Source organism: Ambystoma mexicanum, chromosome 6p, assembly GCF_040938575.1.
Source record: "Ambystoma mexicanum isolate Mex_15411 chromosome 6p, UKY_AmexF1_1, whole genome shotgun sequence".
In the NCBI taxonomy this organism is placed as follows: Eukaryota; Metazoa; Chordata; class Amphibia; order Caudata; family Ambystomatidae; genus Ambystoma; species Ambystoma mexicanum.
In genome coordinates this window covers 1213390850-1213462938 of record NC_090935.1, presented here as the reverse complement: position 1 = coordinate 1213462938, position 72089 = coordinate 1213390850, and positions in this window count along the sequence as shown.

Genomic DNA, 72089 nt, shown 5'->3' with positions numbered 1-72089 from the left:
TGCCACCACAGCTGAGCGCCACTGTTCGGAGTCATGGCACTGCGGCTCTCCCACTGTCAAACTCACCTGGGTCTCTGCGGGAGCGATGAAGTCTTCCGGACCCTTTCCCAGGAGTAGTGGAGTGGTACTACAGGTATCCGTTGAGAGAGATGCAAGCTGCTTAGTTTGCCTGAATATGGGCCCCAATCCCCCTTTCTCCCTCCTCCCCGTGTGTGTACTGTGATGGAAGTGTAGGAGTATGGCTCACCTTTAAGATAGATTGGGCGAGCTCTCCATCCTGAAATAGGCAGAGGCGCTGTATCTCTGAGACCCTTGGAACTTCCTTAGGTCCTGGTTAAGTCTCTGTTCTGCCACTCACTGTGTTTCATCACGTAGTGATGAGTTCTAGTTCTAGTTGCTTCACTGGTTCAAATTAACTTGCAGGTATGTTCAAGTTCCAAATTGCAGGTAAATTCTAGTTCCAGTTGCTTCACTGGTTCGGATTACTTGCAGGTGAGTTCTAGCTCCAGTTTGCAGGTAGGTTCTAGTTCCAGTTACTTCACCGGATCGGATATATTTGCAGGTAAGTTTCTAGTTCCCGTTTGCGGGGTGGTTCTGGTTGTTCTGCGTGTCACTAAGGGACCTTGCTATGCGGCGAGTTCTGCGTGAAGTAGACAACAGTGATTACCAGTTCTAATCCCGTTCTCTCTTTCTTCACAGGTGATTCTCAGAGGGATCCGCCGAATTTGTGCGCAAGAACTCTGAACGCTACTTTAAGATCTCCAAGAAGATCCAGATAAGTGATGTTGCTAACAGCGCGCGCGCGCTTGCTGAAGAAATTGGATTGCAGCGTAGGCACGTACAGGTACTGCTTTTCTTATGCCTTCTTTCTCTTCCAGACGCTGAGATCCAGGACGTGCGTGTGAATGAAGCCAAGGAAGGAACAAGTCGAGGATCGCGGTAAGCGTGTTGCTCAGAGCCACAGCTGCAACACGAAGCACAGGTCTGCCTTTGGGAGTGGCTTAGATAGCCAACCACGCCCAAAGGCTAGAACGTGCTCTGCATTCACAGGAAGTCTGCCAGGGGCCATCTTGAGTGTATAGGAAGTGTGCCTGAGCCAATCAGATTCCCCAAAGGGGGCCGGGGCTAACTGTAAAATGCACCTGATTGCAAGAGTGTAGTAAATGGATGTTGGATGCCTGCAAGGCGTGTTTAGTCTGCCAGGCTTTAACCCATCTTGCCCCTGCCTGTTCTCCAGCATATATGACAGTCTTTCCCCTCAAGGCCCCCCTACCGGTGTACCTCCTGCCCTGGGTTTGGTGGGATTGTCCCTGTGGAATTTGCAGAGTAAACGAGGGGCGTGAATGTTCTACCTGGGTTCCCATGACCTAACCTAGGGTCCATACCCCTTCCAATCTATCAAATAGTATAGGGTCATCTTGACGATCTTATAGTCCAGGATACGTTTTACCTCGTATTCGGGTTCTTCTCCTTCGACCACCATTGGTGCCTCCGGAACTTGCACTTGAGTGCCTGGATGTACAAGTTTTAACAACGAGATGTGAAATACTGGGTGTATTCGCATATTAGATGGTAGGGTTAGTTTCATGGCTCCGGGATTGATTACTTTTGCAATGGTATACGAGCCAATGTATTTTGGCTGAAATTTCCTGGGCCCTTTCAGGGCCATATATTTAGTCGCCAACCACACAGAATCCCCTGCTTGGTAATCTGGAGCTTTCCTCCGATGTTGGTCTGCATATCTCTTCTGTATAGTCTTGGCTGCCAGTAAATGTCTGGTTGCTTCTTGTGGTGCTTGAGTTATTCGCTCATGTAACTTTTTTACAGCGGGCATTTCAATCGTTTCCGGTGGGTCGTACACTGAGGTTCGTGGATTTCGGCCATACAAAGTATAAAAGGGAGTCTGCTGCGTTGAAGCATGGATTGAGTTGTTATAGGCATATTCAGCCATCAATAGGAGTTCGGTCCAAGCTTGAGCGGTCTGATGTAAGAGGCAGCGAAGATACTGTTCGAGGGTCTGGTTAGTGCGTTCAGTCTGGCCATCGGTTTGGGAATGGTGACTGGTTGACAATCGGATTTCGGTCCCTGCCAGAGCGCAGCATTTCTTCCAGAAGGAAGACACAAATTGACTTCCCCTATCCGAAATAATCACAGAGGGGAATCCATGTGCCCTTATGATGTTCTCAAGGAAAACCTGTGCTAAGGTTGATGCTGAAGGGATTCCTTTTAACGCTAGGAAATGGGCCATCTTGGAGAAGAGATCGACAACTACTAGTATAGTATTATATCCAGAGCTCGAAGGTAGATCCGTAATGAAGTCTATTGAGATGGTATGCCAAGGTGGCGGTGGTATTGCCATGGGTTGTAAAAGACCAGCTGGTTTCTGTCGGGATGTTTTGTATTGAGCGCAGATCTCACAAGAGTTTACAAACTTAATCACATCTTCCCGCCATGTCGGCCACCAGTAATGTTTCTTGACCTTCTCAAGGGTCTTTGTAATCCCTGGATGGGCTTCCAGAGGTGTGTTATGGTAGCTGGTTATAATTTCCTCTCGAAGAGTACAAGTTGGGAGGAAAAGACGACCTTAGTAGTAAGGTAGACCATTGCGCATAGTGAATTGTTCGCCTCTTTTGTCCCAGGCCTTCTTTTCGGCTTCTGGGAAGGTGTCTCTAACAGTTTGTTGGAGGAGTTCTAATGACGTGGGAGATCCCCACACAGCCCTAGAATGTTATTACTGGGAATGATATCCACCGGATCGGGGGTGATGTAAGCGTCTTCGCCCTTGCCTAAGCGAGAGAGGGCATCAGTCTTGCCCTTCTTAACTCCGGTCGATATGTAATCACCAAGTCATACTCGGACAGGAATAGGGCCCATCGGAGCTGCGGGGATGACTGTGCTTTTGCAGAGCGTAAATACTGTAGGTTTCGGTGATCCATTATGATGGTGATAGTGTTCTTGGTCCCAAGTAAGTAGTGTCTCCATTCAGACAGGGCGACTTTAATGGCCAGTATTTCTTTGTCGGTAACTGTGTAATTAAGTTCTGCTGCAGTAAACTTCCTGGACCAGAAAGCTACAGGATGTAAGCACCCTGTTTCCGGACTTGGTTGGGCTAGGATAGCCCCCATAGCCACACTGGAGGCATCTGTTTTCACGATGTCGGGAAGGTCTGGTTGTGGGTGTTGAAGCACCGGTGCCGAGATAAACTTGTCCTTCAAGGCTCAGAAAGCTTCTTCTGCTTCTAGTGTCCACTCAAATTTTCAGTTTTTGCATAACAGGGAGGTGATTGGATGAACAAGATGTGAAAATTCAGGTATAAACCGTCGGTAAAAATTCACAAAACCAAGAAAGCTTTGCACTCCCTTTACTGATGTAGGTGACGGCCACATGATGATTGCCTCCACTTTTTGGCTGTCCATTTTAATTCCACCTGGTGATAATACAAAACCCAGGAACTCTACTTCGGTGATATGAAGCAAACATTTCTTGAGTTTGGCGTAGAGATGGTTTTCCCTTAACTTTTGAAGCACAGCTCTTACGTGCATCACGTGTTCTTGCACATTGGTTGAATATATAAGGATGTCGTTGATGTATACGACTGCGCAAACGTCCAGCAGTTCTCTGAGAACATTGTCCATGAAGTGTTGGAATGCTGCTGGAGCGTTGCAAAGCACAAAGGGCATCACTTGGTATTCGAATAGACTGTATCTGGTCCGGAAGGCGGTCTTCCATTCATCACCCTCTTTGACGCGTACTAAATGGCGGGCGCCACGAAGATCTAATTTCATGAAAATCTTGGCTCGTCGCACCTGGTCGAGTAGTACTGGGATCAATCGTAATGGGTACCTGTTCTTTATCGTTACTTGGTTCAAAACCCTATAGTCGATGCACGTGCGTAGATTGCCCTCTTTCATGGGAACGAAGAAAAGCGGCGAGGCTGCGGGGGACTGGGAGGGCCTGATGAAACTGTTTGCCAGATATTGGTCTAAATAGGTCTTTAGATGAGTGTTTTCCTTTTCAGTCAAGGCGTAAATCCGGCTACAGGGTATCTGTGCCCCAGGTATCAGATCAATTTGACAACCATAAACCCTGTGAGGAGGTAGGGTTTTGGCTTGCTCCTTGGCGAAAACATCCTGGAATTCTTGATACTCCGTAGGTAAGGTTCCAATCATACCTAAGCCTGATATTTCCTTAAAGGATGCTGGCAGTGGGCGTCTCACTTCCCGGTCCTGGTGATAACAGTGGTTACATTCCCTGGAGAAGGTTAAAGTTCTGGCGTGCCATTCTATAAGTGGATTGTGCAGTTCCAACCAGGGTATGCCGAGTATCAACTGGAACTGGGGAACAGCGATACGATCAAATGAGATGCTTTCCCTATGACCGTCTTGGCAAATTAATGTGATATCGGCGGTGCATTGAGTTACTGAGCCTGAAAGCAATTGAGTTCCATCCACTGCTGTCACATTCTCAGCGTTCCTCTTCATGCAAATGGGCAATCCTATGCTGCCTGCAGTCTCTTGGTCCATGTAATTCCCAATAGCGCCACTGTCAATAAACGCTTCGAGTGCATGCATCTTGTTTCGTTGTTGCTGAGATGCTAAGACCACTGGAATTGTAAAATGGGAGGTCAGATGAATCTTTCTTGTGCTCGACAAACCGACCGCTAAGTCTGCCAGGCATCAGCGTTTCCCGCCTCATCATCTTTCCCTTTGGTACTGTCCATAGCACCTACTGTCTTTCGTGGAGGCTTTGCGGGACAGTTTTGAAGAAAGTGACCTGATTGGCCACAATACAAACATAGTTTTTCCTGGCGTCTTCGTTCGCGTTCAGCCTTAGTAAGAGGTACGCGAAGAACCCCCCGTTGCATGGGTTTGGAATGTGATTCCTTGTTTTGCCGGGTCAAATTTTCTTTAGGCCGCACGTAAATTGTCCGACTTTCCGTACAGGCCCGATCTGCCTTACGGTTCTGTAGGCGGTGGTCTAGTTGCATAGCCAAATCTATATACTCAGCACAGTCATCCGGAGGATTAACTACGTGGGCAAGGACGTCTTTGATTTCTCCTCGTAAACACCAGTAAAACAAGGTGATACGCTTTTCCTCAGGCCAGTTCGATTCAGCAATCAGGCGATTGAAAGTGGCAACATAAGCGATAAGTTCCTGGCTACCCTGTCGGAGGGACAATAATTCCTCATCAAGTACTTGACCCTGTGTGCAGCGGCCAAAGAGTTTCTCCAACTCTCGTTGGAAACCAGCATAGTCCTGTAGTAAAGGGTCGTCTCTAGTAACCAACAGAACTGACCAATCCGCTGCAAGACCCCCTAAATACGAGAGCACAAAGGCTACCTTTGACTGATCAGTAGGAAAACGTCTGGGCTTGTACAAAAAGTGTAGACGGCACTGATTCATAAAAGTTCCAAACCGTCTGGGATCCCTTGTGAACCTCTCTCGGGGGGGCCAAAGGTACATTCCCCGGGAAGACTACTTGTACAGGTGTTGCCGATGATGGTATTGGGCTCGGCCCTTGAGGAACCCCACCTGGAAGAGGGGACAAACCTGCCTGAGTCTGCAATAGAGTTTGCCTAGCCAAATCCTCTGTCTTATCTCTATTCAACACCAACTCTCATCGCAATGAGTTGTCTCTGAACGAGCCGCATGCACTTGTTATTGTTATTGTTATTGTGCTTATACCGCGCCAAAGCCCATAGGCATCCATGCGCCGAGAGAACAGAGTACAGTGAGCAAAAAGACTAACGCAGGAGTTTACTCTAATTAAAAAGATGCGTTTTTAATTGTTTTCGGAAGGCAAGAAGATCTGTTGTCTTGCGCAGGGATGCAGGCAATGCATTCCATGCCTTAGCTCCCTGGGTGTGAAAGGCCCTTCCAGACCCTCGAGAGCGTTTCACCCGGTGTTGTACCAAAAGATAGCCTTCAGCCGACCTGAGGTTTCTTTTAGGCTGGTAAATGCTAATGACAACCTTAAGGTAAGCAGGAGCACTACCAAAGATGCATTTATGGCATATAGTTATCAATTTAAATTGAATTCTGCTTTCCACAGGAAGCCAATGCAATTTTTTTCTAGCTGCAGTAGAGGGTTCTGAGCGCTTCATTTGAAAAATGATTCGAATAGCTTTGTTTTGTATTTTTTGTAACTCCTGGATTTCTGCTTTACCTGCACCGCCTAGAAGTGCGTTGCAGTAATCTACACCTGGTAAGATGACAGCTCTCATGAGTTTAATACGGTTTTCAACCGAGACTAGTGGTGCAACTTGTCTGAGCACTTTAAGATGATAATTAGTGCTAGTGGTAATGGCTGCAACATGTGCTTCACAGTCTAAACTGTTTTCCATGAATGTGCCCAAGGTTTTTACTTTCTGCACGGTGTTGATGAAAGTACCATCTATCCTAAAACCAGTATACTCCTGGCCCAACTTGATTTGTGCCTGACGTGGGCCAAAGATCATGAGCTCCGTCTTTGTAGCGTTCAGACACAGCCAGTTAGTGGACATCCACTGTTTTATCAGTTGATAAACCGCATTTACTGTAAAGTGATCCGTGTCATAATCGCCAGTAATGTTGAGGACCAACTGGAAGTCATCGGCATAGTTACAAAAAAAGGTCTGGAAAAGATCTAGTTCGTAACAGAGAGGAAAAATGTAGATGTTAAATAACAGTGGGGAAAGACATGCCCCATGGGGCACTCCACACATTATGATTTGTGACCCAGAGGAACTGTCCCCCCAATGCACCTGTGACCGACGACCCTCCAGGAATGCTCTCAACCAGGCTATGGCATTATCGGAGATGCCCCCAACATTCTGTCAAGCAAGATTTTGTGGTGTAGCAGGACTTCGGCCCGCAATTCCCCTAACAATTGCGCCAACTGGTCAACCTCGGAAGTCTCCATCGCTCAGGCAGAGTGTTTCGAAAAGGCTTTGTGTTCTGTCACACTCACCTGGGTCTCTGTGGGGGCGATGAAGTCTTCTGGTCCCGTTCCCAGGAGTAGTGGAGTGGTACTACAGGTATCTGTTGAGAGAGATGTGAGCTGCTTAGTTTGCCTGAATATGGGCCCCAATCCCCCTTTCTCCCTCCTCCCCGTTTGTGTACTGTGATGGAAGTGTAGGAGTAGGGCTCACCTTTAAGATAGATTGGGCGAGCTCTCCATCCTGAACTAGCCAGGGGCGCTGTATTTCTGAGACCCTTGGAACTTCCCTAGGTGATGGTTAAGTCTCTGTTCTGCCACTCACTTTGTTTCTTCACCCAGTGATGAGTTATAGTTCCAGTTGCTTCACTGGTTCGAATGAACTTGCAGGTATGTTCAAGTTCCAGATTGCAGGTAAATTCTAGTTCCAGTTGCTTCACTGGTTCAGATTACTTGTAGGTGAGTTCTAGCTCCAGTTTGCAGGTAGGTACTAGTTCCAGTTACTTCACCGGATCGGATATATTTGCAGGTAAGTTTCTAGTTCCCATTTACATGGTGGTTCTGGTTGTTCTGCGCATCACTAAGGGACCTTGCTATGCGGCGAGTTCTGCGCGCGGTAGACAACAGTGATTACCAGTTCTAAACCTGTTCTTTCTTTCTTCACAGGTGATTCTCAGAGGGATCCACCAAAGAAGACGAGCGCAAGAACTCTGAACGCTACTTTAAGATCTCCAAGAAGATTCGGGTAAGTGATGTTGCTAACAGCGCGTGCGCGCTTGCTGAAGAAATTGGATTGCAGCATAGGCGCGTACAGGTACTGCTTTTCTTATGCCTTCTTTCTCTTCCAGACGCTGAGATCCAGGACGTGCGCGTGGATGAAGCCGAGGAAGGAACAAGTCGAGGATCGCGGTAAACGTGTTGCTCGGAGCCACAGTTGCAACACAGAGCACAGGTCTGCCTTTGGGCGTGGCTTATACAGCCAACCACGCCCAAATGCTAGAAAGTGCCCTGCATTCACAGGAAGTCTGCCAGGGGCCATCTTGAGTGTATAGAAAGTGTGTCTGAGCCAATCAGATTCCCCAAAGGGGGCCGGGGCTAACTGTAAAATGCACCTGATTGCAAGAGTGTGGTAAATGGATGTTGGATGCCTGCAAGGCGTGTTTAGTCTGCTAGGCTTTAACCCGTCTTGCCCCTGCCTGTTCTCCAGCATATATGACACCCACTTTTACTATGCACTTCACCATGGTCACCAAGAGCTCTAGCCTCTAGGCCTCATGCTCCCCCGCATCATCACAAGAAACATGCGACTCCTGCATACAACGACTCACCTCACACTGACAACATTACCACAACCGACCCACACTAGAAACATCAGATTAGCAATTTGCACCTCAGCCTTTATTACTGCGAAAGATGCAAAATACCCACCTCTCCATTTCTACTTCAGTTCCCGCCCCCATACGGAACCATTAGTGTCAACCTCCACCCCACCCAGCCCCCTCTCAATGCTCCACCGAAAATACACTGTACCATGCCACCTTGGATTATAAAGTAACACAAAAAGAGGCTGCCCAAAAAGACGGGGAGGACTGGAGAGCTGGAAACACTATAACAAGGGGGTTTGTCCTACCCTCTATGAGTCAAAAAAGGGTGTGCACAATACATCAAGGGCACACTGGTTTTTAAACCATGATTTGAAGAAAACACATGTTTGCTACTGAAAAACACATATCTCGAATTAGTAAGAAAATGTCAGCATTTATTAGTTTTAGCTGATGCTTTTTCTTTTTTTGCAAAGTATTTTAAGTTTTGATACATACATAACAGTGCGAGGTAACCATTGTAATAAACAAACAAATAGTTCTATTGGCAATTCAGTGTAACATTTTTACAAATGACATACGTTGTTGAACATCCATATGTACATTTTAACAATGGATTTTGCTTGTAAAAAAATATATATATCCCATGTGATTGGGTATAGGAAACACAGGAAAAGGAATGTAAATGTGCTCTCAACGTTTGCCAAACCCACCCCAGCACATCGCTGCTGTTTTAACACTATTCCTCTATTATTTCTTGTTTTTCTAAAACACAGAGTCTCCTGACTTCTTTGGCCCCAGAAGAAGGCTTCCATCCATTTCTGCCGAAACGTCGACAGCACATAGACCGATAATCATCAGGGGTTATATTTAGTGCTGTACTCAGACTCCTAACATTCTATTTAGACGTAGACCGTATATGAGGTCAGACTTCAGCCGGGCATTAGAGACCTACTATCAACGTCTCCTCCATTTACATTCCTTTTCCTGTGCTTCAACTGAAGCCTAAGAGTTATCACGGCAAAATGCCCATTGCCTTTGATTCAAGCCCTGTTAATCTCTTTAGGAGTAACTGAGGGTGGAAATGAGAGACTAATCCTCATATTAAATCTATATTGGAACACTGCATCAGCAGCTACAGAGGGCTTTGAAAGACCTGTCTTCAATTTGATAGAGGAGGCAATGGGGACATGGGCCAACCTGGATATCCTAATATGTGGTGATCTAAATATCCATTGTTTTGATGAAAGAGCTAAGCTGATAACGGATCCCGTGGGTACTTTAATCCCAAAAGAAATCAGGGGGCTGATTACCTGACCTCAGACCCGTTTCCTGAGTACGAGATCATTGGATTACCCTGAATTTGAACTCTGGCGCCTGGTTTCCTTCCTCCTCGTCAGCTTTCTTGATATCCAGACCCTTGGCTCCTCTTCTGACTTTACCTGTTTTGGCCCTCAATTGGATTCGGCATTTCTGTCACTTTTCTCCTGCATAAAAATGAACGCTGCACACGAGCACACACGTTCTGTTCTATGTACACCCGCTGTTTGTGAAACAAGGATTCTTCCTGCAATACTCTCATCACACGGTACGGCCGCAGATGTTTGCTCCTTGTCTAATTTCATCCCGGTTCTTTTTCTTTTGCACCCTAAACTCGTAAAGAACGTCTAGCAGTGACCACCGGACGCTCTGCTGGTTAAACACTTGGTCACTTCTTTTCCCTTTTTTGTGGATTCTATTTGGGACGCTTTGCTGTTTTCCTTATTGGATTTAACTGTTGACGCTTTGCTGTTTTCCTTATTGGATTCTACTGAGGACGCTTTGCTGTATGGTGGATTTTCTTGGGACACTCTGCTGTTACACATTGGATTTCTACTCGTTTAGTTGCTCCCTCAGTGGGTGTTTTCAGTCCTGCAGGCTGCGCATTTGGGGGGAAGGTTTTTCTGTCTACGGTCTACTGTTCATTGTCTTCGTACTAAAAACTAACAGTTACCCATGGGGACACCTTTGTGGTTGCCTTCACTAATCACGACAGATTAAGGAGCCTTTAAAAAAAAACATGCTTATCGGTATGGATCCTGGGGCAGATCCTATGGCCGCACTTATGCAGGCATTTGCTGCTTTACGTACCGATATGGCATCGGCCCATGCAACACTTCATCAACGCATGTATGTGTTACAACCACCCCCTGCTCCTATGCCGGTAGTTCTCCCTGGGCCCTTCCCATTGGCACCTCCGGAGCGCTTAATGGAAGACCCCAAGACATACCGCACATTTGTTAATCAATGTCGCCTACATTTCCTTTGCCGTCCTTTGACTTTTCCTGATGCTACTACGAAAGCTGCTTTTGTTTTGTCCCATTTAGGTGGGATAGCAGCAGCCTGGGCCAATCCACTGTTGGAAGCTAATGACCCCACTGTAAACGATTTTGACACCATGATACAAGCTATGAACTCTGTCTTTGATGCTCGATATAAAGCTCAGGCCTCTAATTTGGAGTTTCTGGCCATAAGTCAAGGTAAGCAGGAACTCTTGCCATACCTTGCCCATTTCAATCAATTGGCTGCAGAAACAACTTGGCCTGAACAAAAGAAGGCCACAGTGTTTTATAAGGGACTATCAGAAGAGCTTAAAGATGCCATATCTGTTGTACCCTCGATTCCGTCCGGATTTCCCAAATTAATGGATTTAGTTCTGCAGGTGGATGCTCGACTTCGACAACGTAGAGGTGAGTGTCGAGGACCCGATCTGCGTTCTCCTAGATCTGACTTGTCCTCTCAATCCTCATCAGGAGATCCTGAGCCAATGCAAATCAGGGCCATGAGAGGTCCTTTGACCAACGCAGAAAGAGAGAGGCGGCTGGTAAACAATTTATGCTTTTACTGTGGCCAGTCGGGGAATTTCATCTGGGTATGTCCCAAGAGACCCCTGAAGCCTGCGGGAAACGCCAAGACTCGTCCTTGAACCGAACCGGGAGGATGAGTCTACCGATGGACGGTTCGGAAGGGTTTTCCTCACACATGTTTCTGTATATGTGCTTTTCTACTGCAGACAAGGTGGCTTTTTCTTGCCCGGTTATGCTGGATTCCGGTGCTAGCGGGAACTATATGGACATTCAGTTTGCTAAACACCATGGGTTGTCCACTTTCCCGAAATCCAAGCCCGAGGAAGTACAAGCTGTGGATGAAACGTGTTTGGTGTCTGGACAAGTCACTGAAAATACTGGTCCCATCGTTATGTCCACTACAGAAGGGCATTCAGAATGGATTACTTTTGATCTGATCTCCACCCCACAATTTGGGGTAATACTCGGTCTGTCTTGGTTGAAATTACATAATCCTGTTATTGATTGGGTAACGCAAACGGTCCGGTTCTCTTCCGAGTACTGTACCCAGCAATGTTTGCAAACCTGTTCTGAGGCGGTATTGTCGCCCTGTTTGGCCATGGTGGCCAATGCTCTGTCAATTAGTGCTACGCTCCAAGTCCTCGCTTCTGAATTACCTTCGGAGTATGCAGAGTATTCTGATGTCTTTGATAACGGTCTGTCCGAGAGGCTTCCACCTCATTGGAGTTCCGACTGCCCTATAGACTTAGTGCCTGGGGTGGTCGTTCCACATGGGCGTATCTACTCCCTTACCCAGAAGGAAGAGGATTATCTGCGTGAATATGTGTATAAGGCCCAATGCCCGGGTCATATCCAGCCTTCTCGTTCTCGCGGCCTCCCCCATATTCTTTGTGCCCAAAAAAGAGGGAGGATTTGCATCCATGCGTGGACTATCGAGCTCTCAATAAGATCACAATTAAAAATCAGTACCCTCTGCCCCTTATATCGGAACTACTAGTCAAGTTAACATCTTCCACTGTCTTTCCCAAGCTCGATTTAAGGGGCGCACACAATCTTGTGAGGGTTCGGCGGGTTGATGAATGGAAGACCGCCTTTAAGACCAAATATGGTCTTTACGAATACTGTGTCATGCCTTTTGGGCTTTGTAACGCCCCAGCTACTTTCCAACATTTCATCAATGATATCTTTCACAACATGTTGGACTGTTATGTGGTGGTATATTTGGATGACATCCTGATATTTTCCGATACCCTACAACATCATGTACAACATGTTGCTTCTGTTTTACAACATCTTTGGGAAAACACATTATTTGCTAAACTGGAAAAGTGTGTTTTCTATGCTTCCTCGGTTGAGTTTCTTGGTTTCCGTATCTCTGCAGAAGGGGTACACATGTGCTCCTCTAGTTGAAAGCGATACTGGACTGGCCCGTCCCGACTTCAGTGAAAGCCTTGCAATCTTCCCTGGGCTTCTCTAATTTTTACAGGTGGTTTATTTCCTCTTTTGCTGAAATTGTTGCCCCACTTACTTGCCTCACCAGCCCCTCTGTCCTGTTCCAGTGGGATCATCAAACCCAATCGGCTTTTCAGACTTTGAAGGAGGCTTTCACCTCCGCCCCGCTACTGCAACACCCCAACCCTTCCCTTCCTTTTATTGTGGAAGCGGATGCATCTGCTATCGCAGTGGGGGCCATTCTCTCTCAAATGTGCCCTGCTACACGACATCTACACCGTGTAGCTTACTATTCCAGATCATTGTCACCGGCTGAACGCAACTATACCATCATGGAGAGGGTATTATTGGCCATCCAAGCTGCGTTCAAGGAATGGAGACATCATCTCCTGGGCGCCCGGCCGCCTGTCATTGTCTATACCGACCACCGCAATCTCCAGGCGCTATCTCATGACAAGTGCACCAATGCACGACAAATACGTTGGCACTTGTTTTTTACCTTATTCGATTTCACGGTCATCTATCGGCCTGGCCCTTTACATGGTAAAGCAGATGCGTTATCTCGTATTGGCATTGATTTTGACACTGCAGAGCCCAAGCCTTCTATACTGCCTTCTGGAACGGTGGTATGTGTCTGTTCTGTCTCTCCTTCTCTTCTGGACCACCTAAAATGATGGGCTAAAGACCATGCCTCTTTTCTTGCTGGTTTAGGTGCTAGGCTTGTTTCGGGTCTTCCCTACGTAAAAGAATTGGTGTATTTACCTGATACCCATTCCAGGAATATGTCCATGAAATGTTCCCATGATTCGCGGCTAGCCGCTCATCCGGGTCAAGCAAAACATATGACCTGTTACATCAATGGTGCTGGTGGCCAGGTATGAAGGGCGATGTTACCCAGTACGTCTACCGATGTGCCATCTGTGTACAATGTAAGAGACCATCAGGTAAACCACTATGTCTCCTAATGAGAATGCCTTTACCCCCACGTGCGTGGCATACAGTCACCCTCAATTTCCTGGTGGAGTTGCCAGCTGTTAAGAACATGTCAGCCGTCCTAGTTGTGGTAGACGTATTTATGAAAATGGCCCGCATTATTCCATGCCCTGGTGTGCCATCGGCCACACGCCTAGCGGCCGTGTTCTTTGACAACGTGGTGCATTGTTCTGGTCTCCCCATGTTAATGATTTCAGACCACGGTTTGCAGTTCACTTCACGCTGTTGGCATGCCTTAACTCGTGCTCTGGGTATCGATGCACGTCTTTCATCGGCATATCATCCCCAAACTGACGGACAACGGAGCGTACCAATGCCACCATGGAACAATATCTCCGTTGTCTATGTCTGCATCATCAAACGGACTGGTTGTCGGTCTTGGGGGCCGTAGAATAGGCATTCTTCGGTGGGTTGTTCTCCGTTTTATGCTCTATATGGCCAGCATCCTCGGACCCTCCCGCCTGTTCTGCTTTCCTTGGAATGGGTCCAGCTCAGGGCATACGGGATGCTTTGGTGTGTATCAGGCCGACGGTTTCTCAGCATCTACACACCGCCCAATACCAGACAAAGTTTCAGGCTGATAAACATCGGTCTCTGGCCTCTTCTTATTGTTCTGGTGACCGTGTTTGGCTTTCCACTAAACATCTGTCCATTCATGGCAAGCGTAAACTGTTGCTGTGTTAGGTGGGCCCCTATAGAATCTTGCATTGTCTTAACCCGGTTAGTGTGCGCTTAGAAATTCCTGCACTTTGGCGGATTCACCCAGTATTCCATGTCTCTTTGCTTCGCCCCTGTATTCCCGGTACTCGGCTCCCTGCCGCCCCTGCGCCTGTTTCGGTACAGGTTGAAGACGAGTACGAGGTCCATGCTATCCTCGATTCCCGTCTTCGTCGCGGTAAGCGATTCTATTTGGTGAACTGGAAGGACTACGGTCCGGAAGATAGGACCTGCGGACCCGCCTCTAATTTGCATGCCCCCCGTCTTCTGCGTCAGTTTTGGTTGCAGCTACTCCATGGTCCCCGGGGTGGCCATCCTTTGCGTGGGGGTACTGTCATGACTCATTCCAGCTCATCCTCAACACACTCTTTTCCCCTGAGGGCATGAAGGCTGCCCTGGCATCTCAAACAACGCCAACATCGGAAAAACTACATTTCCCGGCATTCCAAAGTGAAAGTAGGTCACGTGACTCGCACGCAACGTTCCCCTCGCTTGTCCCGTAGTTCAACTATATATGCAACAGAGGACCGCCGCTCGAGTGCTCCTTATCAGTTGCGGATTGCCACTAGTTAAGTCACGCTTTTTGCTTGCTTGATTTTCTGGTTACCTGACCTCAGACCTGTTTCCTGACTATGAGATCATTGGATTACCCTGAATCTGAACTCCGGCGCCTGGTTTCCTTCCCCCTCGTCAGCTTTCTTGATATCCAGACCCTTGGCTCCTCTTCCGACTCTGATACCTGTTTTGCCCCTCAATCGGATTCGGCGTTTCTGTCACTTTTCTCCTGCATAAAAATGAACGCTGTACACAAGCACACTCATTCTGTTCTATGTGCACCCACTGTTTGTGAAACGAGGATTCTTCCCGCAATACTATCATCACACGGTACGGCCACGGATGTTTTCTCCTTGTCTAATTGCATCCCGGTTCTTTTTCTTTTGCACCCTAAACTCGTAAAGAACGTCTAGCAGTGACCACCGGACGCTGTGCTGGTTAAACACTTGGTCACTTCTTTTCCCTCATTTGTGGATTCTATTTGGGACGCTTTGCTGTTTTCCTTATTGAATTTAACTGAGGACGCTTTGCTGTTTTACTTATTGGATATAACTGAGGACGCTTTGCTGTATGTTGGATTTTCTTGGGACGCTCTGCTGTTACACATTGGATTTCTACTCCTTTAGTTGCACCCTCGTGCCGTCCGGGTTAGCCACCTTGGACTTTTCATTTCTTTGGAACTATTGAACACTTCTGCACCTGTTATCTTCTCCACTTCCTGTTTCAAGTAGGTTCTTTGCTTACACACAAAAAGTGCAGGTAAGAGTGGGGTTGCTGAGGGTGGTGCGGCTGGGACTCGTTGCTGTAACAGAGGCTCATGGTATCTATAATCTTTGTCTTTTTCTCTTAGCTCTGTTTGCTGCTCCTGACTTTTCACCTAAACGCGTGGCCTGTCAGGTGTTTTCAGTCATGAAGGCTGTGCATTTGGGGGGAAGGTTTTTCTGTCTACGGTCTACTGTTCATTGTCTTCGTACTAAAAACCAACAGTTACCCGTGGGGACACCTTTGTGGTTGCCTTCACTAATCACGACAGGTATACTATATGTAAGAATCAAGGGACGGTCGAGGACGAATACAACTAAGGTGCAGGCCATTCTACTTGTTAACTCTGGGAGAAATAGGATTAAAACTTCAAAGAATGTGCCCAGATATGGGCAGCAGGAGGACTTAAATAGCGGACACTCCAAAGGGCACCACAATCTGATGGCATTCAAAGAAGTTGGGAGAAAGGACCAACGACCCAGTATCGTGAAGCATCATGCCTTTGACAGAGCTGTAGCTCTTAAGAAGAAATAACTGAAAAAGCACATAAGAGAGTGTCTAAATAAAGACCCAGTAGACACACTCACTATAAAAGGGCTAAATCAGCGGGATACAAAATTTCAAAAGGGCACAAGTGGCTAATGCACCAAGGGGATGCTGAATTAATGTTGAACATAGAGTCAGCAAAGGACACATCAGAAATGTGGAGACTTTTCAACAATTTAAATGCCCTGCAAGCCTCTGTGATCACAAATGCAAACACTTTAGTGTTCATTTTACTTCAGACCAAGAGGCATTAATCACGCAAGGAAAGAGTAAGGGACGCTGGGAATTCCCGACAGAGAAAGAAGCTATAGAGAACTTGATTAAAGCTGCAAGTAGATCAAAGGCGGCCATTGTATATTAAAGAAAGACCCCGTAAAATGGTCTAACATTATGTACACCATGTTTGGTGAGATCAAAAGAACAGGGCTGATCCCCAACTGCTGGTGCTCCTCCATCATAGTACCAATATTCAAGAAGGGCGATAGGTCGGATCCTGGAAATTACAGGCCTATCCCCCTCTTGGATGTTATCGGTAAGATATTCAGAACACTAATATGGAAGGCCCTCACAGTTTAGAGCAAGAAGACAGGCCATTGCGACAAGTGGCAGGCAGGTTTCGTTAAAAGAATTGGGACATCCCCAAACCTTTTTCTAATTAACCTGATCAAATCAAGGATAAAGCAGAAAGCGAGTGGAAAGTTCTATCTCAAGTCAATTGACCTGGCCCAGGCATTTGATACCATCAAGAGACCAAAACCTTGGGAAACACTAAAAGGCTGGGACTGTCCTGAGGACATAAGGGAAGCATTTATCTCCCTCCATGCAAACACCATTTTACAGGTAAGACTTGATAAAAGAGGCACCCTGTCAGAGCCCATTAAGACATCGAAAGGGCTAAAGCAGGGATGCACCCTAGTGACAGCAATGTTCAACTTATTTATCTCTGACATTGAAAGTGCCTTCAAGGACGTCAGGTGCTTGACCCCCTGGATAGCAAGAGAACATGTGAGTCATCTGCTCTATGCAGATAACTTGATACTATTAGATCAAACCCAGGTGGGCTTGCAAAGACAACTGACCGCACTGGAGACATACGTGGAAGACAATGGCTTAAAGATCAATGTATCAAAATCAAGAGATCTGACCCTGGTAGGGAGAACAGGACAAAATACCATGCCAAGATCATCATGATTCCTAAAGGGTGAAAAGATCAGCTAATTATCAACCATCACCTACCTAGGAATGTGTATCAACAACAGCACAGGAGATGCCCACAGGGAAGACATTCTAAGAAGTAAGACTCGCCATCTGGACACGCAGGCGTGCCTTATATTATCAAAATATTGCAAGTTCTCATTAACACTGGTGATAGAATTCTAAAGACTCAAAGTGGCACAGTTACTCACATACAGAGCAGAAGCTTCATTTACACTTCCTGCCTCGGTTTGGCCCAAACTGGAGGGTATATTTTGTAGAAGGGTTCTCTCCTTGCCTTTGTGCTGCCCACCCAGATAATAAGAGAAGAGTTGGGCCTTACTTTTTTATATGCTATCACCATTCGGAAAACTCTATCTTTCTACCGTAAATGTCTGTTGGGAGTACCAGGAGGGGGCTATAAAGTTCTGAATAATGCGCTTCGGAAGAATACAGAGGCCCTTCTACTGGCTTGGAAAACAATCTGTATTGCGATACTGCAGGAGCTGAATACTTCTGAAGAATCGCTAAAAATAACTTCAGGAAAGGTTAAACACAAACCTTTCGACCAAGACTGGATAGACACATGTGAAAAGGGAAGTAAAACGCAGTTATATGGTCATTCTGGCCTGGAGTATAGAACGAGAGGAAAAGTGCCAAAATACCTGGAAAGATTTCCAAGTCGTGCACACAGAAGCCAATTCATGAGATTTCACATGAATCTGATGCCAACAAGAGAAATTAATGAAGTAAGGAAAAATAACTATCGGGAAACTTCGAATGCCGACTGTGTAAAGGTGATCGAGAAACATTGTTCCACCTGTCTCTAATATGTCCGACTCTACGACCACAAAGAACTAGGTGGATGGGAAAATTCCTAACAAAATCTACCACGCTTTTATCGGAGGAATGGTGGGGCCTTCTGCTCAGAGGAGAGCGAGTTTCCATAATACTTGCATTGTTGTTCCTGAAGGAAGTATTTTCTCTGCTGGAAAAAGTGACTGACCCCTAAATGGGGAAAGAGGGTCCTAACACAATTAACGTTACTTCTAAAACTGCCAAGTGGAGGGGGGGATTTGACCACCTCTAAGAAGTGTCATAAAATTAGAAATGTTCTCTCTTTCTTTTCTCTTTTCTTGATCTAACTGCAACTGCTTAGTGTTTTGTGTTAATATTCTCCAAGCTGTAAGGTTTGATTTTTAAACCAAATGCAAATGCAAATAAAAAAATTAAAACAAGATTCTGGTTTTCACACACTTGTGACTGCCTGGTATACTCTTGTGCTAGGGCTTCTAGTGTCCACACACTTGTGCCTACCTGGTAACCTCTCCTGTCAGGACTTCTGTTTATTCAGGGTCTTCACCTGCTCCAAAGCTGCTTTTATATAATGTTGGATAATGTATCCTTCTGATGTTTTATTCTCTCTCTGCTTCTTAAATATTTGGACTGTGTACATTCACACATTAGAAGAGGGTGGTTTGTTATTTAAGCTCCCTTTTTTCAACATGTACATTCTTTATTATATCTTTCTCAGTTATCTGGTCACCAAATGTTCACAATCGGCGTGCTTGTTGATATGTCCCGGTGTCCCATCTGCTTCTGGGTGGACTCACCAGTTTTCCTTGGCCTTGATGAATTCTCTTGCGGTCTGCAGAGTCTGGTTTCCATCTTCCTGCTTCATGCGGCTGCCAGTCCTCCACGGCTTCCACTTTCTCTTGGCTCGACTAAGTGAGCTTTCCTTCATCTGCAAATGCCCATGGGTCCCTCGCTGGTTCCTGGCATTCCTGCAGCGTCTCTTGGCTCAGCAGCTTCTTATCCGTTGGTGAGCCGCCGTGCTCCATCATGCCTGTTCCAGCTCTTCGGTACTCCACTCCTTGTAGAGGGTGCAGTTCTCTCTCGCAAGTCGCCACAGCAGCTGTCATTGATTCTCAGTTTGGGCTGCTTAAATTGTCAGGGCATAGGTGTTTGCCAGGAAACACCAGAGCGCTGGCAGAGCTTGCCGTCTCTTTTGCTCCACATTGCTCAATCACTTTTCTTTGTCCCAGTATTTCGCAGGTGTATCTTTTTTGAGGAGGAGGCTCCTCTAAGTTTGTATGGCCAACAGGGATCCGGAGAGGTCTCCTAATACTAGGTGTAATTCCTAGTGGTGTTATTGGGGGAAGATTTATCTCTGCTTTGAAAATTAGATTGAGTTTGGCCTTATATCGTATTCTGATAATTTAAGGGTATCCAACAAAGGGTGGACTCAATTCAATAGTCGTCATTTAATATTAACGATGATATCAACTGCAGGAGTTTAAAAAATGAAATGTTCTTCTATTTGTAGGATAGTATCTTTTATGATATCTGCAGCACAACTACTCTGGAATTCTAATGGGCTCCCCAGTTTGTGTCAGCTGAGTCAGAATCCCAGTCCTGAAACCATATGTGAGGAGTCAGGAATGAAACTTAGACACAAGTTTTCCATGTTTTTGGCTAAAGACTTATCGAAAACTAGCACAAGTACCCGTTCTCCAAACGGGTTCTGTAGACAAATATGATTACACTGATACAGTTGGTCGCTGTTCCGTTTCGCTTATCACTTGATGTGCTTTGCACCCTGAAGTAAAATGCACTGAGAATGGGCACATGTGGTTAGCTGACATACCACGGAGCAGACATTGGTGGGAGGCTAGAGTTGGTGTGGTGCTGCATGTTGAGACCTTTTGTGCTCTCTACCCACCTGTCGCACCATTCTGGGGCGGTGCATTGCAGTGCAAATAGCCCAGAAACCATGCATCCTAGGGCATGGACCTTGTGTTTTGTTCCTCGTGTCGGGACAGGTCCTTCTATGACCACATTGATGTTTCACCGTTTCATTTGTGAAGGTGCTGCAATTGGGGCAAAATGGTGGGCTGTCCAAATGTTATGTAGATAGTAGTGTACCGAGAGTCCTAACAGGTAACTATGCAACATTTGGTGCCGATTGGTGAAAGGGTGTGGAATCTTATGAGGAACAACGCTTCAGCAATGCACAAACCCACAAACACATTCTGACTTGTGGTGAAATCTGGGGAACAGGTTAGGGTGTTCAAGTGTAATGTAGCCAGTAAGGTCTGGAGTGTCCTAGCAGGTAACTGCAACATATGGCACAGATTGGTGAAACGGTGTGGAATTGTATAAGGAACAACGCTTCGCCACAAATCCTGCCACAAACAAACACATTTTGACTTATATATTACATGGCCACGGTAGTGGCCATGTAGTTATGGTTAAGTTGGTGTTTCCATAGGAAGAGCACTTTTTGGGCGGCTTATAACTTTGCTCCCCCTGGACGAATCCTCACCAAACTTTGTAAAAAAAAGTATATGGACCACTTTGATTTTTTTTTTGCAAAGTTTGGTGAGGATTCGTCCAGGGGGGGAAAAGTTATAGGGGGGGTCCCAAAACTTTTGTTTTTTCCCATAGACATAATGGGAAAAAACTTTGTTCACGCCTACAGCCCAAACCGCTGGATGGATTTACACCAAATTTGCAACAGGAGCGGCGGCTTGGTCCCGAAAGTGTGCTTTGCTTTATTTGGTGTAAATCCGTCCAGTAGTTTTTAAGAAAATGACAAAAATGTAAGTGAAAAAAATTAGTGATATCTGTGTTCGCTTCGCGGACACACTTCCCTGTTCGCTCCCGCCCACCCCCCGCTCATGCCCCGTGTGTCTCTCCCCTCCCCCCACCCCCTGCTCATGCCCCGTGTGTCTCTCTAACCTCCCCCCAACCCCCCGCTCATGCCCCGTGTGTCTCTCTCCCTCCCCCCACACACCGCTCATGCCCTGTGTGTCTCTCTCCCTCCCCCACACCCCGCTCATGCCCCGTGTGTCTCTCTCCCTCCCCCCACCCCTGCTCATGCCCCGTGTGTCTCTCCCCCTCCCGCCCACGCCCCACTCATGCCCCGTGTGCCTCTCCCCCTCCCGGCCACCCCCCACTCATGCCCCGTGTGTCTCTCCCCCTCCCGCCCACCCCCGCTCATGCCCCCTGTGTCTCTCCCCCTAAGGCCCACCCCCCGCTCATGCCCCGTGTGTCTCTCTACCTCCCACCCACCCCCGCTCATGCTCTGTGTGTCTCTCCTCCTCCCGCCCACCCCCCGCTCATGCCCTGTGTGTCTCTCTCCCTCTCGCTCATGCCCCGTGTGTCTGTTCCTCCCTCCCGCCCACCCCCCGCGTCTCTATCCCTCCCACCGCCCACCCCCCGCGTCTCTATCCCTCCCACCGCCCACCCCCCGCTCATGCCCCGTGTCTCTATCCCTCCCGCTGGCCACCCCCTGCTCATGCCCCGTGTGTCTATCCCTCCCGCCGCCCACCCCCGCTCATACCCCGTGTCTCTATCCCTCCCGTCGCCCACCCCCACTCATGCCCCGTGTGTCCATCCCTCCCGCTGCCCACCCCCCGCTCATGCCCCGTGTGTCTATCCCTCGCTCATGCCCTGTGTGTCTATCCCTCCCGCCGCCCACCCCCCGCTCATGCCCCGTGTGTCTATCCCTCCCACCGCCCACCCCCGCTCATGCCCCGTGTGTCTATTCCTCCCGCCCACCCCCGCTCATGCCCTGTGTGTCTATCCCTCCCGCCGCCCACCCCCCGCTCATGCCCCATGTCTCTATCCCTCCCGTCGCCCACCCCCTGCTCATGCCCCGTGTCTCTATCCCTCCCGCCGCCCACCCCCCGCTCATGCCCCATGTCTCTATCCCTCCCGCCGCCCACCCCCGCTCATGCCCGTGTCTCTATCCCTCCCGCCGCCCACCCCCCGCTCATGCCCCATGTCTCTATCCCTCCCGCCGCCCACCCCCCGCTCATGCCCCGTGTCTCTCTCCACTTCCCCCCACCCCCCGCTCATGCCCTGTGTCTCTCTCCACTTCCCCCCACCCCCCGCTCATGCCCTTTGTCTCCCCTGCTCCCCCACCCCACGCTCATGACCTGTCTCCCCTGTCACCCCCCACCCCCCGCTCATGCCCCGCGTCTCCCTTGTGTTACCCCCACCCCCAGTCATGCCCTGTGTCTCCCTTGTGTTACCCCCCACCTCCTGCTCATGCCCCGTGTCTCCCTTGTGTTACCCCCCCACCCATGCCCTGTCTCCCCTGTTACCCCCACCACCCGTTCATGCCCCGTGTCTCCCTTGTGTTAAATCATGCCCCCCCGCCCCCCACTCATGCCCCGTGTCTCCCTCCTTTCCCCCCACCCCCCGCTCATGCCCCGTGTGTCTCTCCCCTCCCCCACCCCCGATTATGCCCTGTGTCTCTCTCTCCTACCCCCCACCCCCTGCTCATGCCCCGTGTCTCTCTCCCCTTCCTCCCCACCCCCCGCTCATGCCCCGTGTCTCTCTCCCTCCCCCACCCCCGCTCATGCCCCGTGTCTCTCTCCCCTTCCCCCCACCCCCCGCTCATGCCCTGTGTCTCTCTCCCCTTCCCCCACCCCCGCTCATGCCCCGTGTCTCTATCCCTCCTGCCGCCCGCCCCCTGCTCATGCCCCGTGTCTCTATCCCTCCCGCCGCCCCCACCCCCCGCTTATGCCCCGTGTGTCTATCCCTCCCGCTGCCCACCCCCCGCTCATGCCCCGTGTTTCTATCCCTCCCGCTGCCCACCCCCTGCTCATGCCCCGTGTGTCTCTCCCCCTCCCGCCCAACCCCCGCTCATGCCCCGTGTGTCTCTCTCCCTCCCGCTCATGCCCTGTGTGTCTCTCCCATCCCCCCCACCCCCGCTCATGCCCCGTGTGTCTCTCCCCTCCCTCCCACCCCCGCTCATGCCCCGTGTGTCTCTCCCCTCCTCCCCGACCCCCCGCTCATGCCCCGTGTGTCTATCCCTCACGCCGCCCACCCCACGCTCAGGCCCTGTGTCTCTATCCCTCCTGCCGCCCACCCCCGCTCATGCCTCGTGTCTCTATCCCTCCCGCCGCCCACCCCCCGCTCATGCCCCGTGTGTCTCTCCCCTCCCCCCCGCTCATGCCCCGCGTGTCTCTCCCCTACCCCCACCCCGACCCCCCGCTCATGCCCCGTGTGTTTATCCCTCACGCCGCCCACCCCCCGCTCATGCCCCGTGTCTCTATCCCTCCCGCCGCCCACCCTCCACTCATGCCCTGTGTCTCTATCCCTCCCGCCGCCCACCCCTGCTCATGCCCCGTGTGTCTATCCCTCCCGCCGCCCACCCCCCACTCATGCCCCGTGTGTCTATCCCTCTCGCCACCCACCCCCCGCTCATGCCCTGTGTGTCTATTCCTCGCGCCCACCCCCCGCTCATGCCTCGTGTGTCTATCCCTCCCGCTGCCCACCCCCCGCTCATGCCCCGTGTGTCTATCCCTCCCGCCGCCCACCCCCCACTCATGCCCTGTGTCTCTATCCCTCCACCCGCTCATGCCCCGTGTCTCTATCCCTCCCCCGCTCATGCCCGTGTCTCTATCCCTCCCGCCGCTCACCCCCCGCTCATGCCCTGTGTCTCTATCCCTCCCGCCGCCCACCCCCCGCTCATGCCCCGTGTCTCTATCCCTCCCGCCGCCCACCCCCCGCTTATGCCCTGTGTGTCTATCCCTCCCGCCGCCCACCCCCCGCTCATGCCCCGTGTGTCTATCCCTCCCGCCGCCCACCCCCTGCTCATGCCCCGTGTGTCTCTCCCCCTCCCGCCCAACCCCCGCTCATGCCCGTGTGTCTCTCTCCCTCCCGCTCATGCCCTGTGTGTCTCTCCCCTCCCACCCACCCCCGCTCATGCCCCGTGTGTCTCTCCCCTCCCTCCCACCCCCGCTCATGCCCCGTGTGTCTCTCCCCCTCCCGCCCACCCCCCGCTCATGCCCCGTGTGTCTCTCACCTCCCCCCACCCCGGCTCATGCCCCGTGTGTCTCTCCCCTCCCCCCTGCCCCCCGACCCCCCGCTCATGCCCCGTGTGTCTATCCCTCATGCTGCCCACCCCACGCTCAGGCCCTGTGTCTCTATCCCTCCTGCCGCCCACCCCCGCTCATGCCCCGTGTCTCTATCCCTCCCGCCGCCCACCCCACGCTCATGCCCCGTGTCTCTTCCCCTCCCGCCGCCCACCACCCGCTCATGCCCCGTGTGTCTCTCCCCTCCCCCCCGCTCATGCCCCGCGTGTCTCTCCCCTCCCCCCACCCCCGACCCCCCGCTCATGCCCTGTGTGTTTATCCCTCACGCCGCCCACCCCCCGCTCATGCCCCGTGTCTCTATCCCTCCCGCCGCCCACCCTCCACTCATGCCCTGTGTCTCTATCCCTCCCGCCGCCCACCCCCCGCTCATGCCCCGTGTCTCTATCCCTCCTGCCGCCCACCCCTGCTCATGCCCCGTGTGTCTCTCCCCTCCCCCCCACCCCGCTCATGCCCTGTGTGTCTCTCCCCTCCCCCCCACCCCCGACCCCCCGCTCATGCCCCGTGTGTCTATCCCTCCCGCCGCCCACCCCCCACTCATGCCCTGTGTGTCTATCCCTCTCGCCACCCACCCCCCGCTCATGCCCTGTGTGTCTATCCCTCCCGCCGCCCACCCCCCACTCATGCCCTGTGTCTCTATCCCTCCCCCCGCTCATGCCCCGTGTCTCTATCCCTCCCCCGCTCATGCCCGTGTCTCTATCCCTCCCGCCGCTCACCCCCCGCTCATGCTCCGTGTCTCTATCCCTCCCGCCGCCCACGCCCCGCTCATGCCCCGTGTCTCTCTCCACTTCCCCCAACCCCCGCTCATGCCCTGTGTCTCTCTCCACTTCCCCCCACCCCCGCTCATGCCCTTTGTCTCCCCTGTTCCCCCCACCCCACGCTCATGACCTGTCTCCCCTGTCACCCCCCACCCCCCGCTCATGCCCCGCGTCTCCCTTGTGTTACCCCCACCCCCAGTCATGCCCCGTGTCTCCCTTGTGTTACCCCCCACCTCCCGCTCATGCCTCGTGTCTCCCTTGTGTTACCCCCCACCCATGCCCTGTCTCACCTGTTACCCCCACCACCCGTTCATGCCCCGTGTCTCCCTTGTGTTAAATCATGCCCCCCCGCCCCCCCTCATGCCCCGTGTCTCCCTCCTTTCCCCCCACCCCCCGCTCATGTCCCGTGTGTCTCTCCCCTCCCCCACCCCCGATTATGCCCTGTGTCTCTCTCTCCTACCCCCCACCCCCTGCTCATGCCCCGTGTCTCTATCCCCTTCCTCCCCACCCCCCGCTCATGCCCCGTGTCTCTCCCCCCCCACCCCCCGCTCATACCCCGTGTCTCTCTCCCCTTCCCCCCACCCCCCGCTCATGCCCTGTGTCTCTCTCCCCTTCCCCCACCTCCGCTCATGCCCCGTGTCTCTATCCCTTCTGCCGCCCGCCCCCCGCTCATGCCCCGTGTCTCTATCCCTCCCGCCGCCCCCACCCCCCGCTTATGCCCCGTGTGTCTATCCCTCCCGCTGCCCACCCCCCGCTCATGCCCCGTGTTTCTATCCCTCCCGCCGCCCACCCCCTGCTCATGCCCCGTGTGTCTCTCCCCCTCCCGCCCAACCCCCGCTCATGCCCCGTGTATCTCTCTCCCTCCCGCTCATGCCCTGTGTGTCTCTCCCATCCCCCCCACCCCCGCTCATGCCCCGTGTGTCTCTCCCCTCCTCCCCGACCCCCCGCTCATGCCCCGTGTGTCTATCCCTCACGCCGCCCACCCCACGCTCAGGCCCTGTGTCTCTATCCCTCCTGCCGCCCACCCCCGCTCATGCCCCGTGTCTCTATCCCTCCCGCTCATGCCCTGTGTGTCTCTCCCATCCCCCCCACCCCCGCTCATGCCCCGTGTGTCTATCCCTCACGCCGCCAACCCCACGCTCAGGCCCTGTGTCTCTATCCCTCCTGCCGCCCACCCCCGCTCATGCCCCGTGTCTCTCTCCCCTTTCCCCCACCCCCCGCTCATGCCCTGTGTCTCTCTCCCCTTCCCCCACCTCCGCTCATGCCCCGTGTCTCTATCCCTTCTGCCGCCCGCCCCCCGCTCATGCCCCGTGTCTCTATCCCTCCCGCCGCCCCCACCCCCCGCTTATGCCCCGTGTGTCTATCCCTCCCGCTGCCCACCCCCCGCTCATGCCCCGTGTTTCTATCCCTCCCGCCGCCCACCCCCTGCTCATGCCCCGTGTGTCTCTCCCCCTCCCGCCCAACCCCCGCTCATGCCCCGTGTATCTCTCTCCCTCCCGCTCATGCCCTGTGTGTCTCTCCCATCCCCCCCACCCCCGCTCATGCCCCGTGTGTCTCTCCCCTCCTCCCCGACCCCCCGCTCATGCCCCGTGTGTCTATCCCTCACGCCGCCCACCCCACGCTCAGGCCCTGTGTCTCTATCCCTCCTGCCGCCCACCCCCGCTCATGCCCCGTGTCTCTATCCCTCCCGCTCATGCCCTGTGTGTCTCTCCCATCCCCCCCACCCCCGCTCATGCCCCGTGTGTCTATCCCTCACGCCGCCAACCCCACGCTCAGGCCCTGTGTCTCTATCCCTCCTGCCGCCCACCCCCGCTCATGCCCCGTGTCTCTATCCCTCCCGCCGCCCACCCCCCGCTCATGCCCCGTGTGTCTCTCCCCTCCCCCCAGCTCATGTCCCGCATGTCTCTCCCCGACCCCCACCCCCGACCCCCCGCTCATGCCCCGTGTGTTTATCCTTCACGCCGCCCACCCCCCGCTCATGCCCCGTGTCTCTATCCCTCCCGCCGCCCACCCTCCACTCATGCCCTGTGTCTCTATCCCTCCCGCCGCCCACCCCCGCTCATGCCCCCCGTGTCTCTATCCCTCCTGCCGCCCACCCCTGCTCATGCCCCGTGTGTCTCTCCCCTCCCCCCCACCCCGCTCATGCCCCGTGTGTCTCTCCCCTCCCCCCACCCCCCAACCCCCCGCTCATGCCCCGTGTGTCTATCCCTCCAGCCGCCCACCCCCACTCATGCCCCGTGTGTCTATCCCTCTCACCACCCACCCCCCGCTCATGCCCTGTGTGTCTATTCCTCGCGCCCACCCCCCGCTCATGCCCCGTGTGTCTATCCCTCCCGCTGCCCACCCCCCGCTCATGCCCCGTGTGTCTATCCCTCCCGCCGCCCACCTCCCACTCATGCCCTGTGTCTCTATCCCTCCACCCGCTCATGCCCCGTGTCTCTATCCCTCCCCCGCTCATGCCCGTGTCTCTATCCCTGCCGCCGCTCACCCCCCGCTCATGCCCCGTGTCTCTATCCCTCCCGCCGCCCACGCCCCGCTCATGCCCCGTGTCTCTATCCCTCCGGCCGCCCACCCCCCGCTCATGCCCTGTGTCTCTATCCCTCCCGCCGCCCACCCCCCGCTCATGCCCCGTGTCTCTATCCCTCCCGCCGCCCACCCCCCGCTTATGCCCTGTGTGTCTATCCCTCCCACCGCCCACCCCCCGCTCATGCCCCGTGTGTCTATCCCTCCCGCCGCCCACCCCCTGCTCATGCCCCGTGTGTCTCTCTCCCTCCCGCTCATGCCCTGTGTGTCTCTCCCCTCCCACCCACCCCCGCTCATGCCCCGTGTGTCTCTCCCCTCCCTCCCACCCCCGCTCATGCCCCGTGTGTCTCTCCCCCTCCCGCCCACCCCCCGCTCATGCCCCGTGTGTCTCTCACCTCCCCCACCCCGGCTCATGCCCCGTGTGTCTCTCCCCTCCCTCCTACCCCCCGACCCCCCGCTCATGCCCCGTGTGTCTATCCCTCACGCCGCCCACCCCACGCTCAGGCCCTGTGTCTCTATCCCTCCTGCCGCCCACCCCCGCTCATGCCCCGTGTCTCTATCCCTCCCGCCGCCCACCCCACGCTCATGCCCCGTGTCTCTTCCCCTCCCGCCGCCCACCACCCGCTCATGCCCCGTGTGTCTCTCCCCTCCCCCCCGCTCATGCCCCGCGTGTCTCTCCCCTCCCCCCACCCCCGACCCCCCGCTCATGCCCTGTGTGTTTATCCCTCACGCCGCCCACCCCCCGCTCATGCCCCGTGTCTCTTCCCCTCCCGCCGCCCACCACCCGCTCATGCCCCGTGTGTCTCTCCCCTCCCCCCCGCTCATGCCCCGCGTGTCTCTCCCCTCCCCCCACCCCCGACCCCCCGCTCATGCCCTGTGTGTTTATCCCTCACGCCGCCCACCCCCCGCTCATGCCCCGTGTCTCTATCCCTCCCGCCGCCCACCCTCCACTCATGCCCTGTGTCTCTATCCCTCCCGCCGCCCACCCCCCGCTCATGCCCCGTGTCTCTATCCCTCCTGCCGCCCACCCCTGCTCATGCCCCGTGTGTCTCTCCCCTCCCCCCCACCCCGCTCATGCCCTGTGTGTCTCTCCCCTCCCCCCCACCCCCGACCCCCCGCTCATGCCCCGTGTGTCTATCCCTCCCGCCGCCCACCCCCCACTCATGCCCTGTGTGTCTATCCCTCTCGCCACCCACCCCCCGCTCATGCCCTGTGTGTCTATCCCTCCCGCCGCCCACCCCCCACTCATGCCCTGTGTCTCTATCCCTCCCCCCGCTCATGCCCCGTGTCTCTATCCCTCCCCCGCTCATGCCCGTGTCTCTATCCCTCCCGCCGCTCACCCCCCGCTCATGCTCCGTGTCTCTATCCCTCCCGCCGCCCACGCCCCGCTCATGCCCCGTGTCTCTCTCCACTTCCCCCAACCCCCGCTCATGCCCTGTGTCTCTCTCCACTTCCCCCCACCCCCGCTCATGCCCTTTGTCTCCCCTGTTCCCCCCACCCCACGCTCATGACCTGTCTCCCCTGTCACCCCCCACCCCCCGCTCATGCCCCGCGTCTCCCTTGTGTTACCCCCACCCCCAGTCATGCCCCGTGTCTCCCTTGTGTTACCCCCCACCTCCCGCTCATGCCTCGTGTCTCCCTTGTGTTACCCCCCACCCATGCCCTGTCTCACCTGTTACCCCCACCACCCGTTCATGCCCCGTGTCTCCCTTGTGTTAAATCATGCCCCCCCGCCCCCCCTCATGCCCCGTGTCTCCCTCCTTTCCCCCCACCCCCCGCTCATGTCCCGTGTGTCTCTCCCCTCCCCCACCCCCGATTATGCCCTGTGTCTCTCTCTCCTACCCCCCACCCCCTGCTCATGCCCCGTGTCTCTATCCCCTTCCTCCCCACCCCCCGCTCATGCCCCGTGTCTCTCCCCCCCCACCCCCCGCTCATACCCCGTGTCTCTCTCCCCTTCCCCCCACCCCCCGCTCATGCCCTGTGTCTCTCTCCCCTTCCCCCACCTCCGCTCATGCCCCGTGTCTCTATCCCTTCTGCCGCCCGCCCCCCGCTCATGCCCCGTGTCTCTATCCCTCCCGCCGCCCCCACCCCCCGCTTATGCCCCGTGTGTCTATCCCTCCCGCTGCCCACCCCCCGCTCATGCCCCGTGTTTCTATCCCTCCCGCCGCCCACCCCCTGCTCATGCCCCGTGTGTCTCTCCCCCTCCCGCCCAACCCCCGCTCATGCCCCGTGTATCTCTCTCCCTCCCGCTCATGCCCTGTGTGTCTCTCCCATCCCCCCCACCCCCGCTCATGCCCCGTGTGTCTCTCCCCTCCTCCCCGACCCCCCGCTCATGCCCCGTGTGTCTATCCCTCACGCCGCCCACCCCACGCTCAGGCCCTGTGTCTCTATCCCTCCTGCCGCCCACCCCCGCTCATGCCCCGTGTCTCTATCCCTCCCGCTCATGCCCTGTGTGTCTCTCCCATCCCCCCCACCCCCGCTCATGCCCCGTGTGTCTATCCCTCACGCCGCCAACCCCACGCTCAGGCCCTGTGTCTCTATCCCTCCTGCCGCCCACCCCCGCTCATGCCCCGTGTCTCTCTCCCCTTCCCCCCACCCCCCGCTCATGCCCTGTGTCTCTCTCCCCTTCCCCCACCTCCGCTCATGCCCCGTGTCTCTATCCCTTCTGCCGCCCGCCCCCCGCTCATGCCCCGTGTCTCTATCCCTCCCGCCGCCCCCACCCCCCGCTTATGCCCCGTGTGTCTATCCCTCCCGCTGCCCACCCCCCGCTCATGCCCCGTGTTTCTATCCCTCCCGCCGCCCACCCCCTGCTCATGCCCCGTGTGTCTCTCCCCCTCCCGCCCAACCCCCGCTCATGCCCCGTGTATCTCTCTCCCTCCCGCTCATGCCCTGTGTGTCTCTCCCATCCCCCCCACCCCCGCTCATGCCCCGTGTGTCTCTCCCCTCCTCCCCGACCCCCCGCTCATGCCCCGTGTGTCTATCCCTCACGCCGCCCACCCCACGCTCAGGCCCTGTGTCTCTATCCCTCCTGCCGCCCACCCCCGCTCATGCCCCGTGTCTCTATCCCTCCCGCTCATGCCCTGTGTGTCTCTCCCATCCCCCCCACCCCCGCTCATGCCCCGTGTGTCTATCCCTCACGCCGCCAACCCCACGCTCAGGCCCTGTGTCTCTATCCCTCCTGCCGCCCACCCCCGCTCATGCCCCGTGTCTCTATCCCTCCCGCCGCCCACCCCCCGCTCATGCCCCGTGTGTCTCTCCCCTCCCCCCAGCTCATGTCCCGCATGTCTCTCCCCGACCCCCACCCCCGACCCCCCGCTCATGCCCCGTGTGTTTATCCTTCACGCCGCCCACCCCCCGCTCATGCCCCGTGTCTCTATCCCTCCCGCCGCCCACCCTCCACTCATGCCCTGTGTCTCTATCCCTCCCGCCGCCCACCCCCGCTCATGCCCCCCGTGTCTCTATCCCTCCTGCCGCCCACCCCTGCTCATGCCCCGTGTGTCTCTCCCCTCCCCCCCACCCCGCTCATGCCCCGTGTGTCTCTCCCCTCCCCCCACCCCCCAACCCCCCGCTCATGCCCCGTGTGTCTATCCCTCCAGCCGCCCACCCCCACTCATGCCCCGTGTGTCTATCCCTCTCACCACCCACCCCCCGCTCATGCCCTGTGTGTCTATTCCTCGCGCCCACCCCCCGCTCATGCCCCGTGTGTCTATCCCTCCCGCTGCCCACCCCCCGCTCATGCCCCGTGTGTCTATCCCTCCCGCCGCCCACCTCCCACTCATGCCCTGTGTCTCTATCCCTCCACCCGCTCATGCCCCGTGTCTCTATCCCTCCCCCGCTCATGCCCGTGTCTCTATCCCTGCCGCCGCTCACCCCCCGCTCATGCCCCGTGTCTCTATCCCTCCCGCCGCCCACGCCCCGCTCATGCCCCGTGTCTCTATCCCTCCGGCCGCCCACCCCCCGCTCATGCCCTGTGTCTCTATCCCTCCCGCCGCCCACCCCCCGCTCATGCCCCGTGTCTCTATCCCTCCCGCCGCCCACCCCCCGCTTATGCCCTGTGTGTCTATCCCTCCCACCGCCCACCCCCCGCTCATGCCCCGTGTGTCTATCCCTCCCGCCGCCCACCCCCTGCTCATGCCCCGTGTGTCTCTCTCCCTCCCGCTCATGCCCTGTGTGTCTCTCCCCTCCCACCCACCCCCGCTCATGCCCCGTGTGTCTCTCCCCTCCCTCCCACCCCCGCTCATGCCCCGTGTGTCTCTCCCCCTCCCGCCCACCCCCCGCTCATGCCCCGTGTGTCTCTCACCTCCCCCACCCCGGCTCATGCCCCGTGTGTCTCTCCCCTCCCTCCTACCCCCCGACCCCCCGCTCATGCCCCGTGTGTCTATCCCTCACGCCGCCCACCCCACGCTCAGGCCCTGTGTCTCTATCCCTCCTGCCGCCCACCCCCGCTCATGCCCCGTGTCTCTATCCCTCCCGCCGCCCACCCCACGCTCATGCCCCGTGTCTCTTCCCCTCCCGCCGCCCACCACCCGCTCATGCCCCGTGTGTCTCTCCCCTCCCCCCCGCTCATGCCCCGCGTGTCTCTCCCCTCCCCCCACCCCCGACCCCCCGCTCATGCCCTGTGTGTTTATCCCTCACGCCGCCCACCCCCCGCTCATGCCCCGTGTGTCTATCCCTCCCGCCGCCCACCCTCCACTCATGCCCTGTGTCTCTATCCCTCCCGCCGCCCACCCCCCGCTCATGCCCCGTGTCTCTATCCCTCCTGCCGCCCACCCCTGCTTCATGCCCCGTGTGTCTCTCCCCTCCCCCCCACCCCGCTCATGCCCTGTGTGTCTCTCCCCTCCCCCCCACCCCCGACCCCCCGCTCATGCCCCGTGTGTCTATCCCTCCCGCCGCCCACCCCCCACTCATGCCCCGTGTGTCTATCCCTCTCGCCACCCACCCCCCGCTCATGCCCTGTGTGTCTATTCCTCCCGCCCACCCCCCGCGTGTCTATCCCTCCCGCCGCCCACCCCCCACTCATGCCCTGTGTCTCTATCCCTCCCCCCGCTCATGCCCCGTGTCTCTATCCCTCTCCCGCTCATGCCCGTGTCTCTATCCCTCCCGCCGCTCACCCCCCGCTCATGCCCCGTGTCTCTATCCCTCCCGCTGCCCACGCCCCGCTCATGCCCCATGTCTCTATCCCTCCGGCCGCCCACCCCCAGCTCATGCCCTGTGTCTCTATACCTCCCGCCGCCCACCCCCCGCTCATGCCCCGTGTCTCTATCCCTGCCACCGCCCACCCCCCGCTCATTCCCCGTGTCTCTATCCCTCCCGCCGCCCACCCCCCGCTCATGCCCCGTGTCTTTCTCCATTTCCCCCCGCTCATGCCCTGTGTCTCTCTCCACTTCCCCCCACCCCCCGCTCATGCCCCGTGTCTGCCCTGTTCCCCCCAACCCACGCTCATGACCGGTTTCCCTTGTTACCCGCCACCCCCTGCTCATGCCCCATGTCTCCCTTGTGTTAGCCCCCACCCCCAGCTCATGCCCCGTGTCTCCCTTGTGTTACCCCCCCACCCCCCACTCATGCCCCGTGTCTCCCTTGTGTTACCCCCCACCCATGCCCTGTCTCCCCTGTTACCCCCCACCACCCGCTCATGCCCTGTGTCTCCCTTGTGTTACCCCTCCACCCCCCGCTCATGCCCCGTGTCTCCCTCCTTTCCCCTCACCCCCCGTGTGTCTCTCCCCTCCCCCCGCTCATGCCCTGTGTCTCTCTCCCCTACCCACCAACCCCCGCTCATGCCCCCTGTCTCTCTCCCCTTCCCCCCACCCCCCGCTCATGCCCTGTGTCTCTCTGCCCTTCCCCCCCACTCCCCGCTCATGCCCTGTGTCTCTCTCCCCTTCCCCCACGCCCCGCTCATGCCCTGTGTGTCTCGCCCCTTCCCCCCACCCCCAGCTCATGCCCCGTGTCTCCCTCCTTTCCCCCCACCCCCCGCTCATGCCCCGTGTCTCTCCCCTTCCCCCCAACCCCGCTCATGCCCCGTGTCTCTCTCCCCTTCCCCACACCCCCACTCATGCCCCGTGTGTCTCTCCCCTTCCCCCCACCCCCCGCTCATGCCCCGTGCGTCTCTCCCCTTCCCCCCACCCCCGCGAATGCCCCGTGTCTCTATCCCTACCGCTGGCCACCCCCTGCTCATGCCCCGTGTGTCTATCCCTCCCGCCGCCCACCCCCCGCTCATACCCCGTGTCTCTATCCCTCCCGTCGCCCACCCCCACTCATGCCCGTGTGTCTATCCCTCCCGCCGCCCACCCCCCGCTCATGCCCCGTGTGTCTATCCCTCCCGCCGCCCACCCCCCGCTCATGCCCCGTGTGTCTATCCCTCCCGCCGCCCACCCCCCGCTCATGCCCCGTGTGTCTATCCCTCCCGCCGCCCACCCCCGCTCATGCATTGTGTGTCTATCCCTCCCGCCGCTCATGCCCCGTGTGTCTATCCCTCCCGCCGCCCACCCCCCGCTCATGCCCCGTGTCCCTATCCCTCCCGCCGCCCACACCCCGCTCATGCCCCGTGTGTCTATCCCTCCCGCCGCCCACCCCCCGCTCATGCCCCGTGTGTCTCTACCCCTCCCGCCCACCCCCCGCTCATGCCCCGTGTGTCTCTCCCCTCCCCCCCACCCCCGCTCATGCCCCGTGTGTCTCTCCCCTCTCCCCCACCCCCCGCTCATGCCCCGTGTGTCTCTCCCCCTCCCGCCCACCCCCCGCTCATGCCCCGTGTGTCTCTCTCCCTCCCGCTCATGCCCCGTGTGTCTCTACCCTCTCCCCCACCCCCGCTCATGCCCCATGAGTCTCTCCCCCTCCCGCCCACCCCCCGCTCATGCCCCGTGTGTCTCTCAGCCACCCGCCAACCCCGCTCATGCCCCGTGTGTCTCTCCCCTCCCCCCACCCCTGCTCATGCCCCGTGTGTCTCTCCCCTCCCCCCACCCCCCGACCCCCCGCTCATGCCCCATGTGTCTATCCCTCACGCCGCCCACCCCCCGCTCATGCCCTGTGTCTCTATCCCTCCCGCCGCCCACCCCCCGCTCATGCCCGTGTGTCTATCCCTCCCGCCGCCCACCCCCCGCTCATGCCCCATGTGTCTCTCCCCTCCCCCCACCCCCACCCCCACCCCCGCCCCGAGTGCATCTCCCCTCCCCCCACCCCCTGACCCCCTGCTCATGCCCCGTGTGTCTATCCCTCGCACCGCCCACCCCCCGCTCATGCACCGTGTCTCTATCCCTCCCACCGCCCACCCCCCGCTCATGCCCTGTGTCTCTATCCCTCCCGCCGCCCACCCCCGCTCATGCCCTGTGTGTCTTTCCCCTCCCCCTCCCCCTGCTCATGCCCCGTGTGTCTCGCCCCTCACCCCCACCCCCCAACCCCCCCGCTCATGCCCCGTGTGTCTATCCCTCCCGCCGCCCACCCCCCGCTCATGCCCCGTGTGTCTATCCCTCCCGCCGCCCACCCCCCGCTAATGCCCCGTGTGTCTATCCCTCCCGCCGCCCACCCCCGCTCATGCCCCGTGTGTCTATCCCTCCCGCCGCTCATGCCCCGTGTGTCTATCCCTCCCGCCGCCCACCCCCCGCTCATGCCCCGTGTCCCTATCCCTCCCGCCGCCCACACCCCGCTCATGCCCCGTGTGTCTATCCCTCCCGCCGCCCACCCCCCGCTCATGCCCCGTGTGTCTCTCCCCCTCCCGCCCACCCCCGCTCAAGCCCCGTGTGTCTCTCTCCCTCCCGCTCATGCCCCGTGTGTCTCTCCCCTCCCCCCCACCCCCGCTCATGCCCCGTGTGTCTCTCCCCTTTCCCCCACCCCCGCTCATGCCCCGTGTGTCTCTCCCCTCCCCCCACCCCCGCTCATGCCCCATGTGTCTCTCCCCCTCCCGCCCACCCCCCGCTCATGCCCCGTGTGTCTCTCAGCCACCCGCCAACCCCGCTCATGCCCCGTGTGTCTCTCCCCTCCCCCCACCCCTGCTCATGCCCCGTGTGTCTCTCCCCTCCCCCCACCCCCCGACCCCCCGCTCATGCCCCATGTGTCTATCCCTCACGCCGCCCACCCCCCGCTCATGCCCTGTGTCTCTATCCCTCCCGCCGCCCAGCCCTCCGCTCATGCCCGTGTGTCTATCCCTCCGGCCGCCCACCCCCCGCTCATGCCCCATGTGTCTCTCCCCTCCAACCACCCCCACCCCCACCGACGCCCCGAGTGCCTCTCCCCTCCCCCCACCCCGACCCCCTGCTCATGCCCCGTGTGTCTATCCCTCGCACCGCCCACCCCCCGCTCATGCCCCGTGTCTCTATCCCTCCCACCACCCACCCCCCGCTCATGCCCTGTGTCTCTATCCCTCCCGCCGCCCACCCCCTGCTCATACCCCGTGTCTCTATCCCTCCCGCCGCCCACCCCCGCTCATGCCCTGTGTGTCTTTCCCCTCCCCCTCCCCCCTGCCCCTGCTCATGCCCCGTGTGTCTCGCCCCTCACCCCCACCCCCCAACCCCCCCGCTCATGCCCCGTGTGTCTATCCCTCCCGCCGCCCACCCCCCGCTCATGCCCTGTGTGTCTATCCACTTACCCCCACCCCCCGCTCATGCCCCGTGTCTCTCTCCACTTCCCCCCACCCCCTGCTCATGTCCCGTGTCTCCCCTGTTCCCCCCACCCCACGCTCATGACCTGCCTCCCCTGTCACCCCCCACCCCCGCTCATGCCCCGTGTCTATCCCTCCCGCCGCCCACCCCCCGCTCATGCCCCATGTCTCTATCCCTCCTGCCGCCCACCCCCTGCTCATGCCCCGTGTCTCTATCCCTCCCGCCGCCCACCCCCCCCTCATGCCCCGTGTCTCTATCCCTCCCACCGCCCACCCCCCGCTCATGCCCGTGTCTCTATCCCTCCCGCCGCCCACCCCCCGCTCATGCCCCGTGTCTCTATCCCTCCCGCCGCCCACCCCCCGCTCATGCCCCGAGTCTCTCTCCACTTACCCCCACCTCCCGCTCATGCCCCGTGTCTCTCTCCACTTCCCCCCACCCCCCGCTCATGCCCCGTGTCTCCCCTGTTCCCCTCACCCCACGCTCATGACCTGCCTACCCTGTCACCCCCCACCCCCGCTCATGCCCTGTGTCTCCCTTGTGTTCCCCCCCACCCCCAGTCATGCCCCGTGTCTCCCGTGTGTTACCCCCCACCCCCCGCTCATGCCCCGTGTCTCCCTTGTGTTACCCCCCCACCCATGCCCTGTCTACCGTTACCCCCACCACCCGTTCATGCCCCGTGTCTCCCTTGTGTTACCCCCCCAACCCCCACTCATGCCCCGTGTCTCCCTCCTTTCCCCCCACCCCCTGCTCATGCCCCGTGTCTCTCTCCCCTCCCCCCACCCCCGCTCATGCCCGTGTGTCTCTCCCCTCCCCCCACTCCCGCTCATGCCCCGTGTGTCTCTCCCCTCCCCCACCCCCGCTCATGCCCCGTGTGTCTCTCCCCTCCCCCCACCCCCCGCTCATGCCCCATGTGTCTATCCCTCACGCCGCCCACCCCCCGCTCATGCCCCGTGTCTCTGACCCTCCCGCCGCCCATCCCCCGCTCATGCCCGTGTCTCTATCCCTCCCGCCGCCCACCCCCCGCTCATGCCCCGTGTCTCTATCCCTCCCGCCGTCCACCCCCCGCTCATGCCCCATGTGCCTCTCCCCTCCCCCACCCCCGCCCCATGTGCCTCTCCCCTCCCCCCACCCCCTGACCCCCTGCTCATGCCCCGTGTCTCTATCCCTCGCGCCGCCCACCCCTCGCTCATGCCCCGTGTCTCTATCCCTCCCACCGCCCACCCCCCGCTCATGCCCTGTGTCTCTATCCCTCCCGCCGCCCACCCCCCGCTCATGCCCCGTGTCTCTATCCCTCCCGCCGCCCACCCCCGCTCATGCCCTGTGTGTCTTTCCCCTCCCCCTCGCCCCCACCCCTGCTCATGCCCCGTGTGTCTCTCCCCTCACCCCCAACCCCCCCGCTCATGCCCCGTGTGTCTATCCCTCCTGCCGCCCACCCCCCGCTCATGCCCTGTGTGTCTATCCCTCCTGCCGCCCACCCCCTGCTCATGCCCCGTGTCTCTATCCCTCCCGCCGCCCACCCCCCGCTCATGCCCCGTGTCTCTATCCCTCCCACCGCCCACCCCCCGCTCATGCCCGTGTCTCTATCCCTCCCGCCGCCCACTCCCCGCTCATGCCCCGTGTCTCTATCCCTCCCGCCGCCCACCCCCCGCTCATTCCCCGAGTCTCTCTCCACTTACCCCCACCCCCCGCTCATGCCCCGTGTCTCTCTCCACTTCCCCCCACCCCCCGCTCATGCCCCGTGTCTCCCCTGTTCCCCTCACCCCAGGCTCATGACCTGCCTACCCTGTCACCCCCCACCCCCGCTCATGCCCTGTGTCTCCCTTGTGTTCCCCCCCACCCCCAGTCATGCCCCGTGTCTCCCTTGTGTTACCCCCCACCCCCCGCTCATGCCCCGTGTCTCCCTTGTGTTACCCCCCCACCCATGCCCTGTCTCCCGTTACCCCCACCACCCGTTCATGCCCCGTGTCGCCCTTGTGTTACCCCCCCAACCCCCACTCATGCCCCGTGTCTCCCTCCTTTCCCCCCACCCCCTGCTCATGCCCCGTGTCTCTCTCCCCTCCCCCCACCCCCGCTCATGCCCCGTGTGTCTCTCCCCTCCCCCCACCCCCGCTCATGCCCCATGTGTCTCTCCCCCTCCCGTCCACCCCCCGCTCATGCCCGGTGTGTCTCTCCCCACCCCCCCACCCCCGCTCATGCCCCGTGTGTCTCTCCCCTCCCCCACCCCCGCTCAGGCCCCGTGTGTCTCTCCCCTCCCCCCACCCCCCGACCCCCCGCTGATGCCCCATGTGTCTATCCCTCACGCCGCCCACCCCCCGCTCATGCCCCGTGTCTCTAACCCTCCCGCCGCCCATCCCCCGCTCATGCCCGTGTCTCTATCCCTCCCGCCGCCCACCCCCGCTCATGCCCCGTGTCTCTATCCCTCCCGCCGCCCACCCCCCGCTCATGCCCCATGTGCCTCTCCCCTCCCCCCACCCCCCACCCCCCACCCCCGCCCCATGTGCCTCTCCCCTCCCCCACCCCCTGCTCATGCCCCGTGTGTCTATCCCTCGCGCCGCCCACCCCTCGCTCATGCCCTGTGTCTCTATCCCTCCCGCCGCCCACCCCCGCTCATGCCCTGTGTGTCTTTCCCCTCCCCCTCACCCCCACCCCCGCTCATGCCCCGTGTGTCTCTCCCCTCACCCCCAACCCCCCCGCTCATGCCCCGTATGTCTATCCCTCCTGCCGCCCACCCCCCGCTCATGCCCTGTGTGTCTATCCCTCCTGCCGCCCACCCCCCGCTCATGCCCCGTGTGTCTATTCCTCCCGCCCACCCCCCACTCATGCCCTGTGTGTCTATCCCTCCCGCCGCCCACCCCCCGCTCATGCCCCATGTCTCTATCCCTCCCGCCGCCCACCCCCTGCTCATGCCCCGTGTCTCTATCCCTCCCGCCGCCCACCCCTCGCTCATGCCCCGTGTCTCTATCCCTCCCGCCGCCCACCCCCGCTCATGCCCGTGTCTCTATCCCTCCCGCCGCCCACCCCCCGCTCATGCCCTGTGTCTCTATCCCTCCCGCCGCCCACCCCCCGCTCATGTCCCGAGTCTCTCTCCACTTACCCCCACCCCCCGCTCATGGCCCGTGTCTCTCTCCACTTCCCCCCACCCCCCGCTCATGCCCCGTGTCTCCCCTGTTCCCTGCACCCCACGCTCATGACCTGCCTCCCCTGTCACCCCCCACCCCCGCTCATGCCCCGTGTCTCGCTTGTGTTACCCCCCACCCCCAGTCATGCCCCGTGTCTCCCTTGTGTTACCCCCCACCCCCCGCTCATGCCCCGTGTCTCCCTTGTGTTACCCCCCCACCCATGCCCTGTCTCCCCTGTTACCCCCACCACCCGTTCATGCCCCGTGTCTCCCTTGTGTTACCCCCCCACCCCCCACTCATGCCCTGTGTCTCCCTCCTTTCCTCCCACCCCCTGCTCATGCCCCGTGTCTCTCTCCCCTCCCCCCACCCCCGCTCATGCCCTGTGTCTCTCTCCCCTACCTCCCACCCCCTGCTCATGCCCCGTGTCTCTCTCCCCTTCCTCCCCACCCCCGCTCATGCCCCGTGTCTCTCTCTCCTTCCCCCCACCCCCCGCTCATGCCCCGTGTCTCTCTCCCCTTCCCCCCACCCCCCGCTCATGCCCTGTGTCTCTCTCCCCTTCCCCCCATCCCCCGCTCATGCCCCGTGTCTCTATCCCTCCCGCCGCCCACCCCCCGCTCATGCCCCGTGTCTCTATCCCTCCCACCGCCCACCCCCTGCTTATGCCCCGTGTGTCTCTCCCCCTCCCAACCCCCGCTCATGCCCCGTGTGTCTCTCTCCCTCCCGCTCATGCCCTGTGTGTCTCTTCCCTCCCCACCACCCCCGCTCATGGCCTGTGTGTCTCTCCCCTCCCTCCCACCCCCGCTCATGCCCCGTGTGTCTCTCCCCTTCCCCCACCCCGGCTCATGCCCCGTGTGTCTCTCCCCTCCCCCCTACCCCCGACCCCCCGCTCATGCCCCGTGTGTCTATCCCTCACGCCGCCCACCCCACGCTCAGGCCCTGTGTCTCTATCCCTCCTGCCGCCCACCCCCGCTCATGCCCCGTGTCTCTATCCCTCCCTCCCGCCCACCCCACGCTCATGCCCCGTGTCTCTTCCCCTCCCGCCGCCCACCCCCCGCTCATGCCCCGTGTGTCTCTCCCCTCCCCCCGCTCATGCCCTGCGTGTCTCTCCCCTCCCCCCACCCCCCGACCTCCCGCTCATGCCCCGTGTGTTTATCCCTCCCGCCGCCCACCCCCCGCTCATGCCCTGTGTCTCTATCCCTCCCGCCGCCCACCCCCCGCTCATGCCCCATGTCTCTATCCCTGCCACCGCCCACCCCCCGCTCATTCCCCGCGTCTCTATCCCTCCCGCCGCCCACCCCCCGCTCATGCCCCGTGTCTTTCTCCATTTCCCCACGCTCATGCCCTGTGTCTCTCTCCACTTCCCCCCACCCCCCGCTCATGCCCCGTGTCTGCTCTGTTCCCCCACCCCACGCTCATGACCTGTCTCCCCTGTTACCCACCACCCACCCCCCGCTCATGCCCCATGTCTCCCTTGTGTTACCCCCACCCCCAGCTCATGCCCCGTGTCTCCCTTGTGTTACCCCCCACCCCCCGCTCATGCCCCGTGTCTCCCTTGTGTTACCCCCCACCCATGCCCTGTCTCCCCTGTTACCCCCACCACCCGCTCATGCCCCGTGTCTCCCTTGTTTTACCCCTCCACCCCCTGCTCATGCCCCGTGTCTCCCTCCTTTCCCCCCACCCCCCGCTCATGCCCCGTGTGTCTCTCCCCTCCCCCCGCTCATGCCCTGTGTCTCTCTCCCCTACCCCCCAACCCCCGCTCAAGCCCCGTGTCTCTCTCCCCTTCCCCCACCCCCGCTCATGCCCTGTGTCCCTCTCCCCTTCCCCCACACCCCGCTCATGCCGTTTGTCTCTCCCCTTCCCCCCACCCCCAGCTCATGCCCGTGTCTCCCTCCTTTCCCCCCACCACCAGCTTATGCCCCCTGTCTCCCTCCTTTCCCCCACCCCCCGCTCATGCCCCGTGTCTCTCCCCTTCCCCCCAACCCCGCTCATGCCCCGTGTCTCTCTCCCCTTCCCCCCACCCCCAACTCATGCCCTGTGTGTCTCTCCCCTTCCCCCCACCCCCCGCTCATGCCCCGTGTGTCTCTCCCCTTACCCCCACCCCCGTTCATGCCCCGTGTGTCTCCCCTGTTCCCCCCCAACCCCCGCTCATGCCCTGTTGTGTTCTCTTTATACACCCCGCCTTCCCTTTCCATGGTGGCCATCTTGGTAAAAGATTTTCCTTCCTACACCGTCCCGGTGTAGGAAGGAAGGAAGGAAAATCGTTTTTTTTTTTTTACCACCCGGCGTTCCCACTTTGAGGACATAAGATATTAGTGGTCTTCATCTATTGAAAAGGATGTTATGGTGACGTTGCACTAATAAAAACCTTTACAATTTAGTAAAAAAAAAATGTTACGGGGACGTTATGGTTAAGTTGCACTAATAAAAACCTATGAAATTCAATGAAAAAACTTTGTTAAATGGACGTTATGGTTAAGTTGCGCTACTAAAAACCTATGAAATTCAGTGAAAAAACTTTGTCAAAGGGACGTTATGGTTCCAAGTAAACCGAAAAACCCTTGAAATTTGCCAGTTATGGTAAGCTAAGCAACCATAACTCGCGCCACCACCGTGCACTGCTAAGACTAACACCCAGGACATCAAAGATGACATCACAAATGTCATTGATGACATCACTGATGACATCACATGTCTGGCTCACTCTTTTTTCTTTTGCTGACATATCTAGGCCACATGGTTTTCTTCAGTAACAGTCAGAAACTAAAAATGTTATTTTATTTGTAGACGTATCCTTCAAGTAGGTTCTTACAGTAATTCCCTTAGAGTCCAATCACATCATATGAAACATATACATACGGGAAGACACAAGCTTGGAAGACAGTAATCCTTTTTGTGCATAAAGATAATCAATAGACTTATGAGCACTTTCTGATAGTTCTGTTGTTTTTTTTTTATGGCTGTACTTTCCCTGTATATGGTCATATTTGTATACATTGTACTCACACTACGTTCCTTAGGGTCCAATCACATCAAGTGATACATATACCTAGGGTAAATAGCAGCTTTGAAACAGAGCAATCATTTATTTGCATGAAAATAATCAGTTAAGTTATGAATTGTTTCTGCAACTACTTGTGCTTTTTTGCTAACTTCACTTTCCCTGTATATACCCATATTGGTATGAGTTCTTGTGTCTTTGTGTTTTGTCTATAGTAATGCAATTATGTAATACATGTGTTTTATTAGCTACTTATTACATATTTCACAGTACACAAAAATCTATTAAGAAAACAATTATCATTTCATTATTCAACATATTAACATTACGAATATTATACCTTCATCTTGTACACTACACACAATGTTATGTTTCTGTATGAGTAGCTTAGTATACTAGATAGAACCCCATAATAGAATGCTATTTATATCAATGCATCGTTCAATGCACTAATTAGGGTATGATATTTATTGCAATGATCCTTGACACTTGTTTCGCAACATTATAATAAGAATCCCTTGTACACATATTTCATGAAAAGTACATACACATGTGATGTCATCAGTGATGTCATCAATGACATTTGTGATGTCATCTTTGATGTCCCGGGTGTTAGTGTCCCTTCTGACACTCTTTGACTCCCCCTTCACCCTTTGTCTCCCCTCTCTCCTCACCTGAGATGCTTGGGTCGAGGCTGATGGTAGACAGGTTTCGTCGGGCGGAGTAGTCCTTCTCCTTTTTCGCTGACAATTGCCTGCCACGGAGGGAAGCCACCGTGACTGCTGAAGGCACAGCGAGTCCGGGGCTCCCTCTCCGGGATTAATCCGTAAGCAAGGGAAAAAGCCAGATGGCGGAAAAAAGTCTTGTCAGGAACGACAATGCACTCTGTCCCACTTCCAACTGGATCTGGTGTAGAGGTGAGTAGCTGAAGAGAAAGTTCGTAGCTGGAGGAGTCGTGATCTGGAGCAGGAGAGGAAGAACCGTTCCGGACTGGGAGCTGGAAGGCGTGGACAGTGGAGAAGATCAACTGTGGCTGGACTGAGGAGCAACAGGAAGAGAAAGAGAGAGAGAGAAAAGGAAGAACCGGGAAACCAAGAGCGAGAAACCCGGAAAGGAGAGACCGGCCCCCGAAGGAGGGAGAGGACTCGATCGGAGGATCGGAGAAAGCTGGTAGCAAGGGGAAAGAGAGCTTCGTACAGGAAGGTACAGGGACGAAGCCCGAGAACGAGAGGAAAGGCACTGACGTTCCGGACGGAGTGTCAGCTGAGTGTTAACCCGGAAGTAGAGGAAAGAATCCACAGGGGTTGCAACGCAGGGTTGGCCGGGAGAGGGAGGAGTAAATACTCCGGCGGCAGGGTGTTGAGAACAACTAGAACGGCAACTAGAGCCATGAACAGAGAGGAAGGACTACCGACCTCTAAACCTCCGCTGCCACCGAAAACGCAGAAGGATCCGCCAGTCACGGCGGTGGCCGATGACAGTATGCCCCCCTCCAGTGCGGGAAAACCCTGACTTGCCCGGGTGTAATCGGTGAAACCTAAAAAGCAACCTAGGGGCATGAACCTGGGAAGCTGGCTCCCACGAGTCCTCCGATTTGGGGTAGCCCTTCCAGGACAGTAAGTACTCCAAACGGCCTCTATAATACCTAGAGTCCCGTATGGAGGATATCTCGTATTCATCCTCGATCTTCTCAGGGGAGAGGTTTTGACGGGGAACCTTCCTTTTGTGTGGATCAGCTATGAAAGGTTTAAGGAGAGAGGAATGGAAGACAAGATGGATGCGACTGAGTGCAGGAGGGAGTTGAAGCCTGAAAGTGACAGGATTGATTTGAGAGAGGATAGAAAAGGGTCCCAAGAAGCGGGGAGATAGTTTCGAAGGATGAGTCCAACAGGGCAAGTATTTGGTTGACAACCACACCTTTTCACCCGCCTTGAACTTCGGACATTCTTTGCGGTGTTTGTCGATCTGAACCTTATTGTATCTCCGGCTGTCCTCAAGGCTCTGAATGGCTGAAGTCTGAGCTGCCGCTATATTCTGTAGGACCTCTTCAGCTGCGGGCGCGTTGCTGAGACTCGGAACATGTAGCAGAAAAGCCTTGGGATGAACTCCATAGGTACAATAAAAAGGGGAAAGGCCAATAGCAGAATGCTTGGTGTTATTATACGTGAATTCCGCGGTGGGAAGTAATGAAACCCAATCGTCTTGATGTAGATTAATGTAGCATCTCAGATACTGCTCCAACGTGGCATTAAGGCGTTCAGTCTGGCTGTTCGTCTGAGGATGAAACCCTGAGGAAAGCGCTCTTTCGATTCCGAGTCTGGCACACAAAGCTTTCCAAAACTTAGAGATGAACTGGCTCCCTCGATCTGAAATTATCTTATCCGGGATTCCATGTAATCTGAAGATGTCTTTAGCAAAGACTTCTGCCATGACCGCTGCGCTGGGAAGCCCGGGAAGGGGGGAAAAATGTGCCATTTTGGAAAAAGTGTCAACAGTGACCATGATACACGTACATGCGTCTGAACGAGGAAGGTCCACAATAAAGTCCTTGGATATAAGTCCCCATGGTCGACTAGGGAGTTCCGTTTGCGTCAGAAGGCCAAGGGGTTTGCCTGTAGGGTATTTGGCTCTGGCGCAGATAGGACATGCTCGAACATATTCAAATGTCTCTCTTCTCAGATTAGGCCAGAGAAATGACCTTGAGATCAGGTCTATAGTACCTTCCGAGCCTCTATGGCCTGCTGTTTGGGAGTTGTGGCACCAGTTCAGTATCTTCTGGCGTAATGGGCCTGCTGGGATGTATAAACGGTTCTTGTAGAACACCCAACCATCCTTGTTCTGATAATGAGAGTTGGGCGAAGTGTCAATCGAGCTAACTCCGGAGCAACCGCCGCTTTAACCTCCTGAAGAAAAGTGTCTACCAGGACCAAGATGCGGTTCCTCTGAAACAAAGGCTCCGAATGATCAGACTTCCTCTTCTTATATGGATCCTTGTGGGACAGAGCATCCGCTAAGAGATTCATCGTTCCAGGGATGTAGGTGATGCGGAAATCAAATTGTGACAACAAGTAAGCCCACCGGGCCTGGCGGGAGTTGGAACACTCCATGTCTTGCAGTGCCCTCAGATTCTTGTGATCTGTTCAAATAGTGAATTGATGTCTTGCCCCCATGAGGAGGTGCCGCCACTCTTCGCAGGCTAACTTCATCGCCAGAAGTTCTTTCTCCAGAACTGAGTACTGGAGTTGGCTGGGTGAGAGAGTTTTCGATAGGTACGCAACTGGATGCTCCACCCCCTTCACCGTTTGTAATAAAACTGCTCCGATGGCTACTGCTGAGGCATCAGTCTCCAAGATGAAGGGTAATGTCTGATCTGGATGCCACAGAATAGGGGCAGAACAGAAGAGTTTTTTGAGTCTGTCTCTCCACTCCCCCCGCTCATGCCCTGTGTCTCTCTCCCCTACCCCCCAACCCCCGCTCATGCCCCGTGTCTCTCTCCCCTTCCCCCCACCCCCTGCTCATGCCCTGTGTCTCTCTCCCCTTCCCCCACCCCCGCTCATGCCCTGTGTGTCTCTCCCCTTCCCCCCACCCCCAGCTCATGCCCTGTGTCTCCCTCCTTTCCCCCAACTCCCCGCTCATGCCCCGTGTCTCTCCCCTTCCCCCCAACCCCGCTTATGCCCTGTGTCTCTCTCCCCTTCCCCCCACCCCCCACTCATGCCCCGTGTGTCTCTCCCCTTCCCCCCCACCCCCCGCTCATGCCCCGTGTGTCTCTCCCCTTCCCCCCACCCCCCGCTCATGCCCCGTGTGTCTCTCCCCTTACCCCCACCCCCGTTCATGCCCCGTGTGTCTCCCCTGTTCCCCCCAACCCCCGCTCATGCCCCGTGTGTCTCTCCCCTTCCCCCCACGCCCGCTCATGCCCTGTGTCTCCCTCTTGTTCCCCCCACCCCCCGCTCATGCCCATATGTCTCCCCTGTTCCCCCCAACCCCCGCTCATGCCCCGTGTGTTCGCCCTGTTCCCCCACCCCCGCTCATGCCCTGTGTGTGCCCTGTTCCCCCCACCCCCGCTCATGCCCCCTGTGCGCCCTGTTCCCCCCACGCCCGCTCATGCCCTGTGTCTCCCTCTTGTTCCCCCCACCCCCCGCTCATGCCCATATGTCTCCCCTGTTCCCCCCCAACCCCCGCTCATGCCCTGTTGTGTTCTCTTTATACACCCCGCCTTCCCTTTCCATGGTGGCCATCTTGGTAAAAGATTTGAAGGAAGGAAGGAAAATCTTTTTTTTTTTTTACCACCCGGCGTTCCCACTTTGAGGACATAAGATGTTAGTGGTCTTCATCTATTGAAAAGGATGTTATGGTGACGTTGCACTAATAAAAACCTTTACAATTTAGTAAAAAAAAAATGTTACGGGGACGTTATGGTTAAGTTGCACTAATAAAAACCTATGAAATTCAATGAAAAAACTTTGTTAAAGGGACGTTATGGTTAAGTTGCGCTACTAAAAACCTATGAAATTCAGTGAAAAAACTTTGTCAAAGGGACGTTATGGTTCCAAGTAAACCGAAAAACCCTTGAAATTCGCCAGTTATGGTAAGCTAAGCAACCATAACTCACGCCACCACCGTGCACTGCTAAGACTAACACCCAGGGCATCAAAGATGACATCACAAATGTCATTGATGACATCACTGATGACATCACATGTCTGGCTCACTCTTTTTTCTTTTGCTGACATATCTAGGCCACATGGTTTTCTTCAGTAACAGTCAGAAACTAAACATTTTATTTTATTTGTAGACGTATCCTTCAAGTAGGTTCTTAAAGTAATTCCCTTAGAGTCCAATCACATCATATGAAACATATACATACGGGAAGACACAAGCTTCGAAGACAGCAATCCTTTTTGTGCATAAAGATAATCAATAGACTTATGAGCACTTTCTGATAGTTCTGTTTTTTTATTTTATGGCTGTACTTTCCCTGTATATGGTCATATTTGTATACATTGTACTCACACTACTTTCCTTAGGGTCCAATCACATCAAATGATACATATACCTAGGGTAAATAGCAGCTTTGAAACAGAGCAATAATTTATTTGCATGAAAATAATCAGTTAAGTTATGAATTGTTTCTGCAACTACTTGTGCTTTTTTGCTAACTTCACTTTCCCTGTATATACCCATATTGGTATGTGTTCTTGTGTCTTTGTGTTTTGTCTATAGTAATGCAATTATGTAATACATGTGTTTTATTAGCTACTTATTACATATTTCACAGTACACAAAAATCTATTAAGAAAACAATTATCATTTCATTATTCAACATATTAACATTACGAATATTATACCTTCATCTTGTACACTGCACACAATGTTATGTTTCTGTATGAGTAGCTTAGTATACTAGATAGAACCCCATAATAGAATGCTATTTATATCAATGCATCGTTCAATGCACTAATTAGGGTATGATATTTATTGCAATGATCCTTGACACTTGTTTCGCAACATTATAATAAGAATCCCTTGTACACATATTTCATGAAAAGTACATACACATGTGATGTCATCAGTGATGTCATCAATGACATTTGTGATGTCATCTTTGATGTCCTGGGTGTTAGTGTCCCTTCTGACACTCTTTGACTCCCCCTTCACCCTTTGTCTCCCCTCTCTCCTCACCTGAGATGCTTGGGTCGAGGCTGATGGTAGACAGGTTTCGTCGGGCGGAGTAGTCCTTCTCCTTTTTCGCTGACAATTGCCTGCCACGGAGGGAAGCCACCGTGACTGCTGAAGGCACAGCGAGTCCGGGGCTCCCTCTCCGGGATTAAGCCGTAAGCAAGGGAAAAAGCCAGATGGCGGAAAAAACCCTTGTCAGGAACGACGATGCGCTCTGTCCCACTTCCAACTGGATCTGGTGTAGAGGTGAGTAGCTGAAGAGAAAGTTCGTAGCTGGAAGAGTCGTTATCTGGAGCAGGAGAGGAAGAACCGTTCCGGACTGGGAGCTGGAAGGCGTGGACGGTGGAGAAGATCAACTGCGGCTGGACTGAGGAGCAACAGGAAGAGAAAGAGAGAGAGAGAAAAGGAAGAACCGGGAAACCAAGAGCGAGAAACCCGGAAAGGAGAGACTGGCCCCCGAAGGAGGGAGAGGACTCGATCAGAGGATCGGAGAAAGCTGGTAGAAAAGCGGTAGCAAGGGGAAAGAGAGCTTCGTACAGGGACGAAGCCCGAGAACGAGAGGAAAGGCACTGACGTTCTGGACGGAGTGTCAGCTGAGCGTAAACCCGGAAGTAGAGGAAAGAATCAACAGGGGTTGCAACGCACGGTTGGCCGGGAGAGGGAGGAGTAACTACTCCAGCGGCAGGGTGTTGAGAACAACTAGAACGGCAACTAGAGCCGTGAACAGAGAGGAAGGACTACCGACCTCTAAACCTCAGCTGCCACCGAAAACGCGGAAGTATCCGCCAGTCACAGCGGTGGCCGATGACAGTCTTAGCAGTACACGGTGGTGGCGCGAGTTATGGTTGCTTCGCTTACCATAACTGGCGAATTTCAAGGGTTTTTCGGTTTTACTTGGAACCATAACGTCCCTTTGACAGTTTTTTCACTGAATTTCATAGGTTTTTAGTAGCGCAACGTAACCATAACGTCCCTTTAACAACGTTTTTTCACTGAATTTCATAGGTTTTTAGTAGCGCAACTTAACCATAACGTCCCTTTAACAAAGTTTTTTCATTGAATATATATATATATATATATATATATATATATATATATATATATATATATATATATATATATATATATATATATATATGGTTGGGAAAAGGCTGCTCTGTGCTCTGACCCTGCTCTAAGAGGCATTCTCCTACCTAAACCAAAACTAAGGATCTGTCTGTGTCAGGATGTCAGAAACAAAGCTTTCCAGTGTCCACAGTTCTATTCTGACCCTCAAACTATAAACTGAACTCTAATGTGAAAGGGAAATGTCTTTAACCTTGGAATGTTTAGAAGAAGAATGAATTGTTCAGACAAATGTTCCTCAAGGGAGAAAGTCCTAGCTCCAGAGGGTAGTTCCCTTCCCTTGGATTCTTCTTTAATCATTGAGGTATTTTATTTATACACAACAGTTTGTTGGGCCTCTCTTTGCCAACTACCACACTTCCACCCAAAAATTGTCTGGCTTTACAATTTTGGTTTCTTTCAGGACACCTGGAATTTCTCTCTCTCAGATGGTGTGGTTCCCTCTTTCTTTGTCAGGACTTCTGTTTCACACATTTGAAATTGCCTGGTATACTCTCGAGCCAGGGCTTCTGGTTTTCACACACTTGTGACTGCCTGGCATTCTCTCCTGCCAAGACTTCTGTTTATTCTGGGTCTTTGCCCGCTCCCAAAGCTGCTTATATATAATGTTGGATAATGTATCCTTCTGATATGTTATTCTGTCTCTGCTTCTTAAGTATTTGCACTGTGTACATTCATACATTAGAAGTGTTAGGAAAACCCCTAGAAGTATTTGGAAACACTGGAAGATTCACCACCCTCGGCGCACCCAGTGGAATTCAAGATGGCGCCTGTTGGATCACGTTTCCACTACCTAAAAGTGCAGGTCTAGTTCTCGCACTCAGTTTTCCGCGTGATCACTCCTACTTATACACTGAATCACTAACACACTCTGCGTTGCTACTCGTTCCCGTGTATGCATTGCTCCCTAACCCTTGGTTCTGTGCTCTCCAGCAGTCCTTTCACTCGTATTTCATTTCCCTTTCTTCAGATCGGCTTCTGCCGCCCCTGGCCTCACAGCTTCTGTTTTACATATCTCTCTCTGCTCCTTTCCTCCTTCCACCGTCGGCCTCTCTCACCCTCGGCTCCTCTCCTCCTGCTGTCACTTTGTTTCTTTCTCCTCTTCTACCTCTGGAGTCTCGTCTCTCGAGTGTCAGTTCACTTCTCCTGGTATTGTTGGGTTCCTCCTCAGCAACTTACCTTGGATTACTCGTATTCCGCATCCAGTCTTCAATTGAACAGCAAGCTTACTATTCTACTTCTTCATTGAATCCTGTGGTCTACCATTCTACACAATTGGAACCTGTCTGATTCTGGGTTTTCTTCCCCACGAGGGTTTCCCAGGGGGTGGCCCCCTGGGTGCACAGAGTACTACTCACGGTCTCTGGACTCCCGGGGGGACGTCTCTCTCCTCTACAAACATCCTGATAAAACCCGAAGATTCGTGAGTACCATTCCTGGCATAAGAAAAGGCGTGGTGTTGAAAGAGATTGAAAGAAGAAGAGGGGTGGTACATGTCCATTCTTTATCTCTTTCTCAGGAAACTGATTCCCAAATGTTCGTACTAGGCGTGCTCGCCGATACGCCCCGGTGTCCCCTCTGGTTCTGGGTGGACTCACCGGTTTTCCTTGGCATTGGTGAATTTTCTCGCAGCCTTCAGAGTCAGGATTCACATTTGCCTCCTTCACGTGGCTAACTTTTTTCTCGTTCACCAGTCCTCCACGGCTTCCACTTGACATACCTGCTTTCCTCTTGGCTCTGTTGAGTGAAATGCTTGTTTCCTTCATCTGTGAACGCCCAAGTTTATCTCACCAGTTCCTGGATACCCTCAGCATCTCCTCTCAGCAGGTTCTTTCTTCTCCATCGCCGAGATGCCGAGCTCCACCAAGCCGGTCCCAGCTCTTCGTTTCTCCGCTCCTCGTAGAGAGGTACAGTTCTCTCTCGCCAGTCGCTACAGCAGCTGTCATTGATTCTTGGTTTGGGCTGCTTAAATTTCCCGGGCACAGGTGTGTGCCAGGAAATACTAGCGTACTCGCTGAGCTTGCAGTCTCTTTTGCTCCACATTGCTCAATCTCTCTTCTTCGTCCCAGTATTTCAAGGATTCTGGGAGCCAAAGTCCATTGTTGATAATTGATTTATGGAATTTGAATAATCATTTTAAAAAAGTTTTGATGGCAAGCAGTTCTGATTGATTGACAAATGGAATTGCAAAAAAAAGTTCATTTCAGCAGATTGACATGGTCGACCAAAGTTGGAAGGTTGGTTCATACATATGGTGAAAGGGGTTGCCCTGCTCTTTTTAAGAAAAGGAGTAGATGCATGACAGTAGGCCATGAGGGTTTCAGACATCGGGAGATTATTTTCAAGGGAAAATGGGGGATACCATGTCCGACCCGATGGAGCCATGACATCTCCCTGGAGGCTGTCTGCTCCTATGTAATCCTCCCTCAAATAGCCGCCCCCAGGGTCAGGATCAGTTATTGGTTGCCGTCCCCTGGCCACATGGGAGGAGGATACCGCCGGGAGATCAGTGATGACTCCACTGGATTCATCACATTACCCTCCTGTGGGGCAGAACTCCATGCCCCCAAATACTTGCATGCGCCTGCCAGTAATCTGTATGTATAATATATCTCAGCGTATTGCTTTCCAGGAAGCAATATTCTTTGGATTGTTCCTTTCACGTTCTCACTCTTATGAAAACTCTGCTTTACTTCCACTGCCAATGGGAGGAAGGACTCTGCTGTAATGCAGCCCAATACAGGGAGATTAAAACAAACCCCATACACAATTTCACACTACAGCGACCTTCTTTCCGTTGGCTCTAGTTTCTATTAAGAAAGAAACCCAGATATTTTTGAAAGATGCCCTCTGTTGCCTTCTAACTCTGGCACCACTCCCAATTCCCCTTTACCTTGTCTATCCTCTGTGTCTAATTAAGGACAAACCTCTAGACACACCAAAAACAAATGTCATATCTTTTTGCCTAACCTACCCTCTACTTTTGTGCTCTCCTCTTCCACTGGGTCTGTCGCGCTGCCGTGAATGTTCAATGAGACGGCCTTTGTGCATCCTAAAATGAAACACCAACTTAATGGGCGGTAGTCCCCCAAATACCTCTAGAAACTTCAATTAGGCTTATGTCTGATCCTTTATACGCACAGGGACACAAAGAGGAGGGTGGGGGATCCAATACTCTGATTAACATGTCAGTTGGACATAATGCATCCGCAATCATGGCACTAACTGTGAAAAGCAGCAATAAAATCCGCAAACGATTACCAATGCAGCATCATATGATGTAGAGAAACTGTCTGAGAAACCAGGAGAAAAATATGGCCCACAAACACAGATTTCTCTGGGCTTTTATAGGGTTTACACAATGAGAATCATACATAAGATAGTAAGATACAAATAAGCAGTTATATTTCAACAAAGTACTTCCAACAATAACATCACCCGATTTCGATTGGCATGGCTAAGAGCATTATGTTTTGCCTGTTCATTCTTACCCATGTCATATTGTCTCAGATCTCTCCCTCAAAGGTCATGTGTGGATACCTGATATTTGATACCGACATTGCATTCATTTAGGTATTCAGACAAGAAGAAAGTTTGCATTCATGTGTGACATGTCACTTGATTGCCGTCACTGGGCATGCCTATGTCCCGAGCAGAGACCAACGTCACAGCCTTGCAACCTTCTTGCCTTTCCAGGTTCTTGCCAGTGCAATGGCATATCAGTAATGATCGCTGTGGTATAGTTCTGGTCAGTATAGCTGCAGACTCAGTGCTCATGACAGAACATAACTTATTGTCAGTATGCATCAATAAAGACCACCTCACCTTCAGGAACACCCTAAGAATGTGGCAAATCACCTCACCCCCGCTCTAGCACATAACGAAAGTATCTATCCATGGAATTGAAAACTTTATACACTACCACTGGCTAATCTCTCCTGCCCAGCATAATGGGTCTGCTTAGCCCTGCAATTGAAAGCCACGCTCCAGGGTATCACCTCTATCATCGGAGAACCCAGACAACTACTTACCCTGCACAGACAATATGCACCGTCTGTTGTTTATACAGATACACAATTACCAATACAAGAGAAACCTCTGTATGTCAAGATTCACGGCAGACCTCCTTCATGCTGGTATTCACATACAAAGGTGCACTGATGTGCCTGGAGAACAATACTCAGAGCATATCTATGGCCATCATGCACGGTACCCACATAGGCCACTCATCTACCTCATGAATTACACGTCACCACCTGCAGGATCAAACTGGCAGGACTGTTGCACTGTGTGTCTGAAATCCTTTGCTCACACACAACCAAGATGATCCAATAGAACACAATCAAATCACCCATCTTTGAATCCATAAACCCAGGTCCAAGCTACAACCTTCCTGCCAAGGACAGCAACTGTATTGGGGAAAACCAATGACAGATGTGTGCTATACAAATGGCAACTAGCACAGCACCTCAGTGGTCAGCAGTCACTCCATTTTGACACGTGCAAACATCTCAATAAGGAGATTTCTCCTGGAACAAATAACACTGGTCCAGAAACAAACAAAACTATAGCACTGAACACATTTCCTGGAAGATGGCAATGCTGAAGCACGAGACAAAAAAGACCTAGTCAAATCCACTATCTGCTCAGGAGAAATCAAGCTAGAAGGCACAATCTCTCTATGATCTAGCTTGGGGGGTGCCATGTTATTTTATATTACCAATGTTTTTAAAGCGCAGTTTGTCTTTCCAAAACCTATTCATGAAGAGATAGTAAGAAGAATTCTAGGATCTCTTTTCACATCATACCACATAAGCAGTCTCCAGTTGGAACAAAAGTATCTCCCGGCCCAACTTTAGCAGTAGTGAGTGATCGGACAACAAGCAATCTAAATATTAAGCCTCCCATGAATCTGTGTAACATTAGTAAGCACCATGTCTAATCCCCTCATAATCACACCCCCAACCTCAGCAATGAAGAGCTGTCTTGCCCCTCACCATCAAAGGCTTGCTCACTACTATCTTATCCTTGTTCACGTCTATGCCACTGAGCCATTAAATGAACTGTGTCCCAGCTCCAAGATGGCGTGTCTATGGGGCTGGTAAAGCTGGAGGGTGGCTTCCTCATCGCCATCCCATCTTGCTCGACTACAGACCCAGGAGAGTCAGAGATTGGCCCCATGATATCATGTGATTGGGCTAGGCCCCTGTGGCCAAGTTGGCCTCATAAATCTTGCGGTAGCCGCCCGCTTGTATCACCATTCTTCAGCCCAGAAGAGCTTGCTCCCTTGTCACCACGAAGGGAGTCCTTGGGCTTGCAAACTGCCACCTTGCCCTTGTTGGACTTTCCGTCACTGAGCCTGTAAATTAACCATGTGCCCACTCAAAATGGCAGATATGCAGGGTCTATCCCAACTGCCTCCCTGCTTGCTCGACTAAAAAATGAAGAGCGACAGCGATTGGGCCCAGGTGAACCCCATGACAAGCCCTCAACTGGTTTTTCATTGTGCAGAATAAAGTGCCCCTCACCTGGGCAGCTTGATGAAGGGAGGCTTGGGAAAGGGTCAAATGCCTTTGTCGCACCAGACTCACAGTGTTGGCTTAGGTCCACTATGCCTCTGATAAGCATTCTAATTCTTCTCTTGCTGAGTGCATCTGATGGCACCTATTCTTATTCTTTTCCCTGGCTTGCCCTTTGTTCGGTCTCCCTTCTTTTGGTGGCTATCCCACTCTGTTTCTCTCCAGTTAATCATACCTGCCTGTTTACCTCCACAACCTCCCACTCCCTGTGTTCCTGTATTTTTTCCATCTCTACTGCTGCCCTAATTCTAGGATCTCTTTTCACATCATACAACATAAACAGTCTCCAAGTTGGAACAAGAGTATAATCTCCACTCAACTTTAGCAGTGGTGAGTAAACAGAGAACAAGCAATCTAACTATTCAGACCTTAGTCTCCTATGCATCTGTGCAATATTAGTCAACACCATGTTTAAACTCAAGAAGGAACTATATGTGTGGGACCAGTACCAGTATACATACCCACTCCCTGCAATATTGCTCCCTCCAGATATTCCCCAGTGGACCACATGTAAAGGCCGGACTCAAAACCAGCATGATGTTTTCTAATCACTTTCCTTCTCACTACTAAAAGGGTTAGGCTTAACTAAACCAACAGTGATGGGGTTAGAAACTGTACAACAAAACAGTCTGGTAGCTTACCAAACATTCCACTACATTTAGCACCATCTTTCTGAGACCTTCCCTCTCTGTCTTAACCCAAGATTGCCTCCTGGAGCGAGTCAAAAACTAAATTGCTGTCACTCCCCTGAAAGTCACACCCCAACCTCAAAAATGAAGAGCAGACTTGCCTCTCACCATGAAAGGTTTGCTCACTGCCACCTTGTTCTTGTTCACGTCCACAGCACTGAGCCAATAAATTAACAGTGTCCCAGCTCCAAAATGGTGGATCTATGGGGCTAATAATAGCTGGAGGGTGGCTCCTCATCTGCATCCAATCTTGTTTGACTACACTCCCAGGAGCATCAGTCATTGGTCCTGGGATATCATGTGACTAGACCAAGTCCATGTGGCTTCGTTGGCCTCATAAATATTGTAGTAGACACCCCTTTGTACCTCCATCCTTCAGCCCAGTAGAGCTTGCTCTGTCCTCACTATAGAGGGAGCATTTAGGCTTGCAAACCTCCACCTTGCCCTTGTTAGACTTTCCGCCACTGAGTCTGTTAATTAACGATGTGCCCACTCAAAATGGTGGCTATTCAGTCTATCCCAACTGACTCCCAGCTTGCTCGACTAAAAACCTCAGAGCAACAGCGATTAGTCACAGGAGAACCACACGAAAAGCCCTCAACCAGTTTTTCATTGTGCAGGTTAAATCATCTCTCAGCTGGGCAGCCCAGTGAAGGGAGGCTTGGTAAAGGGTAAAACATATTTGTTTCTTTACCAGACTCACCTTCTAGCAATTTTCCACAAGATATTGGCTTGGGTCCCCTTTGCCTCTGATAAGCATTTGTATTCTGCTCGTGCTGAGTAAATCTGGTGTTTTTTTCTTACTCTTTTCCCTGGCTTGCGCTTTGTTCCATTTCCCTTCTTCTGGTAGCTATCCCTTTCAGTTTCTACCAGGTTAACCAAGCCTGCCTGGTGACCTCCGCAACCTCACCCTCTCTCTGTTCATGCACTGTCTCCATGTCTACTGCCGCCTGTGTGGCCCAACCTCTCCTACCTAGGGTCATCGGTGGCTGGTCCTCCTTCCTCTGTACAGGCCCACACACATGATTAATGGTAACTCCCTGCAATTGCACCACAAGCTTGCTTATAGACTTCCTGCCACTGAAACTCTTAAACCTTACTCTGGATCCTTCAGCACTCTTGATTCCTGGAGACAGGGATGTGCCCATGAGCTGGTCATTTGGGGTCAGTTGGCCCTATCGCTTGCTTCCTACTATAATTCCCTCCAACATAAGCAGTCTTCGACTTCTTTGAGCCATCCTTTGGGGTTAAGCCGAACAGGCCACTGTTGACCCATGAAGGGCCACCCCTCCTCTGCACCATCCAATCTGCTTCTTAGATATACCTTCATCTATTTTATCCCAAGGGCTTATGGTAAACTTGCTTTGTCAGTCACTGTGTGACAAATTGGATTCTGCCCTGCAGAAGTACAAGGGTGGGTAGAGGCTAAAATAGCCACTTAGGCCTCACATGGCTACACACCAATAGCGAAAACAATCATAAAGGTAAAACAGGCACTATTTGGAGATATACTTCCTTCGTCTTTTTTGGTAATGTGGGCCGAGGGAAGGGTATGTGAATGTAATTCATTAGCGACCCAAACTGCAAAGTAGAACAGTCCAAAATAAATGGAATGGCCAATCAAGCTTCTATATAATAATAGATATACTTTAATAAAACACACCGTTTGCAAAAACAACTATGCAAAATGCACACCTAGTTTGGAGCTTTATAAGAATAATGTCTCCCATGTCTGTTTCTCAGTTTGCGCATGCACGTCTCCGCTCTAGTGACATCAGAGTGTTTCCCGAAACACGCAGCCTAAACACTAGACTGTGACACGCATTTCATGCAAAATACATGTTTTGTAATGTATCGACAAAGAGGGCTTTTTGGCGGACCACAAATGTTGACTGCTGGCTCCAATGATTGCTCCTCAATTTGATTTCTACCCCCATTGAAAACTGTGCCAATTGATTGATATCCCCATTGATTGTTGCTCCATTGTTTAATGCTCAATTTAATTACCACCTCCATTGACTGTTGTCCCTAGGATTGCTGATCTATTTGACTGTGACCACCATCGTTTACATGTACTATGAAATAACGTGGTACCGTACACCAACACCCGGACCAGCAGGTAAGTTTACTGTAGGTTTATTAGTATCATAGTTGCCAGGAAAACACTGGCACGTTCCTCTTTGCCAGCTTACACTCTTCAACTGTCACTATTAGGACCTCAGTTCAGATCACAACATCACAGCACTCTACACTACACTGACATCACAGCATTCCAGAGTCAGTGATGTCACCAGCACTCAGACTTCCTCCATCCTAAAACACACCCAACAAGTATGTGTCACCAGCACGTAAATGCACCAACACACCTGACCTCCTACTCCACCACCTAAACACAGGATTCCAACCAACACCCGAGAACACCTTAAGACGGCTGCACAACAATAAACCTACGCGGCACCCCAAGAATCTGCACCCAAACCGTGACAAAAGATACAAATGGTACAATTGGACCTGCACCCTAACCGTGCCAAAGGATACCTTCTACTCCAAACCGTTCCCACAAGACCACAATAAAAGAGGAACTCACCGAAGTAGAATAAGGGCTAACACCTCCCCTCAACCTGAACTGGAAAACCCCAGAGGAACAAAAATAATAAACTATGCACTCCGCCTGTTTCAAGCTGCCTCTTGAAACCTAGAGCCTGCAACGCCCCAGCGTTCTCCAAAGAAATGCATTACACTAACCATTGAAACCCCTCTGTGCACCAACAACCTTCCACTCTGGTCTGCACACCAGGGCTGCCACCGCCAGGCACTATTCCAGCTCAACAGAGAGCAACAACAAGCACACACCCTGACATCAGTCCATAACTGCCCTCACACAGAAAACACACACACCCCCGAACATCAACCGGAAATGCGGTCAACCTCAACAGCGCCAAACTATAGGCCTAACAATACCAATGCCAACTGTACACCTTAAACAACAAAACCACGAGACCCCAAGTCCCTGACAAACTGTACCGCAGCACACCTACAACTGCATCTGCAGTACACCACCGCACACCGGGACACATAGTCCCTGCCAGAACGCACACCTGCACTAACAGCACAAGACCCCAAGTCCCTGCCAAACTGCACCGCAGCACACCTACAACTGCACCTGCAGTACACCACCACACATCGGGACCCCTAGTCCATGCCAGAATGCACATCTGCACTAACACTGCAGTACACCACCACAACACCCCGGGACCTCTAGTCCCTGTCAGGACTACACCTACACTGGCCACCTTGACACTACGGGACACCAAACCCCAGCCAGGCTGCAAAGAATAAAACACGACCAAAAGTGAGGAACCCCTGGAACCAGGGATGTCATTTAGGGGTCACCAGAGGTCGCTCACAACAGTGACCTCTGAGGTCTCCCTTGCGACCTCTGTGGTCTCACTTGCGACCTCTAAAACATTATTTTTATTTTTTTAATTTTTTTTGTAATGCAAGCTCCTGGGCTGTGGCCAGCACCATGTGGCTCTTTACTTCTGGAGTGGCTGGCTTTCTTGTTCAGGCCCCTTAAAAAAAAAAGAAGAAAAATAAGAACATGGGTGCCAAAAGTCTAACACTTTCAGCGCTGACCCTAAATAAGAAAGAATAGGAATACCAAATAATGTGTCTTTCTGGAAATCTATACAATAATTGCTAGACTCATTAAAGGTTTATTTCAGGCACACTTCAGGGGGCGAGCTACTGATTTAGTCTATTCTTAAGTGCCTCAACTCTGCCTTTCATCCTTCTGAGGTCGATAACGGCGCTGCAAGCAAGGACTGAGATTCACTGCAGTACACAGACTATGCGGCTTGTAAACGGCACTCGTAGTATTCGAACATCTACGTGCTAACAAAGGTTCGTCACAGGACATTAACCCTCAGTCCGTATAACACGGAGAAAGATTCAACACCATGGTTTCTTCCTTTTCGCAACCACGATTACATAAATAATGAATAACCAACGGTGCTCTGTGTAGCTCCAGACTTTAAACACTTGGAATTAAAGACCGACTAAATTCGGATGCTTTAATGTATACTCCTTTGTGAACTTCCATTTTTTGATATTTGGAGTCTCTCTCTTGATGATGAGTCTCAGACAAATTCTTGGACCATTCACAGGACAAGAAGATTTTGGACTATCAATTTACATGAATATGTGCTGAAAGCTATGACAATTGTTGTTGTGTGCTTGTTATTTTTATCTTGTATGACTCTGCAATAATTTGATTGTAGGTGTTATTAGGTGATCTGTACCCTCACTAATATTATTAGTGGGATATTATTTTTTTGGTTTTGGTAGACGGCAGACTACCCCTGATGAATTTCTGTTTACTTTGCCTACACACACATTCAGAAAGAAACAAGCTGGGAAATTGATGAATGAATGAATGAATGAATGAGTATGTCTGAAACTTGAATTAGAATGAATGTAGTGAGCGATTAGGTTGATTCTGGTGACATCTGTAAAACACTGCCCCGGAGTGATATCAATTTTCTTTCACTCCTGGTTTTCACACTGCTTATTTTTTCTTGGCATTTGTGGTGATTATTCTATATTTTTTGTTTATTCTGCTGTTTTACTTCCTAATTGTGAAGAGGTACATGTTACCAACATTTACACTTTATAGCAGTTGTCTTGTTATTGAAGTCGTTTAAATGTTTGACTATGAACTAAATCATAGTTTCTTAATGATGCTGAAAAATTAATAAATCACATATATATTTTTTTGTAAACTTGTTTGGAATTTAATCATTAATTAGTGACTAATGCTGCAAGCATTGGGACACTATTTGAAAAGGGATCAAATCAAGCCCCTTGGCACTGTTTTGTGTGTTGTTTTAGGCTTTGCCTACAAAGTATAGAGGTTGTGCCAAAAAGAGGGCTCATAATCCTCTTACCTCCCCATAGGTGTTTGTTTGTTGTTTGTCGATAAATGAGTACCAACACAGGTTCGGTGATCTTGGGTGTTTATTTTTTCTATATAAAGCGCTTAAGCCTAGTGCTATATAATAACACATCATTATAATTTGGTCATGAACGTCTGCTTGCATTCACAGTAATTTTGTAATATGGGCATATACACAGTGATCTTAACGATACATATGGCGATCCATTCTTGTATGAAATGTACATCACATTATAGTGATATTGTAACCATATTTTTTGTAGTGTACAATGCTATGTGATGCCACTTCCTGTTTTGTCAATGGGTGAAATGCTGTGTTCCATCGCTACCCGCGATATCACTTAGGGGTGGGGTCAAATGACATCACTTCCTGTGATGTCATCAGGGCCAAGGGTCATCTATTGTCACTTCCGCTACCACAGGCATTTTAGTGAAATGCCGCCCCTGCCTGGAACAGGCCAAACTGCCATCACAGCCGCAACCAACACACAAAACGCAACCAAATATGGGACCCGCAGCACAGGCCAGGCTGCCAATCAAGGTCACCACCAACCACAATCACCAAATATGGGACCCCTGGCACAAGCTGGCATCACCGTCACCACCGACACATACTACGAGACCCCATTGCCCTGAAAAACTGCTCCACACAGAAACATCTCCACATGCACACGGGACCCCTGGTCCCAGCCTCCTCGACAATGAGCAATGTCATCAGATTCCAAGAATAAATAGAACCACTACAGGACCCGGACGGAATCCCGCTGGCCAAAACGCACAAAAACCCACCCGGCATTCGCGCCCCAACTCAGGAAAATTCAGTAAAATGCAACACACCGCACACGCGCACACCTACAACAACACAGGAGACAGAGGACAAATCATTTAATAAACCCTAACACAGCGTGTAAACACCAAGATACCATTGGATAACAATGATACTGAGATCTCACTGAACGACGACAGTTCTCATTTACACTGCCACCCACGAGTCCAAGCCATCCGCGAGTCCAGATCAACACAATTTCAGCCCCACCTGCAAGAATGTTAGGTTAATAACAAAAGTAAAAATTCAAAAGACCAGCCACCCACAAGTCCAAACCACCCGCTAGCCCAGATCAACACAGTCTCAGCCCCAACTGAAAGGAAAGTTAGATTAACAACAGAATACACATTAGAATTGAAACGCATTCAATTTGAATTACATTCGGGCCACAACACAAACACACAAATCCATACAGGCCCGTAACACTGACACACCAGTGCTAAACACAGACAGGCCACAACACATAAACGAAACACCTCACAGACCGGCCCTACACAATTGGCTCACTACTGTTCCGCAAAGAAACAAGCTGTCCTCCTCGTGTAGTGCTGCCCACAGAAGTCAAGGGTCGACACCAACGGATCCTTAGACTGCACACTGCAGCACCTGTCAAAATCCAGGTATAAACAGTCTTTTGCCAATCCAACAGAACACGCCGTCCTCAGTTCCATCCATGACACGTAACCCTTACAAAACTCCACGCCACTGGCAGGTGTCGGTTCAGCGCTGCTCAAATGCCCCAAAGCTGGGATCCACTCTGTCCCACAACCTTCCATCCTCACAGTTGCTGCATAGCTCAGTCCTGAGCGACACACCTCGGATAACGAAATCCAACGTTGCTCAGTTCACAACGCAACGCGTATGCAGCACGTTCAAAGTCCTCCTCACCGTTCAGACGCACACGCTGGAACGCCCACTGATGACCCGACCACGTCATCATTAAACAAACGGCAGGGCTGAGACAACTTTGCTACTCCCTGCCCCACTGTGGCAAACATTGAAGATCACATAGTGACGCGCAGCTCCAGAGCCAGCGCCCTCTCCACCGTGGCCACCAGAACGCCAGCACCCAACACAGGGCTCATGGTCGCTGGTCATGTCAGCACAACACGGCGTGCCACGTCCTCCGCCGGACCCCTTCCAGCCACTGGCTTCCTTCGACCAGTAAAACACCTTCTGTTCAACTTCTGCGCTGCCTGACGAAGACCGGTTCTCACCCAGACCAGCTGCTGGCTCAGCGCGAAACCCAGAACCGCTGCCTCTGCACCCTGTCACCCCAGACTCACAGCTGTGCGCTCCCAGCACAGCACCGAGGTGAAGGTCTGTCCTTTCAGCACCACCCGGCCTGCACTCAAATCTGAACTACTGAGGCTAACACTCGCTGGCACCAACAACGTGGAACGTGGAAAACAGAGGGCGATGTTCCTGGCTCAGCTGCTGTCCCCTCCTCGACAAGATCCCATCCTCGTCGCCAGTGAAATAACATGGTACCGTACACCAATACCCGGACCAGCAGGTATGTTTACTGTAGGTTTATAAGTATCATAGTTGCCAGGAAGACACCGGCACGTCCCTCTGTGCCAGCTTACACTCTTCAACTGTCACTGTTAGAACCTCAGTTCAGATCACAACACCACAGCACTCTACACTACTCTGACATCACAGCATTCCAGAGTCAGTGATGTCACCAGCACTCATACATACATTACAACATACTACCTGTGAGGAATCCTGCTGAGCCCTCACAAAAGCCCCACCTAAATTCTCCAAAGGCAGACACTTCTTGATCCTGACCCTGGGGGTTCTATAGCAGGGAGTATCACCTGGAAGGAGAAGGGCCCCAGGGGAGCAGGAAGACTGTTGGATGACACACAGTATGTATCTTCCCCAAGGAAGGAAATGTCAGTAGTACCGAAATATGTAATGGCTTGCTTTCAGAGAGAGCTGTTAACTTCCCAAGCTAAATATCTCAATTTGGGTAAACCCAATACCAACCACTTATGTCTTGGGAAGAAGAAGCCCTCGTTTGAGGTCACAAACATTCACAGAGATAAAAGCTAACTCCCTGTGGAATATTAAAGAGGAGTCTGTAAATGTTACCAACTTAAACTCTGAAAATCATAATTCCTTGGTAAAGCCAAATCCTTAGTTTATTCCTTATAATACTCCTTTAAGGAATATAAATAAGGAAATAATTGAACAGGGTATTTCTGTTTGAATTAGAAAAGCTGACCTTTACATTGTGGACTCCAAGTCCCATAATTCCCAAAGTACTGGGATGATGAAGAGGGCTGCAGAGGCAAGAAACTGCAAAGTGCTGCCTATTAGTATTAATGACCCACTCCTGATGGAGACTGTGGAGGCCCCCCTCAGGTGTAGGCCATAGAGAAAGAAAAGGAGAAGGAGAGTAGCAGCAGGAGGTAGAGTAGTTGTGGAACCTCCATGTGGCAGCAGAAGTTGGAGGAGAGAAGAGACATTAGAACCACCGTCATGAATCAAATGGATGCCGGTCCAGGGGGAGTCTTCTCTTTCTAACACCTTAATTGCAGAGATTGTGCAGGAAGCCTGGAGATTGACAGCTTTCCCCCTGAGAAGCACAGTAGCAGAGGTCACACAGCGGAAAGCGCACAATCCGGAAGCTTTCTCCCTTTGCACTGGGACTCCAGTGGCAGCCGAGCACTGGAGACCCATAGGAGAAAGGAAAGATCCTTTTTCGACTAGCGCGGGCTGCGGAAAGCCATCAAGCAAAGGCTGCCGGGCTGCGAAAGAAATCAGAAGCAGAGAACCTGGAGGGAGCATGCCAAACGGGCGCACCAGCCAGACCCAGTGAGTTCACTAAGGTATTGTGACCCCGGAGCACACTGTAACCGCACACTGGCCCGTTCTGGGTGCCTTAAATTTAACAATACTATATGTAGAGTGAAATGGAAAAGAAACCATGTTTTTGAACACCCAACTGATGTCAAGCAGAATAATCATGCATCAATAAACCAAGCTGACTTTAAAAGGAGCAAGTGGCAGAATAAGATCTTCCCCATCAGACCAGAAGGGTGTGATTGTATGTATGCGGTTCATATTAAAGGGCAGCAACAAGAGAGGTCCATAATTCAACAAAAGCCGACTGCAAGTCTGTGCAGTCCGTGCAGGCTGTGCTTCTGTGCAGCGTTACAACTCGGCCTGCTTGTTTCTTACCACTCAAAACACAGCTACGTGTGATCATTCCAGCCTGCGCGATTGAGGCGAGAGCTGTCACAGAGAGTGTCGATACTCGTTCATATAGTACGTTCGTGCTCTAGAAACAACACGGCCACCTTCCCCACGACAGCCCTGCAACCCGCTCGCTACCTGTCGCCCGAGCAAGATACTGTTACTTCGGTGTCGCCTGCTGCGCACAATGCTAAACATAAGCCCTAATAACACACTTTAAGTGGCTACTAAACTCAGAGAGAAAGTGAGGGGGAAAATAATTTGTTTGGAATGTCTAGAACGACACGCGACCGAGCGAGCCTGCTCACTTGGGGAAATCGCACTTATACCTCTGACTGCCAACATACTTCAAGCAATCACCTTTAACGTGCATCTGCCTGTGACTTGTTTGTGTAGATCAGTGGCTGTGGGTAATACCTTTGAACTTCCTCTCCACTAGACAGGAGGTAAAGAGGACTTGTCTGTTTATATACTTGTTTCATGCAGCGGTGCTTAGAGCAGTGACGGTTGGGCTAGTGGCCCTTGATCCCCTACCTTTTGGTGTGCACAGGAGGTTCGAGACGAGTGATTCTCAGCCTGTGTACTTCTATTGACTTCTTCTGTGTTGGTTGGGGCGGCGGCTGTGAGCATATGCCTTTGAGCCGCTCCTCCATATTTTACCTGCTCTAAGCACTCTATTGGAAACTTGGCAATTAACATTTGAGAAATGTTATGAGGTTTTTATGAGATTTTACAGACTCTGGTCTAAACCCCGCTTAACACTACAAGTTGATAACATTGTATGCACATGTGTTATATCTGTTTTGTTCTTTTTTTAACTTGACTTCTCCTTTTTAGACCAATTCGATTGTGATTTTAGTGTAGTATTTATCAATTTTGCAACTCCTCAAGGTTGAGCTCCTTCGATTAGCTGTTCAAAAATCATCTGTTAATTGGCTATTGCACTGGTGTGCCTGTCCTGTCTATTTTTTTCCTGTATAGTCCCATTTTGGCAACCAGGAACACCTCTAAAGTTTGATTTAATTGACATGGCTTCTGGCCTAAGAAGTAAACTCACTTTGGAGGATCCCACAGAGGAGAGGTCGGTTAAAACGGCCAGCAAACAGAAATTGTTGCTTTTGGGGGAAAAGGAACTTTAACAAGTCCATGCAGCCAAAACGTTGGTCCACTCACAACAGGCCTCCAAGAAAGCTTTCTTTGAATCCATGAGAAAAGCTTTCCTCCTTCGTTCTGGTAATGGGGACGAGTCTTTCAATACGCCACATGCTTCTACCACGATACCCCCTGGGCTTGGCCCCCAGCCCCAAGTTAACCCCCAGCCCGCAGGGGAAAGAACATACAGGCAAAACAAGAGAGGGGAAGGGGCGGACGTTAAGCTCCATTATATACTCCCCAACTCCAATAGGTTCTAGCCCAAGGGGAGATCTGACAAAAAGAGACAGGGGTAATGAAATGGAGAGATTGGGAGGAGGGAAGTTGGGTGCCCTAGCAAATGGTATTTAGGTTCAGGAGAGCGAACTAGTAGCGGTATCTCCCCCTGTGGAGGTACAACCGGGGAGGCCAGTCCCCTTACCCTTCCCTTTTAAGGGTAATGCAGAGAGCTGTAGCTTTGCTTTTCCTAAAGGGGTGACATCAAGGGTGGAGGGACCCAAGTAACCCAGGTCAGAGGGGGTGGTCGCCCAAAAGATGAGATGGCATTTTGTGGCTAGACTGGGCCTCTGAAAGAGTAATCAAAAGGAATCACAGCGCCCCATTCAATCACCTGGTGGTGTTCCTCCCGCGCACGTTAAGTCCTTCAACCAGTCCTTGAACAAGAGCGCTCAGAGCTACATACAAACTATTGAAACTGACCAGAGGGAGCTGATGCTTACCCTAGGAGTGGATGCCAGGGCACTGGAACTTGCTCAGTCAACAATGAATAATGCCCAGAAGGATCTAGTGCACACAGTGGCAAACCAAGAGAAAGCGCTCACCTCCATGATGGTGAAAATAACTAATATTGAAGGCTACATTATGGGTTTAGAGGCCCGCTCGCCCTTAAACCAGGAGGCAGCGGAAATGCAGCAGACATAAGTGGTTGGTGCATCTATCTTAACTGTTATGTCAATGGCGTCATCTGTGGTGGACGAAGTTGCTAACACTGCCATGTGTTATGAGGAGGTTGTGTCAACTAGAGAAGGTGAGGAGGAGTGGTTACCCCCTTCTGATCAGGTGTCCCTAGACGCCCTTCAGGTTGTTGAAGATTTGCTAAACGAGATTGAGCCTGACCAACTAAGTGTGGGAGAGGGGGGCCTTAGTGTCTGATAAGTTTGAGATATTCAACTGGAGTAAGAGGGAAAAAAAAAGACAGGGGTTGCTACCTCGTAACACAATGGGCCCGAAATCAAAAACAAAAAGGGGCAGAAGAAATGGGCAGAAGGGGGTGACGCAGTTCATTCAGAATCTATCTACAGCTCCAACCTCAAAACAGAGTGTAAGGCGGTTGGCAGTAGAACAACGCAGGGGATCCCCAAACCATCATATTACAAAAGAGGAGGGAGGTTGATCGCACTGAGGAGTTGGTGGTCGCCCCTGTGGAATCGCATGTCCAAATTGTTAATTCCTGTCACACGGGGTGTGACTCGGATAATGGGAGGGAGTGGGAAAGTGTGGGGAGGAAACTGCAGTTGCGGGTCCCTTCTGAGGATTTTTAAAGGGCGGGACAGGTGCAATTTGTGGGGGCCCACTGTCAGATTCTAAAGAATGGTTGGTTGTCTGCAGAAGCTGCTGAACCCCGCAGTCCCTCAAACATGTAAACCCCTCAAATGCATCTTAGAATGAACAGATGAGCTGTGTACACCTCTAAAGGAAAGGGAAATTGGGACAAAATAACAAATCCAGGTCGTCTCACACTTTAGACTCTCTGAGATGCAAGATCATGCAGTAGAAAAATTAAACAGTACATTTCTTGTCAACTATTACCTTCTAAGTGTGACACTGCAAACATCCATAACTAAAATGTTTAGAAAACTGTACCTGGCTCTCCTCTGTGAGATACCTAGAGGAGTATATTTACATGCAGTATACAGCAGATCCACTTGCTTCCTTCACACTTCTTCGGACAGAGTTTATTGGCTAAATGTGTTCACTGCAAACTGCTGAGAGGCTTGATCTGCTTCCTTGGATCTCCTCTCAATGGAGTAAGCAGTCTATCAAGGAATTCTTTGAATTTAGTAGACTGGTTCCCCTTCTTCTTGGAGTTCAAACCCACGCGACTTGAAAGTGAAGTAATATTGTTATTCTAAGATGAGGGAAAGTTGATGTCCTGCCCCTTCAACTAGTCATTTCGTTTTCCAGGAAGAAAGTACACTTGCTATTGTAGATTCCCAGAAATCGCGTTGTGTATTTTAGTCAATGGAGAGAACTGGTCTCTAAATTAACTTGCACATGCGTAGATGTTGGACAGAGGAAATGCTATACTGCAGAAAGTCCCACGCATGCGTTAAAACTAAATCTGAAGACACGGCGTTAAAACACACAGGCATGCGTAGAAGTAACTTCTGAGACACGACGCAAGACAAAATTCACGCATGCGTACTGAGTGTACAGAAGACCGCCTCAAAGACGCTTCTCTTTACGAAAAAATAATCGGGAACAATTACAGCTTGAAATGCACACTTTCAGTGAGTCAGTCAAACAAATCCGTTCATGCTCCCGCTTCTTCTCAGCAGTGGGTGCTCACTCTCTCTACACTATCTACATCAACATTTGCGCAGTTGATGTTAAATTACTACACGGCGCGATTCTCTTCTGAAACCCTCTTATGTTGAGAGGATCTCCATACATATATTTACCCTGGTGGCAGCCACTTCTAATACAGATTTTCTCGCATATCATTCCCCAGAGAGCCCCACGAACAGGTCTCTAAAGGGTTTAAACATCTGAGTGTTAACAGTTCTCAAAAGGAGTTTAATACTTGAATGTAAACAGTTCCTGTTATACTTCGATGAGTCAAATAAAATGACTAACAGATATTAACGCTCCTTGTACATAGTCTTTAAATATTTCCTGAAACAATGCATTCTGGGGAAAATTAACAGATAACATGTAAATTACTTAGCTGGGTTGAAACTGCAAACTCTGGGCAGAATTCCTTCTCCAGACTTCTCCTAGCTCCTCGTAAATTGCTGGCTGAATTGATCGGATGGCCCAGTCTTAAAACCAAAAAGTACCAGAGCTCTTGACACAGGTCCACTCAGCTGAGCTGCTGACGATGAAAGGCAGTTTAGAATGTCCATGGACTGCCTTTCATTCACTCCAACCAATTAAAAGCCCTGCTGAGAACCTCCATCTTGGCCTGGGAAGCTCTCACCAGCCTGAATATATATAGTTAAGGCCAAACCAACCACCATGTCTACAGTCTCCAAACACACACTCACTTCAACCCAAGGAACAGAACCTTACACCCGACCAGAGAGCCTAGTTACCCAGGGAACGAGGGAAGATCCAAAACAAACAGGGGGCCTTTGCAAAGACTGTGATAGGGACATAAATCCCAGGGCGGCTCCGTTTATGACGATTGAGGAATGCAGATTAGTGGTAAGGGGGGACCCATACAATGTAGTGGAAATGACTAGGGGGAGAGGGGGGTGACAAACAAAATGGTCTTGCAGAAACTGCCTCTGGATCAGGAGCAGGTTGTTCTAAATCGCTCCAAGGTGTTGGCTATCCTGTGGAAATCACAGGCCTTGGCAGACTTATCCTCAAGGGCTATGCAAACTTGGGGAGCTTTTTCTAACCGCACTCTTAGACCTCCGCGACTATTATCCTTAAATAACAGCTTAAACGTGTCGCAATGATGTGTTTAGAAAACGAAGACCAAGAGTTCCCCCACTTCGTTTGTTGAAAGTGAAACTAGAAAATTCCACACACATCCATTACTGCGCCACAAGAAATATTGGTCGAGACCAGTTTAGTTTGATTTTTTTTATATATAAAGCATTGTTTCGTATGCTTTTTTATTTTTGGTTGTAGCCCATGTTGATGACACGTGTTTCGGCACTCATTTGCCTTTCTCAAATCTGGGCAATAACTTTCAATAACTTTCTATACAGAAATAGTAATATCCACATTCATCAAGAAAAACCAATTTACATGATTATTTAAAAGAAAAAGAAAAAAACAAAAATTAATAATTTTCAATGACATTATTTTGAAACATATCATAATGCAAAGCAAAAATACCACATACCATAGTATTGTCCAGTTGCAGGGTTGATACATACGTAATAGTTTAGTATTCCGAAGGAGATGGAAGGAGAGAGAAACAGAGGGGTGTGGGGGGGGGGTTAATAAAATGAAAGGAAAAAGAAATAATAAATAGCATGAGAGGAGAGAAAAACAACAAAATATAACAGTGGAGTTAGTGCTATTTGTCTTCTAAGGTTCCATTCGTCTATTAGGTGCAAGTGTTAGTTAAAATGGAGTTTACCAATCTTTGGTGTTCATGATCTCACTAATAACGTGTGTAGAGCATAAGGAGTCCCGTCAGACTCATGGACGATGTACGTCCTAGTCGGATAAAGAAAGATAGTATTGGGAATAGATTAGTTCCCTCATCTTGGCGCTCACAACATTGCTTTTTTCCTATAGATAGAAATTTGAAACTAGGCGATAGATGCATTTGCTTTGTTTTACGATTCTATATAAAATAGAATGCAACATTGAATTAAATCTAGTCTTTTTATTTCATTTTACTATATATTCTACATGCCTAATGCATCTTGAAAGAAAAATAGTGGCCTGCTATGGCCGCCTCCTTCTTTCACACATAAACCCTTGTGCTTCCTAACAGCGGTTCATTTCATAATTAACTTGTCATTCAAGAAACAATGCGGGCCGTTCTGACCGTCTCGTCTTTTTTTGCGGATCCAATCCGGATAGGAAATGGCAATGGGTGGTCTCATGCTCTGTTAGGGCTTACCTGCAAAGTCACTGTACCGGCATCAAGCATCGTGTCCTACTAGGCGTCCGCCTCATTCGAAATGGGGAGTATGTATTCTGTTGCTAAGGCAATCCTGTTTGTCCTACTTCGCTTTCCATATTCTTCCTGCCGTCCGCCATACTTTGGGATACTTTGGGCCTCATTACGACGCAGGCGGTAAGGGGTTAACGGCAGCGTTAACAGCGCCGACCCTTACCGCCTGAGTACGAGGTCCCTTAGCGCCATGGCGCTTTTAACACCTGCTTTTAGCAGGTGTTAAAATCCATGGCGCTAAGGGACCATGGAGTTAATTACGCCACCGTAATTTACGGTGGCGTAATTAACGCCTTCCCCACTCCCATTATGCCCTATGGGCTAAAAATGGGAATGGGGAAGGGTAAATGGGGATTGGGGACTTACCGCCCCGCCAAGGTCGGAATGGGGCGGTAAGTCGGTCAAGTGGTCAGCGAGTAGAGCGCTCGCTTTGACACCCGTGCAGAGCCTGTTAACGCAGGTTCGAATCCCGGCGGGGCCAAACTCAGCCTTTCATCCTTCCGAGGTCGATAAATGAGCACCACACACCGTGGGTAATAATAAGCAGCGCTCGGATACCTGAGGGTTTGTAGCGCTATATAAAAGCCTAATTATTATTATTATTAAGAGAGAGGGGCGAGAGTGCACTGCTTCCTTTCTTAATAATGTAAGTCCGCCAACCACCATGGCGTAAACATAGTTTACGCCATGGTGGTAAAGTCACGGCCCAGGCGGTAACTTACCGCCTGGGTCGTAATGAGGCCCTTTGACTTTACAGATCTGTATCGTGTTGTTTTCAAAGTTCCATTCTCATTTTCTAATGCATTTATACGGACACATTTTTTCCTATTTCGGTTTGAACATGTATTTAGAAAACGGGTGCTCTTGCTTTTGCACGTGTGGAAATAAAACATTTTGGTTTTTATATAGCGATGTCACGCATGTCTAATTCTCACAAAGCATCATGGGAACTGTAGTTCCTACTGTATTCAAGAAATATTTGAGGCAATCTATTAGCTATGTATGTATTGTTTTGGGATATTGCGGTTTGAACATGTGTTTGAAAAACAGGTACTCCTGTTCTCACTCATGTGGAAATAAAACATCTTTTGTTTTAATATATAGCGATATCATGTGTGTCTGATTCTCGCAAAGCCTTATGGGAGCTGTGGTTCCTATTGTGTTCAAGAAATATTTAAGTCAATCAATTGGCTATAGATGTGTTGGTTTTACATCTGGTTGCCAAATATAAGTTGAAAGTTACCATTTTTCTTCCGAACATTTCTGATATCATGGAAATCTAAACAATTATCAGATTTCATGCGAGGAGTAGATACATAAAATAATTACCTATATATAGACACAATAATGACATATGGTTCAATAGTTACATTAGTTGTGAGGATACATAAAATATATCAAATGCATGTCAAGATATCATATATAGTCATATTGCGGCATAGGTCCATTTTGGTGTACACAATTTTTTCTTACAAAAAACTGGACATCTCATTGTCTGTGTTTAAACCTGTTTCAATACATCTAAAATACTTGATTAATTTTGCTTCTTCTTGTCTCAATCTGAGTTCTTGATTTCCACCTCGGCATCCCAAGGACACCTTTCTTAGACCAATGAATTTAATGTCTTGTTTGCAATCCATCTGATGATGTCTCTGCCAGTGTTCCGCCAATGGTAGACTTTTGTCTTGACTTCCAATCACTGCCAAATGCTCACGAATTCTCGTGCATATTTCTCGGATCGTGCTTCCTATGTAGATTTTGCTGCAAGTGCATATAATCGCATAGATCACGTACTTTGTACGGCAGTTAATCTGCTCACGTATTTTCATTTTGATGCCAT